This window comes from Gorilla gorilla, chromosome 14 (assembly GCF_029281585.2).
Source record: "Gorilla gorilla gorilla isolate KB3781 chromosome 14, NHGRI_mGorGor1-v2.1_pri, whole genome shotgun sequence".
NCBI classification, from domain to species: domain Eukaryota; kingdom Metazoa; phylum Chordata; class Mammalia; order Primates; family Hominidae; genus Gorilla; species Gorilla gorilla.
This window is the reverse complement of record NC_073238.2, coordinates 121,305,366-121,366,313: the sequence shown is the minus strand read 5'-3', so window position 1 is coordinate 121,366,313 and position 60,948 is coordinate 121,305,366. Positions and strand designations below refer to the sequence as shown.

Genomic DNA, 60,948 nt, shown 5'->3' with positions numbered 1-60,948 from the left:
ATCTGGTGACCGTCAATCCCAATTGGAGACACATTTTACTTTCAGCAAACTCCTGACTCAGGGTGAATTTTCTGATTTCAGCAACCCAGGCAGATGCCCAGCGTCTTCCTTCTCACCCATTGTTCCAAAAGATGGTCCATCTCTTTCACAGTTGTCTTTCATTTCTCTTCAGTTTTGGGGACTGTACACAAACGTGGCTCTTGGTGGGCAGCCTTGACACACCAGAGCAAAGTTCAGGCCCGTGAAGACCTTCTTGCTACCCACAAAATCTCTGTTACAGAATTTCTCACTTAACCTAAGTGATCATTTGACCTTGAGAAAATAAATCTTCATGCCATCAGTTTCAAAAAAACAATGAACTTTGTCTTTGTAATTTATAAAAATTTATAATTTTGCCAAATGCGCTTTCTTTGCTGTTTATGTTATTTTTCCATTCTAGACGTCGATGCTTTGTTTGCAGGTTATATTTCCAACAACGTATTTCATCACTGGCTACCATTGCTTTAAAATAACTGGCAACAATTTAAAAGCACGGGTGACAAATAGGTTTCAATTTAAATTCTAATTTGGACATATTGGTAGCAATACCTGGAGTCTTGTGTTGAGAAAGATTTTGGTGTTACACTCAGCGTTAAATAGTGCAAGAATTGATTAGTGATGTCTGCCATGGGAAGCAGAATGGTAGTGGCATGCCTGGTTTTCCAGCACAAGTATCAGTGAATTTTTTGTAGGGACGTACACCTGAGGTTTAAGGATGCCCCCACATCAAAGTAAACTGGGTCTTGTAAGACATGTGACCACTCTGGACTTCTTAAAATCTTACAAAAGACAGGAGTGCCTCGAGCTCTGCTCTGATAAAAACAAGTCCTCCAGGTCGCATTCTAGGAGTCATGACAATTTCCTTTATGCACTCGTAACCCAAGCTCCTATAACTAAAGTTACTCTTTTATTCCTCAATACCTTTTACTCCCTAGTCCTGATTAATATTCAAGAAAGTTCACCGAGGCATTTCAGGACCCTCAAACTAGGCTGTAGTTAATTAATATCCAAATATAAAGTAAATCTGGAATAGTAGCTTTTAACTAGGAAAGAATTCTTCATCCTCCAGGGAACGTTTGGCAACGTCTGGAGACATTATTTTGTCATGGCAACTGACGGAGAAGGGGGTGTGAGTGGCTTCTAATGTGCATCTTACGATGCACAGGCTTCCCCCCAACAAGGAATTATTGGACCCAGAATGTGAGTAGTGCTGAGGCTGGGAAACGCTGATGTAGAAGATTGAAAGTCAGGCCTTGAAGTGCCTGATTCAACCAATATAAAGTCCTTAACTTGTGACTCATTAAATGGAGAATGTGATTCTCCCAATCAAAGAAAAATGAACCCAATTCTTGCTTCTGACCTAAGAAAAGTGCCATCTTTATGATGTCTTTCACAAATTAAGGGAAACTGTATTTATAAACTCCTAAAGCCCTTGGATTTCTGCAAAACCACACATAAGACATATGATTTACACCTTTTTATAGGAGTGCAACACCTGCAGCCGTAGCGAATTTGTTCTGGAGACATGGCTGGAAGGGTAGCCTGACATTCCCCTCACCGCAAAGAAGAATCAGACTAAACAAAGCACTCTTGGTGGCCCCCTGCTTACTTGCAGTAAATGATAATTGCAGTTTTCTTCCAGCCTTAAGATACAAATATTCTAGTGACTTCTGATTCCCACACCTATAAAAACGATGTGCTGCAGCTGATATGCTACAGTCTGAAAAAAATAAACATTAAAACCCCAGTTCATTTAAGACATCAAGAAAAAAAAAAGATTCTTAGGTTTTTTATCTTTCCTGATCAAATAATGAACAAAATCAGCTACAACACTAGAGTTTTAAAACATTTGAAACTGCAGCATTTAGCTGTAATGGCTCTGTGGCTTTACAAGCAAGCTCAAAAGTTATGACAATCAACTAAATCCCAGAGGGAAGACTTTAGTTGGGTAAGCACTGGTTTTGGGAGAGCATATTCTAAAGAATCAAAGATTCCAATAGTAGCTGGGTTTTCTCAACCCTTAATTCTCCTAAGATGCATAATTGGATATTATGCAGTCAACTGAGCAAGAGTTTTGGAGAAAACAAAAACCAAGATTCTTTCAGATCTTCACAACCATTAAAACTAAGCTTTTAACTTTAGCCAAATGCCATTACCATGAGTTTCTTCCAATATATTGTTTAGTCACAAACGCTATATCCTGGATATTACATGTGGTCCCGAATGTTCAAAATTATAACTTTGGACTTGTCTCCAGGACTTGTAATCCTGGAGACAGACTGTGACTAACACATGGCATGTGGTATGTATATGTTGTAAACTGCTAGTAATGATAAGGTCAAATTGTGTGGGATTTGATCAAAGTCTCCACTGAAAGGTTTGTGAAAGGTAGTATGGACCAAAAGTGGTTAGGTCCCTCCAACTGGATGAAATAACAACCTAAGTAGAAATAGTTATTATACAATTTCAAGAGGGTAGTAGGTTTCCTGCTTAAAGCCTCCCATTTTTAAAGGAATTTTGGACTGTTTAAGGCTGCAAAATAATCCTTTCTTTGGAAAGTTCACACCACACCCTCGAAGAGATGGAAACCCTTGCAACTACTGTGGGAATCAGGTAACCAATGTTTCACTGTTACCTAAAACAATTCATTAAAATTATGACAATCCCTGTTATGTCCATACCTATAGGCTCCTTCCCTCTCCCTACAGCCATCTTTATCTTTCATGGTCTCAAACCCAAATTTTTTCTCCACCTTTCCTATAATTAATCTCCAAAACCATTCCATCCTCAAAAAAAAATTTTTTTCACCTAACAGCCCTGTGTCTTCTCCCTCCATTCCTTCCTACCAGTACATTCTTACTATGCTAGCATCCTTGGCCTCTCTGCATCTCCTGCTGAGGCCAGGACAAGGTTACCATCAGCTTTGGCTGTGGCTGGTGACCAAGTAAACATGTCTTTCCAAGCTGGATCATTAAGCTCCTAAGCATTAAGGGAAATCTTGATGGGGAAGGTTAATTTTAGTTTGACTTTGAAATTTTGGTCTGATTGGTATGATGGAGAGGAAAAGAGACATGTTTGCTGCATGAAAGAGTATGAATAAAAATTTGGTGGCAAAAACGTCATGGCATTTCTAGCAAATAGTTTGTCCAGTAACCAAGTAAACTACCAGCAAAGGTCAGTATCACTTTGAATGCAATGCTTTAAAAAAGTTTTATTTTCTCCAACAGGCCAGAGGACTTATTAACATTTTGAGGTCAGAGTGGTTACATGATCAAAGTTTTTCAGGAAAATTAATTAGATTGTGTTATGGGTTGGGGCTGAATTCAGGTGGAAAAGAGTCCAAAAAAGAAACATCAGTTAGGAGGTATTAAAGTGATCAGGAATGAGGTGATGACAGCCAAACTTGGAATGGTGAGTGAATGGAAGAGAGAGAGAGAAAGGAAGGAGGGAGGGAGAGAGGGAGGCTTGGTAATAATGAACAATACATGTGGAATTTTTAGCTATCAGAGGAGTGGAAAAAGGAAAAGGGGAAGTCAGAGATGACTAGTAAGAAATGAGTTAGGGTTCAAAATACAGTGGAAACCTTCAATTCTCCATTCCATCATTGCGTTTTCCAGAATGTAAGACGTCTGTTCTACCCGCATCCATACAAGCATCAAAATAGGTCGTGCACACCTGTCCCACCTGTAACTAAGTATACGACTTCAGGTAAGCAAGCACTTCCTGATCTCAGCACATTGCTGGCCTGAGGCTACTCCAATATTCTTCTATTCCTGTCGAATCTGATAAAATGAAATAGGACCCTTTAAACTGATCTGCCCTCTGCTCTTGAAGCACGTAATCTTATGTTCTAAAGCAACACGAAGGCACTCTCCTGCCCCACCTCTCTTATTGTGAGTCCTTCGAGCCAGCTTCATGGGCATGGGGGAAGCAACGTGGCTTTGTGGGCCTTCTCCCTTTCTGTCTAGATGACTTAGAGCAAGGTAGTTAACCTTGCTGGGAGTCAGTCTCCCCATTCAAAACATGCGGCTGATAAAAATGATCAAGCAGGGGTGTCACAAAAACTAAACAGGACAGGAAAGCAAGGGGGGGCACATTGTAGAATGAGTATAGTTTTGGTTACAAAATATAATAATAAAATCGGAGTTTCATTGTTATTGTGATAAATACACAACACTCAGAAGTAAATATTGTCAACCTGAGTGTATCTGAGGAGCTCTGTAACTGCAAAGACATCCTCCCACTCTTTAGTCCATTGCATGGAGACCCAAGCACATCATAAGGGTTTAGTAACTAGACTGTCACTCTGAGAGGGTCCCAAACTCCTGCAGTCATGAACATGCCCACGAGTCTAGAGTTCTTTATAAAAACCAAGCTAAATTATTCTAATACCAGTTTAATAAAGTGAATTTTAAAATAGTGACATATCATAACTCTTTAACACCATTAAATTTGTATTTAGACCTTGAGTGAGTTATAAAAATTGGAAAATTTGAATGTACTATTTCAAAACAATAAAAAGTTTTATTTTTTTTAATGAACTCTCTTCTTCTCAAACCCTCGATCAACTTTTCCCTGCACGGCCCTTGGGGGAGTCCTGTATATCATTCTGCAGCACAATCAGCCCGTTTACAAAGGGGCTGATTTCTGAACATAGACCTTAGCAGAAATACAAATCCTTCCCAGAAATCAGAACTTAACTAAGAAAAACAAGTCTGTTTGGTAAAATTTCTTCAGCTGCTCAGCTCCTCCTTCTCCCTTTTCTGCTCTTCTGAGGAAATGAGTTGACGACCAGAGAACTACTAGAGTCCGGTGTTCCTCATGTACCTTTTTACCGAGGAAAATGAAGACCATTCAAGATGGCGGCTCCTATCATTTATTTACCCAGAAAGTGTAAGTTGGGGACGCGGGAAGCGATGTTTATAATTGTTTGTATATCTGTGGTAAACTTTTGATTTGTGCTTGCTCTATACTTCTAAAGCCCCTTTTAAAGGTAGTCTTGCCGGATAGAGCTTTTTACCCCCGGCTAAACAGAAAGCTTTCTTCCTCATCAAAGTTTGAAGCTTTTGATCTCTCTAATCTCCTGCTTGTTCGTAGTCTATGCATGCACAAGTAAGTGATGTTCTCTTCAGTGTCTATTGAATCTCTTAAAACTCAAGGAAATGTGCTTTTTTATTTCATTCTTCATCCCCAGGGACAGCTGATAGTGATTGAATTCTGAAGAGATGTGGGTGAGGTAGGCAATTCATGCCCATTTTTATTACTGCTTAAATTTTGAATTAAGGATTCAGTATTTCAGAAAAACAGCTTGATATATTAGCATCTGACCTGAATTTTTATGGTGTAATTTAACTGCTTTACGCTCAGCAACTGTCTTCACCTCTTCAAGCCCAGCCGAGCATCGGCAACAAGTTTCAGAAAAGCCTTCGTCAGCCCTCATCTTCAGGTTTTTACTGCTGTGATTATTGGTAGCTGACTTGGCTTCCTAGAGAACTGCTGCGATACCAATCATTTTAGAGTTAAATATTGATTTTAATTACATATTAATATTGAATATTGATAAAAGAAAAGTTTTCGACAAAATTGATTCAACAGAGTATATCTGAGCAAAGAACAATTTGAAAATCAGGCGACCCTCAGATCCAGAGGGGGTTCTGAGAACTCCGCTCTGCAGCAAGGGCCATGAGTATTTACAGGCAGAAAAAAAGCTGAAGAAAGAAACAAGAAAGGAAAATAGATTAGTCATTTTAAACTTTCCTTCCTTGAGAGGTCAACATGCTGGCTAAAACTGGCCTGTTCGGGGATTTGGCTTCTCTCTCTCTCCCCTGATTTCTCAGAAGGTGAGATAAACAACTTGGTTTCAGCTTGGTGGCCTTTTACTTTAGCTTGAGTGACTCCATTTTGGTTTGGTTTGTTGGGGCCTAGTGCAGGAGCTCAGTCCAAATCAAAGGCCTCCTATAAATTTTATTTAACAATATTGTTCCATTTTCTACACCAGAAAATTTGGAAAACACATCAATCTGCCTCTCAGAAATAACTATGCTTAACATATGGGCATAATTTATTCTAGTTCTTTATGTGCTTAAGATTTCCTACCTGCTTAAGATTATACTTTATATATAATTTTATATCACACTTCTGTTGTGCTTAAAAATCATATTATTAGGTAGGTCATTAAACTCTCTTTGCACAATGGTTACATATTTCTTCATGTGGTTATACCTGATGTTAATTATTCAAGGTGGACATTTGGGTTATGTCCTACTTATAATTAACACTGCCATAAATATCCTTATTCATAAATTTCTTCCTGCACTTCTAAATATTTCCCTAGAATAGCATCCTAGAAGACTAACTTCAGAATCAAAGGATCTCGAATTTTAAGGGGCTTTTTGTTCCACATTTTAAAATCTGAATGACGTATCAGGTTTGATAAAATACCGTATTTCCCAATTGTGAAGGACAATGCCCAGACCTGCCAGTTTGAACCTGAGAACATTTAGACCCCATTGGGAAGCATTATAAAACTCTATCCAGGGGGTTCTTAAGTGTCTGTCTGTATGATTCTCTCTTATCTACATGTGTCTCTTCATCCCCCTTTGTCTAATGACATGGGACAAAGTTGAATTGTCCTCTCTCTTACCCTTGTTCACAACTCTTTTAAAAAAACATGAATTAAGAAAAATAAAATATTTGCTAAAACATTTTTGGATAATATGAAAGAAACTGAAAGTGGTCATCTTTGGACAGGAACAGAAGAGAGTGGGAAGGTAAGAATTTTACATTTGATTTACTTCTTCCTGTTCTACTTGAGCTTTTCATCTACGTGTATATATTACATTTTTTAAATGTCAACAAGAGTGATCTTAATGGTGCAATCGCAAGTTTTTTCTTTTTTATGCATATTTAAATAAAGATAATTTTTGAAAAATAAAAAATCTATTATCTTGTTCATAATTAAAATTATAAGTATAAAAAGTCAGCAATAAGCTAAACTGTTGACAGTTACAATTATACGTGGTAAAATATGCTATTGGATAAATTTGATGGAAAAATACAATCTTCTTAAATAAATATGTATGTGCAAAATTTGGCAGGGGAATTTTGCACATAGTTGTACAAAAGGCCAAAAAATAAAACTCAAAGTGTATAGCTAGTGAAACTTCCATTGTTTTATACCTGATTAAACTGAACATTTTCATGTTTATTATCTCTTACATTTCTTCTTTTAAAAATTGTTCATGCCTTCTGATCATTTAAGTATTAGGCTCTTGATATCTTTTCTTGATGATTTGCCTAATTTCTTTATATTATAAATCTATCAACTATTCATTTGAAATGTTTATTTCAATTTTTTGCCAACATGTTTACTATTTATTAAAAGGACTGCTTTGTATACTGCATAGCACTGTGTCATTATCACAGCTTTTCCTGATAAAACTCCCCAGACTTTCAACAGCATCCATTCACTTACTCACAATCTGGCATATTTATTTAGCGTCTACTGTGTCCTATTCAGATACGTGGTACTGATGAGTTGTGGGCATCTCAACTCTCCTGCAAGTTTTGACAGAATCCACTTCTAAAACGTATCAGAATATCAAGTGTATTCACTTGCTAGGACTGCCATAACAAAGAACCACAAGCTGGGTGGCTTACACAACAGAAATTTATTGTCTCACAGTTCTGAAGGTAAAGGTCAGAAATCAAGGTATCAGCACTGTTGACTCCTTCTGAGGGGTATGAGGCAGACTCTGCCCTGTGCCTCTCTCCTGGCTCTGGTGAGGGTTGGCTGGCGGTCTGTGGCAGTCTGTGGCTCATAGATGAATCCCCTTGACCTCTGCCTCCACCTTCACACAGCGTTCTTCCTCTGAGTATGTCTCTGGGTCCAAGTTTCCCTTTTTATAAGGACATCAGTTGTATAGGATTAGGACCTAACTCTAGACTCATGACCTATTTCAAATAAGGTTGCATTCTGAAATACTAAGGACTTTAACATCTTTTTTGAAGGTGACACAATTCAACCCATTAGTTAACCTAGTCTTGATTTGGGACAAACAACAGAATCCCCTCTTGCTATTGGAAACATAAAGAAATTTATTAACAGACATTAAGTAACTCTCAAAATCTCCAAGAGGGCAAAGAACCAGGCTGATATGCTACACAACACACATAAGCCAGTAGACAAATATCTAGTAGCTGGGCCATGTGACTGTGCAGTCACACCAGGTCCCATGCTCACAAGACCCCACAGGTTGGGTTAATACCCTGCTGTCACCATCTTGAAATTTGAACGACTTTATTTTTGAGCTTGCGTTTTGTAGGTGAAGTCCACGTAGAATGTTTATGTGTGGGGAGATTTGCAAGATACACCTGTTCTTCATTTTCAGCCATCTCAGTCTCCTGGAGTGAGCTGGTGCCTTAGGAGCATGAGATCCTGGTGGGCGGATAACGCCTGGTTGTTGAATGAGCTTCCCATTCCAACTAGAACTTGTTTCCTTTACAGAATGAAGGTGTGAACAACTAAGGAACTCGATCACACCTTTTCTTGCCTGTGTGGCTTCCCTGTATAAGTCAGCCATGCATACTGAAAAATGGTGACAGAGAAAGAAAGAGACAGAGAGGGCAACCCATTTCCTTTCAGAATGCCCTAACTGATCTGCAGCTAAAGAAAGTGCCTATGTCAAAAAGCGACACAGAAACAGCTGGGTTAGTTTTGTTCAGCATTTCCGTGGTTGTGGTAAGAACAAAATACATATGCATTTATAAGCTAGAAAACACAAGTTGTGTCATTTTGGTGATTCTGCATACATATTAAATGTTTTTATATTTACATTTAAAGCTACCAATATACAATATAAGGATAACAACAAAATTCATACAAATTTTTTTTTTTTTGAGATGGTGTTTCACTATGTTGTCCAGGCCGGACTCAACCTCCTGGCTCAAAAATCCTCCCATCCTGGCTTCTTGAGTTGCTGGGAATACAATATTTTAATATTTTAATTTTTCTTTCAGACTAAACAACAAAGGGAGACCTCCCATCTCTTAAAAAGATTAAAGAATTAGCCAGGCTTTGTGATGAGAGCCTGTAGTCCCAGCTACACAGGAGGCTGCAGCAGAAGATCACTTGAGCCCAGGAGTTTGAGGCTTCAGTGAGCTAGGACGCTGCCACTGCATTCCAGCCTGGGTGACAGAGTAAGACCCCATCTCTAAAAAAATAAAATAAAATACGTTTTTTAAAGATTAATTTTTTTAATTTTTAAAAATTTTTAAAATTTTCTGAAATGTCTTTATTTAGAAGGCTCTTAATTAGCAAATAAAATATGTCACAAGTTGAGAAACCAAAGGAAAAAGCTTATGTCTTAATATCTTTTTGTTTGTTTGTTTTGAGATGGAGTTTCTCTCTTGTTGCCCAGGCTGGAGTGCAGTGGCATGATCTCGGCTCACTGCAACCTCCGTCTCTCGGGTTCAAGTGATTCTCCTGCCTCAGCCTCCTGACTAGAAGGATTAGAGGCACCCGCCACCATGCCTGGCTAATTTTTGTATTTTTAGTAGAGACGGGGTTTCGCCATGTTGGCCAGACTGGTCTCAAACTCCTGACCTCAGGTGATCCACCCGCCTCGGCCTCCCAAACTGCTGGGATTACAGGTGTGAGCCTGTCTTAATATCTTGAACTGCACTTTTTCTCTTACATTTTGAACAAGGGTCCCACATTTTCATTTCACACTGGGCCTCGCAAATTATGTAACCTGTCCAGTAGAAAAGTTCAACCTACCACTGAACTGTCCCAATGGAAATACTCTACCATCCCAGTCGCACACTCACTACTAATGACTCCAAAAGCACACTGCTAGAAACTCCGACCCAGGGGGACCAGCCAGAGCAAAACACCACACACTTAGTGGCTCAGATAACCCACACTGGAAGTCTAACACGAGTCTCACTGGGTTAAAATCCAGGTGTCGGCAGGGCTGCATGCCTTGCTGGAGGCTCCAGTGGAATCTGTTTCTCCTCGCCATTTCCAGCTACTAAAGGCCGCCTGCATTTCCTAGCTCCTGGCCTCCCCACCATTTCCAAAGATGGGTCCCATCATGCTTCAAATCTCTACTCCTCCTCCTTCTGTCTCATTTCTCTAGCCCAGCCAGAAAAGGTTCTCCATTGCTAAAGACTCACATGATGAGGCTGGGCCACCTTATATAATCCAGGATGATCACTGCCATGTGGTATCCAGAAGACCCCACCTCCCTGAGCACATCCACCTCCAGGTCTCACGGGAAGGAACTGCTTGGGGGCACTCAGAGAACAGGGACGCCCCTGTGGCATGGGGTTAAGGTGCATTGTCTAGTTTTCCTGCCTGGGGTGTAGAAGGCAAAGCCGGAGCAGTTGTTGAATGAGACAATATACAGTGCCTGCCACAGCCTGTCAGTTGGTGGATGGAGCTTCAGAGAGAGAAACAAGAATTATAAATGATGCTGGTTCCAAAGCAACATCAAATAGTGTGGCAGGAGAACAAGTGGAAAGGCCGTCACCACCTCTCCTGCACTGCTGCCCATGGCCCCCACGTGGATCTCAAAAGGATGGGATTTGCTGTCTCTTGCCACACTCTAAATTGAGCAATTAACCTTGTTATCTACTATTTTCAGATATATTTTTCTTTTGCCTTGTTAAATACCCACAATAATCATGTCAGAAAGAGGTTAAGACACTAGAGAAAACATAAAATTCACATATAGCTTTTGTTTTAAGTCAAAATGTAATTGTAAAATCTGGTTGTTATTTGTGGTATTAAATTTGGTTGTTGTTTTTATGCAGTTTAGATTGTTATTGAGGCATACAGCAACAAAAAAGACAATTTCAGTAACACCTAATAAGCAGACAATGTGATTTAGGCTAAAAGCCTAAAACTTAATTAACTCTGCCATGATATAGCAAAGGCCATGACCATGTGTTAAAGGAATAAAAAATAAGGGGAAAAAATATGCCTACATCAATAGTAATAGCATCTATATACTGCTGATTTCTGAGTAAGCAAAGCATTCAAATCAGAGAATATATCCATTTTTAGTTTGTACATTTAAAGAAATGGAATATTTTCAGCTAGGAAGGATGAAATAATTCAAAAAGAAAGTGACTATAAATGCTTTCACACAAAATTCTAATTTTCAAACAACCTAGGTGTGCTGCATACACTGAAAAGTTAAAATTGCAAGCCTTTTATTAAGGGATTTGGGAAAGGGAGAAAGATGGAGAAAATTGGATAGCATGGTGAATTTGGTTTGCTGCTCAGTAAACGGACATGGGAAATAAAATATCAAGACCAAGAAAAAAGAGAATGGAAGAGGACCATCACAATATCTCTTGGCCACAGGGAATTACAGTTAAGCAAATTTTATTTATATGTAAAGACAAATTCTGTTCTGTATTCCCATCGGTAAGTCATTGTAAATGCCTGAGTTATGCTGAGGGGAGGAAAAATGAGGTTTTCTCATCCTACTTGGAGTGAAAGAAACCCTGCTCTTGGTCTTTCAGTTTCTGACTGCCCGATGGAGCTTCAGAGAAGGTGGCCAGTGTGTGAGGTTGGAAGGGACATGGATGCAGAGATCTGCCTGTGATACTCCAGCCCTGTAATGTGTTGCCAGGCAGGCTTGGACTACATGCTAAGTTTTCAGCATACATCTATGTTCTTGATTAGCAATCACATCATCAAGACCAAAAATTGTTTAAGTCACAAAGCAGCTCCACAGGGATCCCCAAGAAAGGACTGAAGATGAGAAGAGAATTAGGTGTACAGAGCCCAGTCCTTTTCTCTTTGTGCAATGGGCCACAGTCTTTTAACAGAGCACACATATGAGTGATATCCACCAACCACCACAGGCAGATAGGGCACTACCAAATTGAGCGATGCCTGTCCAGTCAGCATGCCACACAGGGCTCCTGAGACCCGCTTTATTGGGGATGCTGTCTGATTTGTCCCTCCCTTCGAACTTTACTCTCTTTATTGCCCTTCTTTTGGAGACCTTTTCCCAGCTGGGAGACAATGAATGCCAAGTGCTTTCCTTTCCAGGGAATACGGGAACAATCCCTTAAAAAAGATAAGTCAGGCTGGGTGTGGTGGGTTACATCTGCAATCCTAGCACTTTGGGAGAATGAGGTGGGTGGGTCACCTGAGGTCAGGAGTTCAAGACCAGCCTGCCCAACATGGTGAAACCCCATCTCTACTAAAAATACAAAAATTAGCCAGGTATGTTAGCGTGTGCCTGTAATCCCAGCTACTTGGGAGGCTGAGGCAGAAGAATTACTGAGGCGGAGATTGCAGTGAGCTGAGATCGCGACATTGCACTCCAGCGTGGGCAACAGAGCAAGACTCTGTCTCAAAAAAAAAAAAAAAAAAAAAAAAAAAAAAAGTCTCCAGGAGGGTTGTTCACAGTAAACCAGTAGCAGACCTGGGGAACCCAGTGGCAGGCTAGAAACTGGTAATTTTCACTGGGCAGTCCTTTTAGTGCTCCCTCAATTTATATTGTCTAGGGATAGTAATCAGAATCCTGTCCTCTGCTTTTCCACGTAGGATACATTTTTATGTACACAATTCCATTTGGTCAGATTTTAATCCTGCAGGACTTCATTAAACAGCTAAGGGGTGGGGGTGGAAGGACATCATTTCCTCCCTCAAAGAACTGACAGTCCTACGAAGGAAACAGATACGTGACTTTGATACTGGGCTGCATGAAAATGTGCATAGTTAGGCCCACTGTGAAATTGCTGCTGAAGAAGCATTTATGTGAGACTGGGACAAGTACCTGGGGATGATGAGAGGAAATATTTGCGGAGAAAAGCATGGCGTGCAGGGCATGAATAGCTTAAGGAACTGCATTAGCTCAGCAGTGGAGATGGCAGCCGTGTGACAGATTTGGAGAAAGCCAAGAAGCCCTTTATGCACGGATCATACATAGAGGAATAAAATCAAAGATGACAGGATAAGGTCGGTGTGGAGCCATATTATAAAGATTTGAATGTGATGTGAGCCACATAACGAATATCTTATATATGGGTCTGAGACCCGTCACTCCCTTTTCTAGACAAGGAACCTGAGGCCAAATCTCATCGCTACTGAGCTGCTGTGTGGCCTTCAAACCCAGATCTTCCAGCTCCAACGTGTTGCACTGTTCACGTTGCCTCACCATGCATGTGACCTTCCATGCTGCTCACTCCCAGGGCTGGGAAACTCAGTTCTTCACGTGTCTGTTACGGGTTGGATTGTGTCCCCCTAAAAGATACGTTGAAGTCCTCACCCCTGGTCCATGGGAACATGACCTTTTTAAAAAAATAGGGTCTTTGCAGATGTAAATAAGATGGAAGTTAAAATGGGATCACACTGAAATAGACTGGGCTCTTAATCCTATATGATTGTGTCGTTATAAGACACGGAGAAGAGCTACAGAGACAGGAGCACATGGAGAGGAGAACGCCATGGTGAGACACAGATGCCACGGGATGACGGAGCAGAGGCTGGAGTGGGGCAGCTGCCAGGCAGGAACTCTGAGGGTTGCTGGCAACACCAGAAGACAGGACACGGCCTTGGTGGTGCCTTGACTTTGGCACCTGTATTGTTGATTTAGAATATGATAAATTGAGAATACATTTCTAGCCTTTTAAGGTGCCTGTTTTGTGGGAGTTTGTTGCAACAGCCCTGGGATACTACTATTGGGTCCATAGCAATTCTGCAGCAAATGTACAACTCTCCGAGTGTCTGGTTTAGATCAAGGACAGAAATGATAGAGAATCTGTAAGAATGGACAGGCTTCCCTACCTTCAGGCAACTCAAATCTGGAAGTCACCTTGCCTCCCCAAAGGGCCAGTGCTTAACATTCTCCCTGCACCCCCTCCTACCAGCTCAGAACACCACACTGTGGCCTGCTCCACACCTCACCTCCTAGGAAGAATACAAAGTTGTCTCTCCTAGAGAGGAAAAAAGCTGCTTTCTTTCCCAGCTCTTCCTATCTAAAGCGGCAGAAAGGCAAGCTAAACATCCTCCAAAAGGGTAAAATTGGGCCAACCCCAGGCTCATATAATTTGTAAGAGCATTTTTAAACCAGAAAGCGAAGAGTTTGACTCAAAAAAAGAGAGACCATAGGAGACATCCACTGTTTCTTCTAACCTCCTTTGCCCCTGCCCCTTCCTCTGATGAAATAGTACTCAGTGATTTAAATTGCCTGGTGTTTACATACAAACTTATCCCAGAAACACATTTTAGAGTTAGTAAAACTATAAAGATGCCAGGACGGAAAATTTAGAAGGCAGAGTCAAAAGAAAAGGGCTGACTTTTCTAAAAAATATAGAAACCAAGGCCAAATAACAAGGATTGTTCTAGAATTCAAAACAGCTTTGGAGAAAGTTTTTTTTTTTGCCAACAATGGGAAACTCAGTAAAGAGTCAAAACAAGAGAAATTCTAGCCAAATAAAGAAAAGAAGGAAGAATGGGAAGGAGGAAGTATGCATTGATTAACTGTATTCTATTCCAAGCATTATTCTAGCTGATGTCAATGTGGTATTTTATTTCATTCGCATGAGAAGCCCGTAAGATAAATATTACTGAACTTCATTTTACAGATGAGAAAACAGAGACATAAGGAGTTGAACTTATTTACCCAAGTCACACAGCTAATATATATATATATTCCTAACTCTCAACTGAAAAGTCCAGTGTTTTCTTTTTGTTTTTCAGAATTCCCCAGCCAAGCAAGAAGAGTGGAATTTTGACATCCTGATTAGAACGTATCTGTACGTGAGATGAAAAATCAAAGAGGTCAAGCAGATGATCATGTACATTGGTTTTGGTTTTGGTTTTTATTATGAAGGATGGATAATGAGAGCTTCCCGGTAAAAAACACAAAACTTTGTTTCGTTTATACAGTTTTGTTCAAGTGTGAATAAACCAGGCAATATTGCAAGAGGAGGAAATGTGCTGAGGAAAATGACAATTATTTGCCTGCTTTTGAATCTTAAAATATTTGGCGCAAACCTTCAGAAGAGTTCAAAGATTTTTTCCTACCAGCTGTAAGTTAAATATTAGAAGCGAATGTCCTCATTATAAGGACAAACATGATGCAAGAGCATAAAACTGTCAGTGTTTCAAAGAAAATTATATTTCTTGTACAGCTCGTGTCTTCTGAAAATGCACGAGCTCAATTCTTTTCTCCACTCGCATGTGTAGCCCTTGTGTTGGAGTGTCCACAGCCTGATGCAAAAGCTGCCCTCTCAAAGATTTTGAGCAGTTTGCTTAACTCAAAGCATAAGTAGAGGACAGGCATGGGACTGTAGGTCATGAATATCAATATTTAAACCCTAGCTCTACCATTAACCTGAGGCACCATTGTCACCCTCTTTTTGGAAGCATCCTTATCCATGAAATTGAGATATTGCAGAACTGTTATAAAGACTAAATTAGATGTTTTGTGAAAAATAGTTGCTGTAGTAGGTTGAAGGGTGGCCCCCCCACAAACAATAGGTCAACTTCCTAACCCCTGAAGCTTATGAGTGTGACCTTATTTGGAAAAAGGGTCTTGCAGATGTAATTAAGTTAAAGATCTTGAGATGAGATCAACCTGGAATGCTCTGGTGAGCACTAAATCCAACGGCAAGTGTCCTTAGAAGAAACAGAAGAGAAGACGAGACCACAGGGAGGAGGCCTTGTGAAGATGGAGGCAGAGATTGGAATGATGCAGCCACAACCAAGGAGCTCCTGGAGCCACCGGAAGCTGGGGGTGGGAGACAGGGAACAGATTGTCTCCTGGGGCTTTCAAAGGGAGAGAAGCCCTGCCGACACTTTGATCTCTAACTTCTGGTCTCCAGAACTGTGAGAGCAGAAATTTATGCTGTTTTAGCCACCTGGTGTGTGGTGATTTGTTACGGCCCCACTAGGAAAGTAGCGTGTCTAGTCAGTGGTAAATTTGTAATCACTTATTCTGTCCTCCGGTTCTTTTCCTTCCCAACTTGAATGAGCCCTCATCCAGGGAACTAGGAAATGATCCCCTACTGTCTGACCTGTCCGTCTTGTATCAAGTGTCACCCATTCTACCATGGCATCACCACTGCATTAGTCCATTCTCACGCTGCTATGAAGAAATACCACAGACTGGGTAATTTATAAAGAAAAGAGGTTTGATTGTCTCTCAGTTCTGCATGACTGGAGAGGCCTCAGGAAACTTACCATTATGGTGGAAGGCGCCTCTTCACACGGCGGCAGGAGAGAGAATGAGTGCAAGCAGGGGAAATGCCAGATGCTTATAAAGCCATCAGATCTCACGAGACTCACCCATTGTCACGAGAACAGCATGGGGGAAATCACCCCCATGATCCAATCACCTCCGCCTGGTCCAGCCCCTTCACACATGGGAATTATTACAATTCAAGGTGAGATTTAGGTGGAGACACAGAGCCAAACCATACCAGCCACCATGAACAAAAGCTCCCCATCATGTCTGTAAATGCATCTTCCATGGTGACATGCGGTCCTGGCGGGGAGGAGAGGCAGGCCAGATGCACTTGAAGATTTTATGCAGCATTCGCCAACATTTAGTTCTCCTCTGTACCGACCACTAACTAGGTGCTCCACACAGTCAACTCATTTAATCTTTTTAGCAAGTTTATGAGGTACATACAGCCCCATCTTACAGATGACAAAACCAAAGCACAGAAAAATAAAGTAACTTGCTCATGGTCACAATGCTAGTTAATGCCAAAGCTGAGGGATCCATCATTGGAGAATTCTTGCTTTTCACTACTGTGTTAGTTCCCTAGGGCTACTGTAACAAAGTGTCGTGAGCTGGGTGGCTCCAATAACAGACACTGATGGTCTCACAGTCTGGAAGCTGGAAATCCAAGATCAAGGTGTCGGCAAAGCTGGTTCCTTCTGTTGGCTGTGAAGGAAATGTCTGTTCCAGGCCTCTCTCCTTAGCTTGTAGACAGCCATTTTCTCCCTGTGTCTCCTCACATTTTCTTCCTTCTTTGTACGACTGTGTCCAAATTTCTTCTTTTTAAAAGGATATCAGTCGTATTGAACTAGAGGCCACTCTAATGGCCTTGACTCTATCAGTGCCTCCCGAGAGCTCCCTCAAACACCATTGCCAGGCCCACCCCCAGAGCTTCCAATTCTGAAGGTCTGGGATGGGGCTTGAGGATTTGCACTCCTAACTCATTTCTAGCTGCTACTGCTGGTCCAGGAATGGCCTTGAAAGCCGCTGCCATAGACAGTGGTAACTCTGGAGGTGGGGAGACCAGGGGAGAGGCACCTGCTCCAGGAAGCTGGGAGACAGGGTCCCGAGCTAAAGCAGTGTCGGAGGGCATGCAGAGGCGAGGTGGGGTCAGAGCAATGTCAAAAGGCAGAATCTGGGGACCAGCTGAATATTATGAGAAGGGGGAAGGAGCCTGGGCTGCCCCCAGGTTCCTGGCTTTGGCGATTGGGTGGACTAGGTACACACACCCGGGCCAGTGGATCTGTGGGTGATGGGGAGGTAGGTCCTGTCAGGTGAAGCAGGTGAAATAGAAACAGGTTTCAAATTGGAGATGCTTTTCAGAGAGATGGATAAAGCTATCTGATTTGGAGCTCAAGGAGGAGGTCTATACTAGGGAGTTGCTGGGTTTTCTAACCATCTTATTGACCCATTTCTGTAACATTTACTTGATTAGCCAGGAAACTGATTAGATATTTTCAACCTGTTTCATTGCTTTAGAATATGATAAATTGTCAGTGCCTCTTTGAGTGTGTCTTAAGCACCAAGTGCTCACAAATAGTCACGAAAAATACAAAACAGAAAGTTTTGCATCCAAATTTTGCATCACCTTCTTAATCACCTTCTTGAAACAATATTTGCTAATCACCTTCTTAAAACAATATTTACCAATGAATTTGAAATATTTACAATATGGTCTGGTTTATGCATCCATGCTTTCTCTTCAGGGATAAACCAGGTCATCTACTTTAAGTATCACAATATAAAATGTATAATTTGTATTTTATTGTTTTATTAATAATTTTCTTTAATCGACTTGAAATTACAAGCATCATCTTTCAGTTTTTTTACTGACATGTAAAATTTCATTTACCTCTACTATTATTAAAAATACACAAATGTTTTTGGTTATTAGAAAACAACTAAAATATGAAATATAAATAAGCAAAAAGCATTCAATTATCATGCCAAATTTGGCAAATATCAATTCCAATGTGACGCCTATTACTCAAAATACCAAAACGTTCTGTTGTTATCAGATTATAATTTTGTAGACTTTTAAGAGAAAGCTTTGTGTGTTCTGTGTTCTCCCCATGAGAAAGGTCATTTCCCAGGCTCCACAGATGCCTGTCGTGATGTTTGAGCCAGGTCGTTTTTTGTTGTCACATGAAAGGCTCTGTTCAGCTGGTTCCTCTTTGTCCTGAGTCGTGACCACAGAGCACTCCTTCCAGGAAGGCCTCGCTGGGGAAGCTGTGGAGACCATCAGCAGACAGCAGCACCATCGGGGCCACCCCAGCTGTGCCCAAGGTCAAATACTCTCGTAGCTCCCAGCCTATGAGGAAGAATAACGGGGAACCTGGGCCTGGTCACTTCTGCTCCACGCAGGACTCCAGGGAGAAATCTTTGTTCTGGAGCTCCTGCTGTGGACTGAATGTTTGGGTTTAGATGAAGTCCTGAGGGTAAGGCCCCCCACAGTAGAATTAACACCTTTATAAGAAGAGGAAGAAACTTGAGATTTTCTCTCTCTCTCTCTCTTTTTCCTGCAGACCCCAAGGAAAGGCCATGTGAGAGTACAACCAGAAAAAGGGCCCTCACCAAGAACCCCACCCTGCTGGCACCTGATCTCAGACTTTCAGCCTCCAGATCTGTGAGAAAGTAAATTTCTGTTGTTGCAACCCCCAGCTTGTGGCATTTCATTATAGCAGCCCAAGCTGACTAAGACAGCTCCCACTGGGTGGTCTGACAATTTGTCACATCTGTGTCACGGTCTGCAGCTCCCCTGCCCTACCCCGCTTCTTCCTCCCCTCCTTCCTCTCATAGTTGGTAGACCTACAATCTACAGATTTCCTCCCCGATCATGCACAAGTGGTCCCACACAACCCCACAAACCTAACCATACTCGTCACACCTCCCCTTAAACATTTCAGTAGCTCTAGGTGTTGATAGTGGTCAAAATCCTTAATGTAAACCACGCCAGCCTCCCCTCTCCCACTCCCCTATCTCTGTGCCTCTGCGCTCCTCACTCCGGCATCTCTCCAGGGTGGTGTTTGCACCATGCAGCCTTTGTACACATTGCTCCCTCCTGGAGCCCGCTGCCTCCATCTCCCCCTCTTCATCTGGCCCATCCTTCCCTCTCCTTCCAAGCTCAGCTCCCCCTAACTTCTCTGATTAAGCAATTCCTCCTAGTATTCGTTCTTATGGAAACTTGTCTCTTGGAAACACTCCAGTGTTAATTATACAATCAATGTCACTACTGTCCATCTCCCCCACTAAACCATCAGCTCCATAAGGGCCAGGACCACACCTTTTTGGTACTGCTGTTGCTTTTGTGCCCACGGTGCTATCTCTGATGTGGAGTGCAATGCCTGGCAAAAAAAGTCGACTCTCAAAGAGCCTTTGTGGAATAAATGAATAAGTAAAACTTCATGATAAACATGAAAAAGCTGAGGTTCCTCATGCCAAATTCCATGATTAAAGATGAGAAAATATTGTTGGTTTTCTTTCTTTGCTTTTGGTAAGTCTTTTCCCTAGTTTCTTTTCCTGGAATCAGTTAATGCAACTAAAGAGTATGAGATCTGAACTCTGAGATCCAGCCCTACAAACAAAATGCAGTATTTGTAAACATTTAGCCCTGGACACTATGCCAAAAAGCTTGTGCTGGAGTGAAATACCACCATGTGGCATGGAGCTGTGGAGATTTTCTTTGTGTGTTTAAATTGAATTGGGGGCTTTGGGGCATTCCTGGAAAGCCCCTCCCCCTGAAAAAAATAAAAATGTTTTTCGAATCCTCTATAAACTTCCATGTCTGAACCAATTCTCAATTTCTACCCCTTCCTACTGCAGAGTTCAAAAGTGGAAGTTCCTCTTGCTTAACTTCCGGAACTCAATTTCACTGTAATCTGGGCTTTTCTTTCCAGTACAGAGGTGAAATAGGTCAGTCATTCAGTTAAACTTCCAATCCACAGTTTATTAGTGCTGAATCCATAAATCCTCAAGGAAGCATTAGCAATTGAGAAAGAATGAACAGTTTTGATAGGGACACATTTTCTTCCTTCAATCTCAGCTAGAAATCAGAAATGCTGACCCATCAGCAAAGCTAGTAAGCCAGCTTCCAGCCCATGGTCAGCTTCCAGCCCATAGCCTGCACATCTTCTCAACATAGGAGAAATGTGTGATGTGAATGAAAGGATTAAACTAGCAATGTCTTTATGACTCTATGACCTAGCAATAAGCTCCATGAAGGCAAATATTTCTACCTGCATTATTCAGAGCCCAAAAAAGTTTATATCTCTCACTCAATGAATATTTCTTGAATGATCAATGAGTAAATGAGAAGACTTAGTTTCAGACACTTTTCTAAACATTGTATATGTATCCATTTATTTCATGCTGACAACCACCCTACAAGGTGACAACTATTGCTATGCCTGTTTTCAGATGTAGAAACCATAGAGAGATTAAACAACTTGTAGAAGGCCATCAAGCTTGACAGTCATTTTTCAGGTGGCCAGCCAATGGTCCCCACTCTGAGGATCAAGAAGCCAGTGCTTTCCCAGGCAGTGTCCTCCAGGTAGACCCATGCCCCCGCATGCCCACACCACCAGGAGGACACTGGCCTGAGGTCCATATTCCCTTGCCAATTGCCACCCGACCCTATATATCTTCCTAGATATCTGGGCTTGCAGTGTACTTGCCTGGCACCCACCATGATCACACTCATTATAAGAGCATGTTTCTACTAATGTATGACCTACACTATACTGAGTTAACCATTGTGAAGAGTATCTATTAAGCAGAGCAAGTAATTGGTAGGAGCAACAAGACATTTGAGACAGAAGAAGTTGTGCTTTGCTAATGTATATTTTGTATATACTGCTGACTTCAGTAGCTGGTGACTATGAAACAGAATCTACTTTATTTTAATACATAAGGAATTACGGCCCACGCCCCTGGGCCTACATGCTCACCTGGGAATGCGCTCTGTGTGGGTTCCACCCTGACTTCTTCCTGCAGCCGTGCTGCTGCCTCTGCTTCCCTGGACACTGCATCTCCCTGGGACCCCATAATATCTTGAGAGGAACACTGCTTTCCTAGTTCCACCAGCACAAATGACAGTAGCTATGACTTCTAACAGGAATGCACAGCAGGCTGAAGGTTAGCAGAAAGAGGATAGCCCCTCCTAGAAGTGGGGGTCACAGTCCCTCCTAGAAGTGAGAGTTCACAGATCCAGGGCTCCCACCAGACTTCAGCAGCCCTGCCCAGCTTCCCCTGCCCAGGGTGCCCACTGTCAGAAACCAAGTCTGCCTCCATCAGTGGGAATCTTATTAGCTCCGAACTTCTGAATCCAAACTTTACTTCCTCCTGGCCAGTAGTGAGGTCCTTTCTCAGGCCAACGCCCACCTCCTAAAGAAGAGCCATAGCTATTTCCTGCAGGGTGTGTCCCATTTCCCACCCTCTAGGGTCTAACTCAGAAAAGCTGAACCAAACAATGACAATAATTCACAGAGCAATACCAAAGTCTGGCTTATTCAGTCCTAAATAACACCAAGTGTAGGAATCCGCCAGCCCAATTCCAGAAACTCTGTGCTGAGCCCAGTTTCACTGTCTTCCCTCCCACAGGAGGAAAAAAACGAAACAAAACAAAACAAAACAAAAACAAAAAACAACAAAACAGAAAAAAGAAAAGAAAAGAAAAGGCTGCTAGTTCTTCATGCCATGGTCCAGTTTTCCAATTCACCATCCAAAGCTCACACAAGAACTCTCTCATACCCACACCCTCTAAGAATAAGCAGTAATTTTTAAGCATAAAGCAATTTAAATCATGATTCAAGGGGGGTGAGGGGCCAGGAAATCCCTGCGTATGATTCTGCAAGAACACAATCTTGGTAATGCCTACAGTTCATACTACTCCATGGGATGCTGATCAGCTCAGCACGAAGCATCTGCCCCTATGATATGCCTTGATACTCACGGGTTTATCAGGGCTGCACTAGGTCACTCCCGTTTGCTCTTCCAAATCCACCTTCCCTCCCTCTTCGCCTCGCTGTCTGCCATGCTGACCTGTTTAGATAACAAGCTCTCTTGCCCTCTGAATTTCAGTTATTTGTTTGGCCAATGACGAATACTGATGAAGATCAGGAGGACTGAGTTTGGAATCCTTAGTGCTCCCGCTCTCTCCCTGTGGGGTCACCAGGAGCTGGCTGTGTTCCTCCAACTGAAGGCTGCTGATCCTGTAAAGGTATCCTTCCCTAGATGATTTTCCCATGTCCCAGTCTCCACCCCCTCCCCCAGTCTCCACCCCCTCCCCTTGTCACTTTGGGTGCAGGGGTGGTAACAGGACTGGGCTATTACACTATTCCTTGGAGTTTCCCCAAAACTTTGTAAACAGTCCCTTTATCATCTTCATCTGGGATGCCAACCATTTCCTGTTGGGACACTGATTCATGCAAGGGCTTTTCCAAGAATAGCTCACTATGACTGAGAGAACTGGATGGCATGGGTTTATAGACAAGCAAAGAAAAGATCTTCCAGTAGCTTCATGAAACTGCTGAAAATCCCTGTGTATGACAGTGTTGGCACATCCAGTTTTCTTCTCTTCTATCTCTACCTGACATCCCTTCCTCATGCTATAGCTGGTTTGTTCCCAAATACAATAAAGAAAAGTATCTGAAAGGAAACAATGCAGGTCTTGGCACCTATAGGCAAAATATATTATTATACTTGTTTTCGTATGACCTGGAAAAGAAACAACACGAAAAGAAGAGGAATTTTATTATGAGCTGGACAGCCTCCATCCCTTGTAAACTAATATTAGGACTTATTGCTTTTGAGTCTATTTTATATAAAATATTGGCCATACGCATGTTTTCTCTTTTATAACTACTCACCCTGCATATATTATCGAATGTTTAGCCATGCACTAAGATTCTGTTGTATTTTTAAATTTTAGTGTTTCTCAAATGATTTGAAAATCTTCATTTACAGTAATGCTTAAAGGGTCCACAGATATGATAATTAACCAAGAAATGGTAATTCTGTTTGTCTTATGAACTACTCCTGTGAGACCGGGGAGCTACCTGCTATCTTGGGGAAATATTCAAGAGAACTAGATGTAAACAGCGAGATACACACAAAGCAAAACTTGGGGGCAACATGGAAAAGGAAAGGCTTTGGGCAGGCTGTGTGCGTGGCCTGCTGGAGACATAGATGAGTACGGCCATCTAGCATCACTGTGATCTGTTTTAATACAGGCTTACCTTTTGAGTTTCCCATTTGTCTCTCAGAGGGACCCGGCACACTGATAGTGGCTAGAGCAGAGATAAGAAGAGAAGAAACCCTGTTAGCTCCCTGCTGGGAGTCTTCAGTTCTCCAGGGAAGGATTACACAAGTCAGCGTGAAGAGCTCCTGAGACATTGATTTCCCACCGCCTGCAAACCACCTTTACCTCTCTGGGTTTTGTTCATGGAACAAAACCATAAGATGGGATTGAGTTCATGTCAGAATTGCCTTAAAAGTAACTATCATGGTCAATTCTCTGGGTCACCTTGACTGGCCATGGGGTGCCAAGATTAAATTTCCTTCTGAGTGTGCCTGTGAGGGTGTTTCCAAGGTGAGATTGGCATTTGAACCAGTGAACTCAGTAAAGGAGATGCCCTCCCCAAGTGGTTGGGCATCATTCAATCCCTGGAGGGCCTGAGCAGAATCAAAGGCAGAGGAAGCAGCAGTTTGCCCCTTTTTGCATCATCCCTGACTGCTTGGGTTGGGACATCTCATTTCATCTTCTCTGGCTCTAGGTACCTTCCATAGGAAGCATCATGATCATCTGTCACTCAGTCGCTGATAGATGCCAGGAACTGCACAAGGTACCTAATACACATTTTCTGGAGTCTCCCCAGCAACTTTGGAAGTCAGGTTTGATATTCACCACTTTACAGAAGTGGAGACCAAGGACCAGAGAGAAGGGGACCCCATCTGCCTGCAAAGCCTCATCCTCCCTGCTCCACACTGTCAGCTTCCCAGATTCTCAGGCCTTTAGACTGGGACTGAATTACAGACCCAGCTTTCCTGGTTCTCCAGCTTGCACATGCTAGGTCCTGGGACTACTCAGCCTCCAGAATCATGCGAGCCAATTCCTCATAATAAACCTCCTTTTATATCCATATAGAATGTGTACATCTCCTGCTGGTTCTGTTTCTCTGGAGGACCTTGACTAATACAGTGATTAACACAATTTTTCTCTTCATTGGTTTTCAGGTGATTGAGATCATCTTGCTCACTGATCAGACCATCTCAAATCTACTGGGAGCGCTTGGCCAGCCTTCCATGGGTTTCTCACATTCTCTGAACTTCTGTTTCCTCAGAGGGAAAATAGAGACAATCTTCAGATCACTGAGTTGATGTGAGGAGTGAGTAAGATAATAAATATGTAGGTATCTGACACAAAGGCTGACACAGAAGGAGCACACTAGGATTTCACAGTATAATAATAGAGTGTGAATTTCAGCTCCAAACTGTCTTACTCTTTCTATTCTATGAAATGCCTGCCATTCGCTCTCTAGGCATTTGCTGAGCATTTGGTCCCTGAATGGAGAACCCAATGAGGACATCAATTCTGCTTCTGTGACCAGCTCCTGTGGAGGGTTTCCACTCTGTTCCCTAGCAGTTATCAGGTCTAAAAAGGATTGCAGATAGTTCTGGGCAAGACTTGACTAACTGGAAGTGGTGGAGACCCCAACCTACAAAACATGTAAAGAGATGGAAAAAATAGAGACCAATTCTCCTACAGAAAGAGGACTCCAGGGAAAATCACTAAGCAGCTTCCATAGGAATCGTAGTGATCATCTGCTATGGAGTCACTGCTTGGTGCCAGGAGCTGCAGCAGGGGCCTCATACACATTTCCGGGAATCTCCCCAGCAACCCTGGAAGTCTGGTTTTATAATCAGCACCTTACAGAACTGGAGACTGAGGACCAGAGAGGACAGGACCCTGTCCATCTACAAAGCCCCATCCTCCCTGCTCTACCCACTGCCCTGCCCTGAGAGCTGAATTGCTGTTATGAAATAAAAAGAGGCCTGTTCTTTCTGTGTCCAAGGTACATTGCTAGGAACAATGGGTGGAAGTCACAGGACGACAGATCTCAGCTCCACATCAGGAGGAGCTCTGTAACTCCGGGGTGTTCCCAGACAGAAGGCTCTGCCTCCCAAGATGAAATTTCACCTTGCTGGAGATACTTGAGCTTTGTTTGGAAGACAGAGTTTGGAAAGGAGACTTGAGACCGAAAGAACACCTGTACCAGATAGCTTTGAAGGTTCCCTCTACCCCTGCTAAAATTTGTTGCCTGGGAAATAATAATTTCCCAAATTCAGGGGAGAGAGAGTTACTTTTGCTTCTTCATCTTGTTCCTCCAGTGACTGAACAAAAAGCCCTAGGGAAGAGCTTCCCCCAAGTCCACCTCTAACACAGCCCATAAGTTGAAGGATGATTAGCTCCGGAGATTGAAATAAGCCCTGAAACTGATTCCAACATCTTAGAATAGGTGTGATTTTAGCTTGGAAGTGTCCTAAGTCATCAGTCTCAAGAGTAGTACCACTTGGCAGGCTCTTTAATCCCTACAATCACGCATTGGGGAGTAGTAATTCAATATCTCCCCAAAGCTTAGCAAAATAAAATGAAACATAAACTGTAAAATAACACAACTTTCTTGCATACAAAGCTTTAAAAAGAAAGCCAGCAAAAGTGTTTTAAACAACTCACAGAGTTCACATTGTATTGTGGAATTATTCTTAATGAAGCTGTTATTATGCTACAAGAATGCGATAAAACATCTGAAACCTGAAATTTCCTATTTTTATCACCTCCTGTAAAATTTTCAAAAGGGCCAAAATGATTTGTTTCAAAATGCTTATAGGAATAATTGGATTGAGAGTTTTCATGCCAACTTTCCATTTGGAATGAAATCTAGAGACTGTTACTTCATAAACCACTGAAAATATGAGCACAAAATGAAAAGGGCAAAATATTATAGAATATAAGTATAATCAAACATAACATACCCGGGAAGGAACTACTGATTTACCATCTCCCAGTGTGTGGCTCAGCACAGGGACCTCTTTTATATAACAAAGTGTTCACAAATAATTGGTTTTACCTGAATCCCCTAATTTCTTCTGGAAAAAGAAATGCTATATGCATGAATTTCTGCACACAAACACATAATATGAAGTGCTGATCCCACACTGGTTAATTTTGAAACAAAATATTATTCTGAATTGTTCATGAAGATGATATGCCTGCTCCCTTAATCTTCTCTTTGCAACACAAATCTCAGCTAATCCTTGTTACAAACTGGCAAAAATCTAATCCTTGGCTGCTAAGCAAATGCATTTTAGCAACAAATTGTGTATGAGAAGTTTATTTAAGATGTGATTTCTTGTAACTGTTCTTGCCAAATGACCAGATAGTAATCATACCCTCAAATGTGTAAGTATACAGGAAGATATTACTTATTTTATGGTTTTAGATTTAATTTTCAACTCACATCATTCTTAAAGCCATTCTTAAAGATTGGTCACTTAGGGAATGGACAAAGTCTCTCCTCCTTTGCAAATCAAGTTTCTGTGTTCAGTGGAAACCTTTTCCAAAGCATTCATCTCTGTCAGCATACCTAGTTCATGCTCTGTCATGAACAGCTCCCAGCATTAAGTGGAGCAATTCCATCTACCATCTGGCTTTGTGAGCAAAAAGCTTTTTTTATATAAAAATATGAAACTAAGCTACCCCCGTCTAGACTTACAATCTTTCCAAGGACATTGTCCATCTCCTCATTCATTCCAAATGGATGAAATTTTAGATGGAACAGTAATAAGAGGTGAAAGGTTTGGAATCTTATTTAATATGTTTACTTGAATTGTTTCTAAAGAACATAGGAGTTGGGATCACTTTTTTAAAAGTACCACTGTCCCTCGGAAGCTACTCAATATTTGCTTTTACTATGTGACAATTGAGCACATTTTCAAAAATACAGTAGGAAACACTGTGTAACAGAAGCAACATGGATCTTATTTAGCTGTTGCAGACGTTGGTGGTTAAAACTACCCGACTTTCACTGGTTGATCTGGAATTAGATCTCCTACCCTTTGGTAACAGTTCCAACCACATAAGTTTATACTAACACTCTGGATAAAATCACAGTTGGAAAAAAATAAACCTAAAAAGTCACTAAAACAAGAGTGAGTCTGAGCTCTCTTTCATTGTTCTTTTAACTCAACCTATTTGCTGCATGTGCAAAGTTGAGTTTGTGTTTCAGTCATGGAGTTGGTTTTGTTCTCCATTTTTCTTCAGCACCCACCCAGGACAAAGTACGCTGTATGCCGGCAAGTGTGGTCAAGACCATATAACCTGAGTTCTTCCTGCTCTTGCTGCTGTGAAAATTTTAAACTGATTTTTTAACACTTAAACTGCATGAAAACACTTTCTTTTAAAAAACAGTATTGTTTTTGTTTTAAGAAAATTAAATGGAAGTCCATTAGGGGAGCAAGGAATATTCTCATTTCAACTGGGTAAAAACCCACAGAAACTGAGGCCACCTAGATGCCAACTTATCAGTGCAGAAATAAGCCTAGAATCTGAAGGATAAGATGTAATTCTGCATAAAACTAAGCTTCAGTACAAGAATATCCTGTTTCAGACCTAGTTGCACTGATCATCAATCAGTGTTGCCTACATGATCATGGTAAACCCAAAGTAGGAGCAATACAACACGTTTGAGTTGTCTGGCTTAATGTCCTTCGGCCAGAAAGCTGTGGGTTCTGACCTCCAGCTCCAGATCCTCCAGCTAGAAGAGCAGCCCTGGAGAATAAGCAAATGCACGCATGTTAGGGCCAGATTGCTAGGGTGGAAGCCGCACCGCTTGCTTGTGACTTTGAGCAAGTTACCTAACTTCTCTTCTGTCTCAGTTTATCAGCACAGTGAATGTTACAATAGCACCTACCTCATAATGTCATAGGGAGGATTTAATGAGTTAACATTTTACATATTTAAAAAAAAAAAAAAAGAATGAAGGCCTTTCTTTCAGCCCCAGATCTGTACTACTGCCATTTGGGGGAGAAGAATTTTCCTAGGACTCATGAAATACAAATTTTGAAAAGCTGTGTCCAACAAGAGCTGGAGTTACAGTATCACACACCATTTCCACCTCCTAAAGTGCTCCCTGTTCTCTGTCACACTTCTCATTCTGTTCTTTAACATCCCAGTATTATGAAAATCCACCCAGCTCCTTACAAAACTACCTCTCACCCTCTTTCCAGCAGCTCAGAGTTAAACTTGCAGAGGTTTAACAGTGGAAAGGAGAAAGAGCTGACAATTCGTTTATTTTTATGATGCCTTCCTATCAATGTGAACATTTGATTTTAGCCCAAGGCCACATGACACAGGGCAAAATTTTTAGCAGCAGAAAGGTCTTCCCAGGCCTCTGCATATCACAGCAGCTCACCTCATCCCTCTTAAGACTGTTTCCAGTCTCAGAAATACAAGCTAAACCCTAATATTGTACTATTGTTTTTTTAGTACAGCGTGTTGATTTCACTCAAAAGGGCAATCACCGTGACTAATATCAATCTTACAGTATCAATTTCATTTACATCACATCTCAGGTATAATGAGAAATGATTTTATTTTTCATTAACTATATTTTTATGTATAATAATAGAAAAATACCTAAAAGGCTTGACTGTACACATTATGAAATTCTATTGATACACTGTAGTTGTAATTTCTTGTGTATGTAATAATCAAATAATAAAGAATAAGTATCTCAAGATTGGGGCTGGACTATCTGTTGTGGTTAAAATAAAAGTTTAACCTCCTTCAAATAATAAATAGATGTCTTCTCTCATTTTAATATCTGTTCAGCCCCTATGAGAGCGCGTGAAGCTGTAGCTCTTGGAACCAACAAGCAAATGTGTGATTTGCCTTATTTACCACTAGGGGGGGTGAAAGCTAAGTTAGTGACCGGGGCTGCAGGAGTCCAAGGAAGAGAGAGAAGTGGGGGAAAGGCAATGAACATAACGCCAAATAAAGGGAAAAAGAAGAGGAGCGGCAATGCGGGAAGGAAGGGGGAGGAGATTTGCTGGACTCGGGGATGTTTAGGGGTCCGTCATCAATTTCTTCAGATCCCTCATTAGATGGCCCCACAAGTAAGTAATGGCAGCTTGGTGGGAGCCTGCCAAGGGCAGGGGACCTTCTGCTTCCTCTGTCATCTCTTCACCTCTGCAGTGAGTGCAGTGAAAAGTCCCAGGTTCCTGTTGAGAACTGGGATTTTTGAGGACTTATCGCCTTTGACCTGTAACCTACTGATAACGTGCTTGGTTTCATTTTGTTTTCTTGCTTAAAATCTCCTATAATCTCAGTGAGATAAAATGGCAGGGGGGAGGGGATACTGGGCTAGGAAGAGGGAGTGTTGTGTGGGTGCAGATCAAGCCGCAGCGCCCAGCCTCAGTAGAAATCTGCATTGCACCTCCATGCTTAAAAACAATATTATCTTCTTCCAAAAGTCATGTCACAGTCCACGTTTCCCAAAAATAGTGGCAAAAGTCCCTGTTGAAATGGATTGTTCATTGTCTGGTTTGAGACACTGACAAGAATAAACCTGCTGAGGCCAGCTGGGCTTTTGTCACTTTGGTTAAAAGCAACATTATTCCAGTGGGAAGGGATCCCGGGAGGAGGAAGGAAGGAGACCAGGAGGAAGGCCACTGGGGCAGAAGGCCTGGCCTCCTGGAAGAGTCAGCCACCCAAATTACCAAGTTCAAGGGGCCATCTGATCCACACCAGGGGCCCAGAACTTTTCTCCATGGGAGTCTTTTGTGCCAAGTGAGTCTGAACTCTCCCCTGAAGACAATGGGAAACCTCTGACAATTTTTAATCAGGCAACTGATATTATTATAAAACAGCCATGTCTTCATGCTATCTTACCATTCTAATTCCTAGCATAGCATCTATCCATTCATTCGCTTGTTTTAAATGCCTGTCTTCTGGCTAAAATGTAAGTTCTATGAGAGCAGGAACTTTGACTGTATTGTTCATCACAGATGCCTAGAAAATAACCTAGGTAGGACATTGCAAACGTTCCATAAATATTTTTCGATGAATAAAGTTTCATATTTTAGAAAGCTTCCTCTGGTAGCTTTGTAAAAGCTGTGGATAATGGACTGAGGTAGGGGGACGGGGTGGAAAGAGAGAGCAGAATTGGACACCAAGGCAAAAAGTAGGGAACATGCACTAATTTAACGCGTGTCCACTTCCAAACAGTTTGTGATATTGGTGCTGGGAACCGAAGGACAGAAGCCTGGATCCACAACGTACGAGCCATGGGGACTTACATACAAGGCATGCACAGGTATCGTACAGATATAGGACTTGGGGGTCGAATCGGGAAGTTGGGGAGGTGATGCAAACAGGTGGGAAGTCCAAAGAGGCCTGGTACAAACAGAAGGATAAACCAGTGGGTGGGAATCATGGAGATCCGAGGACAGGGCACAGCATCTGTAGTAGGAAGTAGATGCAACACTCCCCGCAGCCCCATCCCCCCAAAGAAAGGCAGACCCAAGAATAAAAAGCCTGAGAATAGAAACCCTGGAAGAATAAATATATAAAAGGGGGCAGACAGATTAAAAGGAGTGAAAAAGGGGCGGTTGTGGCTGCCGTGATGCCCAGGCAGACGCTGTCATCCTCTCCACAGCTGAGAGTGTTGGTGGGTTGGGGGGTGGTTGTCAGGGCTCCCCACTGGGTCCCTTCCTGGAAACGGCTCCCAGCTGAAGACAGCCACCCTGCCCAAGTTCATAGCACCATCCCAGGGGCAGCTGCATCCAATGACTGGTGCACAAAGGTGGGATGCAGAGGCCTGGCCCCTTGCCTCATGGTGATACAGCTCTGGGAGGCCCTCCCAGGTCAGACTCCATGCGAGATTGACCGATTCCCCTGCTGCAACCGCAACAAAGCTCAACATCTCCTTCTGCCCAGTGTTACCGCCTTTACTCCTTTGTAGGTATAAGCACTAAGATCACTCCCCAAAAAACTTCTTATGGAAATTTTTACCTGCAAGTCTATTTCCCAGAACTCAACTCAATACAGTTGGTGCCAAGAGTGATCCCAGAAGATGGACTCTGAAGTGGAATTGCAGAGCTGGCTCATCCTCCTGCTGGCTGGCAGTGAAGCCCCAGCCCTGGCTTGCCGGAGAAGTGCAAGTGTCAGAACTTTCACTGGTGATGACCTGGGGTGGGAAAGGGGTGGGAGAGAATACCCTGGTAGATGGCAATCTCCCAGGCTTTTGAGAGTTAGAAAAATTACCAGTCCTGAGAACAATGGACTCTAATGGCTCTGGATGAGTCACTGGAGGCATTAGAGAAAGACAATGTGAGGCTCAGGGCTGTGAATCATCATTGAAAGGAAAGTGTGAAAGGGAGAAAGCCTCACTGGAGGCATCGGAAGAGACTCACCTCCTGTAGCAGGAGGACTGAAAAATCTATGGATAAGGCCCAGGAATTAATTATAAGAATAGCAGCACTTCAAAAAAATTTGAATTCTTAGCTCTGGTTAGTCTGGTTATTGCTATGACAATGTCAGGGGCCTATTAGGGATGAGAGAGACAACAGAATTAATGCTCTCAAAACCTCAACTCTTGAGGTTGGGCACAGTGGCTCACTCCTGTAATCCCAGCACTTTGGAAGGCCCAGGCAGGCAGATCATCTGAGGTCAGGAGTTCGAGACCAGCCTGGCCAACATGTGAAACCTGGCCTCTACTAAAAATACAAAAAATTAGCTAAGCGTGGCAGTGTGTGGCTGTAGTTCCAGCTACTCAGGAGGCTGAGGCACGAGAATCGCTTGAACCTGGGAGGTGGAGGTTGCAGTGAGCCAAGATCACACCACTGCACTCCTGCCTGGGTGACAGAGTGAGACTCTATCTCAAAACAAAACAAAACCTCAACACTCCATGCAGAGCCCTCCGGGCCTACAGAGGTGGCCCTGACCTCCCTGTGAGAGGCTGTGCTCTGCCCTTGCTTGAACATGATATAGAAATCTCTGCACTGCAAGACAACACAGTGCTCCTCAGGACCCACCCCCACCTCCTGCCTTGACCAGACCCATCACTAGAGTCAAGTGAGACAGCATGTGGAGGGGAAATGCAGAGCCTGCTGAGCAAAGAAAGGAACCATGTGCCTAAAGGCGGCAGGCCAATGCGCAATGGCCAAAGCCAGAGACTCTTCATGGGACTGAATGAGGGGGATGAATCAAAGCAGGGGAAGCATGAAGCTGGAAAAGGACGAGTTTATTTATATGGGCACAGTCTACTGTAATAGATGATTTGCCACCCTGGCAAGGACTCTGGGAGATGTTTTCATCACACTGCTAGGATGACTCCTGGAACTTTGGAGAAAATTACAGCCCACATTAAGTAAAGATGAAATGCCACAAGTGTGTGATAGATGACGGAAGAAGAAATAAAACAGATCTTAATCCTTGAGTCAGTTTATCTGACCCAGAATCCACTAATTCAAAGGGAGGTCAGGTTCTCAGGAGCACCCATGGCAAGGGAACACAGTTATGGTTCCAATGGTTCTTTGCCAAATGTGCCTGTGGTCACTTGTTTAAACAACTATACAGTGGAAAAGCAGAATATGCAAACATGTTGAGAAATGCTGGACACAGGGCCTGAGCTGACATTCACAATCAGAGAACTCGGGATTCCTTAGGGCCCTCTATTGGAGTAGGGTGCTTGTGGGCCAGGAAATAAATGGAGTTTCAGCCCTGATCTGGGTTCCAATGGTCCATTTGACTGAAATGCAAGTCAAAACTACAATGAGATATAATTCCACCCCAGTTAAAATGGTTTTTATCCAAAAAATTGGCAATAACAAATGCTGGAGAGGATGTAGAGAAAAGGGGACCCTCTCATACACTTGGTGGGAAAGTAAATTAATACAACCACATTTAAAATACATTTAAAATGTACAAATACATTTAAAAATAACTACAATGGTATAATTGGGTTGTTTGTAACACAAAGGATAAATGCTTGAGGATATGGATACCCTACTTTTCATGATGTGATTATTTCATATTGCATGTCTGTATCAAAATATCTCATGTACCCCATAAATATATATACCTACTATGTACCCATAAAATTTTTCTAAAAGAAGTCTGTAGAAGCTTTTTGAGATTTGCTTTAATATAATCTAGTTAGAGAGGCAAAGATGGAGAGTTGTGGTGAATATAAGTGAAAATGAATTGGCCATGATAATTGTGAAGTTGAGCAATGGGTACAAGGAATTTCACTTATATTTTCTCTACCTTGTATATATTGGAAATTTTTCATAATAAAAAGTTAAAAAGCAGAAAGGAAGTGGATATTGATAAATACTGTTTAGATGGCAAATAGAAAATCAGGAAGCCAAGGCTTACCTTTCCCTCATCCCACCATCTTCAGCACCAGGAGTATAGCAATAAACAAAACAGGTAGAAAATTTTGGCCTTATGAAGATTATGTTCAAGTGAAGAGAGACAGACAATAAACAAAATAATTAGAACTGGGTAGGTATTTTGTGTACCTGTGTGTAAATTTGCTTCTTCTTCTTTCCTCCCTTCAGGGTACAAGATGTAACCTTTGGAGCATATAACTGGTTCAGTGATTGATAAAGTGCAGAAAATATTATATGTAAGTACTAGGGTCACAGATTCCATATACAAGCTCTTCCTGCACCATGCTGTTAGGTGCCCCCCAATCTGACTATAAAGCAGGAATATAGTTTCCTCCTCTTCAAATCTTGCATGACTTAATGCAGGGAAAGTATCACACAAAGAGAACCGAAACCCAACTATACATTCCACTGGATTGGTTTTTACTGGAGGCTCTGCAACACGCCAGATGGTTAAGCAGCTCCATACCTACAGCCTCTGTCATTCGAGGTGGCTGGGAGGACCAGAGTCTCCCAAGCTATTAATCAAAAGCTCCATTATGTGTCATTGGCTCTGATTGGGTCATGTCTAGCTATTGTCACCAGATGAATACAGTGCACTGATTGATTTAGGACTATATCTTATGCTCCCTCACTGAACTGAGGGCAGATTCTTGCTCATGGACATGAACTAATCATGTATGAATGGCAGGACTTGTTTTGACAGTAGAGTTGACAGCAGTTGATGATGAATTTTAAAGAAATAATAGAGGAATGATTTTCAATAGGGGTGTCACCACTCAGAAGGGAGTTTTGAAAATTTATAGGATTATTTCTGATTGTCAAATCATTAAAGGGGAATGACTGGAATTGAGTAGTCAGGAGCCAGAGATGCCAGATATCATGCCAATGTGCAAAGGTGAAATAACCCTTTGTCCTACACAACTTTTGTAAATCTCGTCCAAAATTAGGACTGAATGTATGGATGGTCTACAATCTGGTAGAGTTGCAAAGAAATGTGTTTTCTATGACACTCCATACCACTCTGACCCACATCATAACAAAAAATTCTTTTTATCTATATTTACAAATAATAAGGTTGCCCTTATTTATAAGATTACCATACTTCCTCATTTTTGTCACTTTAATGGCCTGAGTCTGTAACCTATTGTCTTAGTCTGCTCAAATTGCTATTAAAAAAAATCACAGACTGGGTGACTTAAAAGAAATGTATTTCCCACAGTTGTTGAGGCTGGAAGTCCAAGATTAAGGTGCCAGTAAATTAGGTTTTATTCTAAGACCTCTTTTCTTGGCTTGTAGGAGCAGCCATTTCACTGAGTGCTCATATGATCTCTTGCTTGTGTGCACCTGGGTTGGGAGAGGAGGGAGAGCTCTCTAGTCTCTCTAAGCCTCATGGATCTTGACCATTTTCAACCCCTGTTCCCTCCTTATGGTCCCCAACTCCAAATACGGTCACATTGGCTGTTAGGGCTTCAGCACAGGAATTTAGGTCCAAACAAAACATTCAGTCTGTAACATTTGTCTTGACGTGCTATTCATGTGTATTAGTCCGTTTTCATGCAGCTGATAAAGACACACCCGAGACTGGGTAATTTATAAAGAAAAAGAGGTTTAATGGACTCACAGTTCCACGTGGCTGGGGAGGCCTCACAATCATGGTGGAAAGTGAAAGGCACATCTTACATGGTGGTGGCAAGAGAGAATGAGAGCCAAGTGAAAGGGGAAACCGCTTATAAAATCATCAGATCTCATGAGACTTATTCACTACCAAGAGAACAGTGTGGGGAAAACTGCCCCCATGATTCAATTATCTCCCGATTATGAGAGCTACAATTCCAGATGAGATTTGGGTGGAGACACAGACAAACCATATCACCATGTATTCAGTTAAGGTTATTTCCCTCATCCTCTTATTTTATACCCTTGTGGAGAAAAAATCCACAGACTAAGAAACGCCTTCAAGATTTTCCTCAGGGTCATTGGAGAAAGAAGGGCTTCAGGCATTCAAGTAGGGCAGATGGAACATCCTGAGGCTGAGCAGAGAAGGAAAGAGTGGAGTTATCATCAAAACTTCACACATTTGAGGGGGAAAACACTGTTTAAAAGGGCATTGAGGATATACATTTTTTAACATCATAGCATTTATCAAGGAAGACATGTAGGTTCTATAAACAAATCACAGTGTTCATCCAGGGAACTAAAGCATCAAGGATCTTATTCTTAGTTAAGATTTTTAACTTAGAATAAATGCCATGAAGATTGCTTGGCTGTAGAAGGGATGATTTTTTAAAATAAATATTGGAATAACTCTGGTTATCCTAAAACTAGTTTTAACCTAACCTTGGCTTTTAATCCAGGGTCTACTTGGCTCTCTGCTCTTTCTCTGCCCTGAACTTTCTGTTGAGAATGATTTCTGATCTTACGCCTCTCATATCCAAATAATTCTCTAAGAGTAGATGCAAGCATCTCACCACTTCATCGTGGATTATATTAGTTATCTGTTGCTGAGTAACAAATTATCTTAAAGGATTTGGTGGTTTAAAACAACAAAATTTACTATCTCAGTTTCTGTAGGTCAGGAATTCAGGTACGGCTCAGCTGGTTTCTCTGGCTCAGGGGCTCTGATAAAAGGTGCAATCAACTGGGGATGGATCCATGTCTAAGCTCACACATGTGGCTGTTGGCAGGATTCCGTTTCTTGCAGACTTTGGGACTGAAGGCCTCAGATCCTCTCTGGCAATGTGCCCGAGGTTGCACAGAGTTTGTTTCAACATAGGCCTCTCTGTCTGGCAGCTTCCCTTATCAGAATAGCAAGGAGAGCCAGAGAAAAAACAGGGTGTGTGGGGGGAGTAGAGAGAGAGGATGGAAGTCACAGCTTTTATAATGCAATCAAGGAAGGGACATGCCATCACTTTTGCTGTACCCTCTTCATCAGAAGCAAGTTAGGTCTAACCCACGCTCAAAGGCAGGGAATGGCGCAAAGGGATAACTGGGAGCCATTTCAGAAACTACTAACCTCATGTTCCAAGCATTTACGTATTAAAACATATTATCCTATTACATGTTGCATACCTTTTATTTCTCCATTTTATTATGGCTAAGGCATTTTATTCATATTTTTACCAGGTGTGTAAGATATAATGTCAACAAATTTCATTTTGGAGGGAAAGAAAGGAGCAAAAATATTTGTTTGAAAAAGGGGGATGTTGAATCTGGCAGAGTTGTAGAATACTATCCTAGATGATGGATAGTTCTAATAGGATAATGTATTTGAGAGAGAGAGAGATTGACAAAATGAGGTAGAGACAGGAAAGAGAAGTCCTTGAGAAGCCAGAAGAGGTGGGAACCTGAACACATTAGAGGGTTTAGATTTTGATAAAAACAGAAAAATACATATTAAAGAAACTCAGAGGGAGTAGGATAATTATTTTCAAATATCTGAAAGGCCATCTACATTAGACCGATTCTCCAGAGGGACAGAACTAATATAATAGATGAATATATAAAGGAGAGTTTGTTAAGGAATATTGGCTCACACAAACACAAGGTGAAGTCCCACAATAGGCAAGCTGAGGAGCAAGGAAGCCAGTCCAACTCCCAAAATCCCAAAAGTAGGGAAGCCGACAGTGCAGCCTTCAGTCTGTGGCTGAAGACCCGAGAGCCCCTGGCAAACCACTGGTGTAAGTCCAAGAGTCCAAAAGCTGAAGAACTTGGATTCTGATGTTTGAGGACAGGAAGCATCCAACATGAGAGAAAGATGGAGGCCAGAAGACTCAGCAAGTCATCTTCTCCCACCTTCTGCCTGCTTTATTCTAGCTGCACTGGCAGTTGATTAGATGGTGCCTACCAACATTGAGGGTGGGTCTCCCTCTCCCAGTCCACTGACTCCAATGTTAATCTCCTTTGGCGACACCCTCACAGACACACCTAGAACAATACTTTGCCTCCTTCAATCCAATCAAGTTGACACTTAATATTAACCATCACATCATCCTGTGAAAGAAAATTATATTTTCTCAATGTTGCCCCAGTTGATAGACTTTAGACTAATGAATGGAAATTAGAAGGCATAATGATACAAGAATAGGAAAGAAAACATGTTTACCCCTCAGAATCTTCTACTGTCCAAGATAAACAAGAATTCCCAGGAAATGGGTTTAAAAAACCTAATTGCATGCCCGAATTGTGTTCTCACTTATGCTACCACATCACATGATGGGAGCATTAGAACAAGAACTGACTGGAATAAATCCCAACACAATTCCTACCACCATGAGGTTCTCTGACTTCATGAACTGATTTTTGCTAAGAGACTGATTGTGAAGACATCTGAGCTAGATCACTTGTCCATTCTCAACAAGCTTTTTTGTTTGTTTGTTTGCTTTAGAAGAGAAGCTTTGCCTTTTTCATGTATGTACTGCTTGTATGGAAGCAGAAGTCAGCATCTTCTCCAAGCTTCAGATTCTACAGGGCAAAGATACTAAAAGCAACAACACAAGGCAAATGGCCAAAGTCCGAGAGAAGGCTAAATGCAATGATTCCTTCATTCAAAAGCATTTCTTGAATACCTTCCGTGTGCCAGTTCTGTGTTAATTATTGGAAACTGTGTGAGGGGTTGATTATAATTCTAAGCAAGTTATCCTCATCTGAGTGAAATTACGTTCCTAACTAGGTCAGGGACACAGAAAGACCTAAGTAGAATTTCTTAACTACCTCCAAAAATTCCAGATGTGATAGACTGGGATCTTGATAAAGGTTCATTACTAAGTTAAGATGGTTTAAATTTGGACACAGATATGAAAAGTTTTTCTCTGAACACCCAGTGATGAGGCACAGAGCAATTGTCTTGAGTTGGCTGCCTAGAAGTAGAGCCTGAGAGGATGTTTGTAAGTGATTCATTGAGAGTCATCAGGGATGTGCAGGCAGCAGGATAGGGCAGGAGGCAAAGCTCAGTAAGAATGTGCATGATTTCAACTGGAGATGAGCTTCAGTCTGAACCTGCAGGGAGGCTCACTGCACCTTGTTGCAAGGGGGCAATGTTTACATCCTTGTGTCATTCAGTCATAGACTTTCACCCACATGGATTTAGCAACTGGTTGTCACTTATGACCTTCATCAAATCAGGTTCAGTGATGAGGTGGGAACGTACCTATTGAGTGTGTCTAAGAGAGAGTGGGAAGGGAGAAATTGTAGACAGTGAGTGTAGACAAGTCTTTTGAGCAGTGTATTAGTCCATTCTCACACTGCTATAATGATACCACCGGACACTGGGTAATTTATAAAGGAAAGAGTTTTAATTGGCTCATAGCTCCACAAAGCTGAGGAGGCCTCAAGAAACTTACAGTCATGGCAGAAGGCCAATGGGAAGCAAGAACCTTCTTTACATGGCAGCAGGAGACAGAAGTGCAACCGGAGAAATGTCAGATGCTTATAAAACCATCAGATCTCGTGAGAACTCACTCACTATCAGAGTAACAGCATGGGGGAACTGCCCCCATGATCCAATCACCTCCCCCTCTCGACATGCTGAGGGGATTACAATTCAAGATGAGATTTGGGTGGGGACACAGAGCCAAACCATATGAATCAATGATGCTGCAAATGGAAGCAGGGAAATGGGGAAGTGTAATTGGATACGTACATGGGGTCAAGTGAGTCTTTGTAAAAAGGAAATAATTAGGTTATGTTCCTGTGTTGATATACATCAACTAATAGAGTGGAAAAGTGGTGAGGCTGAGGAAGACAGAGAATTGAGGCAGTAGAAGGAGTAGAAGCCAGTTCACACACAGGGAGCTTGGCCTTAGTGAGGACAGCTTACTTCTAGCAACATGAGAAAAGATGGAGCACAAGGGAATACGTGCACATAAATGGGGGAAGGTACTGTGGTGGGAGCATGTGAGGAGTCTCTTCTGGTTGCTTTTAGCTTTTCTCTGAAATTAAAAGCACATCCCTGGTGGAGAGTGAGATGCTGGGACATTGAGAAAGTGAGAAAAGACGTGGGAGGTTTGAGAAGAGAAAAGGGAGTGAGAAAATAAATGGAATAGGGAAAGTGACAGTTATTAAATAAATAATTTTACTAATTCTAGCTTTTCAGTTGATGATTTGAGATTCCCTAGGTATACAGTCTGAAAACAATGACGTCTCTTATTCTTTCTGTATCACAGCATGTCCTTTATTTCTATTTCGTTCTGATTTTAGAAGCCATAATTCCACAACATGAAGTTCTGTTGATTTTTGTCTCCTAAGTATCTCTCATTCCATCTGCTTCTCTGTCTTGGCTACCATCATGTCAGCACAAGCCTGGACACTACAAGAGCTTCTTAATTAGTCTCCTAACGTCGTGTTTGGCCCTCTTCCATCCATTCTCTACACGAGGGCCCAGGTGATTTTTTTAATACACACATCTGATTCCTTCATCTTCATCCTAAACCCTACAATGGTTTCCCGCTGCCTGTTGGCTGAAGATGCTACACAATCTTCTCTCTGCCCATGTCACCATCCTTACATCATACCTCCCCGATCACTCCCTGAGCAGCAGCCTGTGTGGTTTTCCTTCTCAGCTTTCCCAGGAAACCACACAGTCTTCCTTCTGAAACGCCCTTAGCCCTTCTCAATTTAGCTCAGAGTACCTCTTTGTCAATCATTTCTTGTAAAATATGAAAGATAAGTAAAGAGAAATGGAAAGCACATTGAGAAAATTAATATTAATATATGCATAATTGGTGTTTGTGGTGAAGAGAGAACCTGAAGAACAAGCAATATTTGAAGAGATACCAAGAATTTTCCATAAAGTCATCAGTACATATACTCAAGTACTCAATAAATGCCAAACAGGACAAAAAAAAAAAATCTATCCACATCACAGACAAAAAACCCAGACACATCACAGTGAAGCTGAAAAATGCCAATGACAATAAGAAAACAATTTTTAAGAGGAACCAGAATACAAATACATTATTTTTTCTAGCTTTGTTGAAGCATAATTGGCAAATAAAAATTGTTTATATTACAGAGTACAAAGTGATGCTTTCATATATATGTGCATGGTGAAACGATCACCACAAATCAGCTAGTTAATATATCCATCACCTCACATAGTTATTGTGTGTGGGCGGGGGGATGGGTAACATTTAAGATCTACTCTCTTAGCAAATTTCAAGTATATCATACAGTATTAACAATAATCTCCAAGCAGTATGTTAGCTCTTTAGAGCTTATTCATCCTGCCTTACTTGAAAGTGTATACCCTTTGACCAACATCTCCCCATTTACCCCATTCTCCAGCCTCTGGCAAGCACCATTCTACCTCTGCCTCTGTGAGTTAGAATCTTTTAGATTCCACATATGAGTGAGACTATGCAATTTCTTTGTCCTTCTGGGCCTGGCTTATTTCATTTAACATAATGTCCTCCAGGTTCATCCATGTTGTCACAAATGGCAGAATTTCCTTCTTTTTTCTTAAGACTGAATAGCATTCTGTTTAGTATGTACTATACTATATATTATATATGTTACATTTCCTTTATTTCTTCATCTGTCAATTGACAGTTGGGACTATTCTATACCTTGACTGTTGAGAATAATGCTGCAATGAACATGGGAATGAAATACCTCTTCAACATACTGATTTTATTTTCTTTGGGTACATATCAAGTATTGAGGATTGCTGAATCACATGGCAGTTCTCCTTTTAACTTTTTAGGAACCGCCATACTGTTCTCCAGGTAACCACACACTCTTAATTGGTAAAGGCTGTGCTAACTTACATTCCCACCAATGGTGTACAAAGGGTCTCTTTTCTTTGCATCCTCACTAACACTTGTTGTTTTTCGTCTTTTTTATAGTAGCCATTCTAATAGATATGAGGTGATATCTCACCGTGGTTATGATGTGCATTTCCCTAGTGATTCTGATGTTGAGCACTATTTCATAAATCTGTTGGCCATGTGTATGTCTTCTTTTGAGAAATGTCTATTCAGGTCCTTTGTCCATTTTTGTAATTGGGTTATTTGTTTTTTTGCTATCGAATTGTTTGTGTTCCATGTATGTTTTGGATACTAATCCCTTATCAGACAGATGCTTTGCAAACATTTTGTCCCCTCCTGTAAGTGATCTCTGCACTCTGTTGACTGTCTCCTTTGCTATGCAGAAACGTTTTAGTTTGATGCAGCCCCATTTGTCTATTTTTGCTTCTGTTGTCTGTGCTTTTTGGGTCATATCAAAAAAATCATTGCCTAGCCCAATATAAAAAGTTTTTTCTTTATTTTTTTTCTAGTTGCTTTAAGATTTCAGGTCATACATTTAAGGCTTTAATTCATTTGAGATTATTTTTTATACATTGTAAGATAAGGGTCCAGTTTTATTCTTCTGCATGTGGATATCCGGTTTTCCCAATACCATTTGTTGACAAGACTGTCTTCGCCTTTATGTCTTCTTGGTGCTTTGGTTGAAAATTAGCTCACCATAAATGGATAGATTTATTTCTGGGCTCTCCATTCTGATCCACTGGCCTATGTGTCTGTTTTTATGTCAGTATCTTACTGTATTGATTACTATAGCTTTGAAATATACTTTGAATCAGGTAGTGTGGCCTCCAGCTTTGCTCATTTGCTCAAGATTGCTTTGGCTATTTTGTGGTGCCACACAAATTTTAGGATGCTTTTCCTATTTCTGTGAAAAATTTCATTGGAATTTTGGTAGGGATTGCACTGAAGTTGTACATCACTTTGGATGAGTATGGATATTTTAACAATATTAATTCTTCCAATCTGTGAATATAGGATATCTTAAATTTATTTGTGTCTTCAATTTTTTTCAGCAATGTTTTATAGTTTTGAATGTAAAGGTCTTTCACCTCTTGGTTAAATTTATCCTAAATTGGCCTTTTTTTTGGTTGCTATTGTAAATGAGATTGTCTTCTTTATTACTTTTTAAAATAGTATATTAGTCCATTTTCACGCTACTGTAAAGAATTACCTGAGACTGGGTAGCTTATGAAGAAAAGAGGTTTTATGGACTCACAGTTCTATAGGTTGTACAGAAGCATGGCTGGGAGGCCTCAGGAAAATTTACAATTATGGGGGAAGGCTAAGAGGAAGCACACACATCTTATACGGCCAGGGAAGGAGAGAGAGAACGAGAGGGGGAAAGTGCCACACACTTTCAAACAACCAGGTCTCATGAGAACTCACTCACTATCACGAAAACAGCGTGGGGGAAACCACATCCATGATCCCATCCCCTCCCACCAGGTCCCTCCCCTGACATGTGGGGATTACAATTCAACATGAGATTTGGGTGGGGACACAGAGCCAAACCATATCAGATAATTCGTTGTTAGAATACGGAAACACTGCTGATTTCTGTATGTTGACTTGTATCCTGCAACTTTACTGAATTCATTTATTAGTTCTAACAGTTTTTTGGTGGAGTCTTTACGGTTTTTTATATATAAAATCATGATGTGAAAAAAGACAGATTGTCTTTAATAGAGTGTCTATTGGATTTCCAGATGATTTCTTAATGGCAATAATGGAGACCAGGATTGAAGAAAGATACTGTCAACCTAAAACTGTATACCAGTAAAAATGTCTTTTGAGAACAAGGGTAAAATAAAAACATTTTCAGACAAAGATTAAGGATTTTCCATTCTCAGATCCTCGTGATAGAAAAGCCTAAAGGTGGAAGAAAGAGTGATTCAGATGGAATGTCTGAGATAAAAGAATAAGTAAAGAGCTAAAAAGTAAGAAGTGAGTAGGAAATTGGCGATGTAAGTCAAAAGTACTCATGACAGTTGGAAAGAGAACCTAAAGAATGACTGAGTTTTCTACATCCTTAAATTTTGCAGGTGGAGAACAAAGATATTGATTCATTTTAGATGCTGATAATTTCAGCAGATAATTAGATGTCCAAAATTCCAATCTTTGCATTTTTAACTGGAACATTTATAGTTAATTGATAAAGCTTAGATGTGAAAGGCAAAATTTTGAAACATTTAGAGAAATATGGAAGATACTTGTGACCTTGAGGTAGCAAAGAATTTTCTAAAACAAGACGCTAAACCATTTATCATAAAAGATAAGATTGATAAATTGGAATATATTGGGAGTATATAAATGCGCTGCTGCTTGCCCATTTTTATGGTTATTTATTGATGATATGCTAAACAAGGGGTAGATTATTCATGCCTCCCCCTTTTAGACCATATAGGATAATTTCCTGATGTTGCTATGGCATTCGTAAACTGTCATGGTGCTGGTGGGAGTGTAGCAGTAAGGACCACCGGAAGTCACTCTGGTCGCCATCTTGGTTTTGGTGGGGTTTGGCCATCTTCTTTACTGCAAGCTGTTTTATCAGCAAGGTCTTTATGACCTGGATTTTGTGCTGACCTCCTATCTCATCCTGTAAGTTAGAATGCCTTAACCACCTGGGAATGCAGCCCAATAGGTCTCAGCCTTTTTTTACCTAGCTCCTATTGAAGATGGAGTTGCTCTGGTTCACACGCCTCTGACACCATCCCTCAATAAGAAAAACAATCAAAAAGATGTAAGGTGGAATTTTACAGAAGAGGAAATCCAAATGATCAATAAAAATATGAAAGATATTTAGCCTTAATAACAATATAAGAAACCCTCATTAGAACCATAATGAACCAGCTTTTCATGTCCAAAAGTTGAAAAAATTAAAAATCTCATTATACTAAGGTTATCAAGCAGGTCAAGTAATGGAAATGCTCATAGAATGTTTGAACAGTGTAAAATAGTATAACTTTCTTAAAGAAAAAATTAGCAATTATAGTTAGACTGAAAATGTACAATCTTATAAGGCAGTAATTGCATTTCTAGATAATCTCTTACACATATGATATATAAAATAACATTCACAGAAGCATTATTTGTATTAATAAATAAAAAGGAAAAAGCTGGAAACAACCCAAATATCCTTCAACTATAGGAAAGGTAAATAATCTGGATATATTCATATAATGCCATACTATATATTGAACATAATTAAGATACACATATCAACATGTTAGAATCCCAATCCCATAATGTTGAGCAAAAAAAGCAAAACTCAAAAACAAAACACAAATCTAATATTATAATGGAGACAATAATATGTTTTACCAAACAGACAAAAAATATGTGTAGTTTAGGGAGACATATAAATTTGGGAAAACTATAAAGAAAGCCTGAGGCTCTCCCTCCCTCTTTCCTTCTTTCCCCTCCTTTCTTTCCCTCCTCCTCCTCCTTCTCCTTCTTCTTTCTGTCTTTCCCTTTTCTCCCTTTTTTCTTTCTCTCCTCTCACATCCTCTCTCACACTCACTCACTCAATTCCTCTCTCCCCACTTCTTTTTCTCTCCCTTTCTCCCCCTTGAATGAAACTACAACTCAACTTCCCTCCTATGGCTGGCCTAGGTGCCCTTGCTCTGTTAAAGCTCATTATTTTTATTAAACTCTAGGATCAAAAAAGAGACAGAGAGAGAGATAGAGACAGAGACAGAGAGAAGGAAGGAAAGAAACTAGAAAGTATTGGGATGATTATCATAAAGTTTGGGAAAGTGTTTATATCTGTGGGGGCAGGCCACAGTATATGATTTAGAAGTGTCACTTGGGGGACTCCTAGGGGCTGGCAACCTTTTATGTTACTATTTTAGACATAGATTTTTGAATACCTCTATACATTTATATATAATATATAAAGAAATATATATTTATATATTTTTTATATGCCCTCAAATGCATGACATATTTCACAATACATCTCACATTGTGAAAAGTAAATAGCATGTGAGAGACAGCAATAAATGTAGACAACTTTTTCCAGACGTCTTACTGTGAAAACAGAGCCGAGAACGGTGCTGTAGCCAGAAGAGAATAAAGGTCAATAAAAGATCCTTTAAAATGAAGGTCAATAAAAGATCCTTTTAAAGAAGTGAAACAATACAGCTTGCTTGAGTGCCCACGGGACTGAGCCAGCAAAGAGGGAGAAATGGATGGTGCAGAGCAGAGAGGCAGGGTAACTCCCGAAATAAAGACCTGGTACAGGTGAGTGAGGAAAGGTGGTGCAGATCATGAAAGAAGGCGTTTGCCTCTCAAAAATAGCACCGGTGTCTCACTCTGGTGACAGGAGAGAAAGGGCAGAATCCGGATGTAGACGCAGATAGGTGTGTTGATTTGGTAGCAGAAAGATGAGGGATTTCCCATCTGATTGTTTGCAAGTCAAGGGCAGTGGCTAAGAGAGGGAAGTAGAGGGGGCCAGATACAGGGTTTCAAGAAGAGTTGAAAAGTAACAGAGATCTTGGAAAATATGGTAGAACCATGAGGGAGTGTCGAGTGCTCACATGGGTCTGTGGTCATGAAATTTCAGTGAAACCTTCCACGTGGTATACAATGTTCCCAGGGAATTTCTTTTCTTTTCTTTTCTTTCTTTTTTTTTTTTTTTTGAGACAGAGTTTCACTCTTGTTGCCTAAGCTGGAGTGTAGTGGCATGATCTCGGCTCACGGCAACCTCCACCTCCTGGGTTCAAGTGATTCTCCTGTCTCAGTCTCCTGAGTAGCTGGGATTACAGGCACCTGCCACTACGCTCGGCTAATTTTGGTATTTTTAGTAGAGACGGGGTTTCTACTGGCCAGGCTGGTCTCGAACTCCTAACCTCAGGTGATCCACCTGCCTCGGCCTCCCAAAGTGCTGGGATTACAGGTGTGAGCCACTGCGACTGGCCCAGGGAAATTTTAACTTCTAATGGGTGAAAGTGCAGAGGAGCTGGATACTTGGGTTGGGTAGTTGGGTTCACCAGGGTTGGAGGATGAATGTAATCAGTAATTTATCATGAATTACTATAGAAGGAAAGCAATCAGAGAATTGAGAATGTTAGTAAGGGAGGAAAGAATTTGAAACAGTAATGGGTAAGGAAGTGGTTAACTCAAAGAACTGGGGTTCTTGTGTAATTAAAGAATGGTGGAAGGAGACAAGAGCAAATGAGCTGAAGGAAGTAGAGATGGTCCATGCAACACGTGAATGAATGAACCAATTGCAGACTGTTGCCTACTTTGCACATTGCTAGGAAGAGGTCAAGATGTCCTCATGGCCACCCTGTGAGAAAGCATCCTTAGGGATTATTTGTCTAAACAGCCCCAGGGAGGCCAAAGAGGCTTGACAGGAGGGCTGCCAAATGGGCAAAGTCAACAGGTGCACCTCCGGAGCTCCAGATGGATTTGTAGGGGAGTTATCTGGAGCTTTGAGAGTAGAGGGAGTGGAAGAGTAAATACTGAGTCCTGCTGAGGTTCACAGCGGTCAAGTCCAGGCACAGGGAACAGAAACAGGAGGGAAGCCAAGGGGCAGAACTGAGTAAACAAAGAATGAAGTGCATGCTCAGAGGGCAGGCGGGAATCAGGCAAGAGATCCAAATCTGTTCTCACGAAAACTGTTGGTTGGATGCCTCTTGTGTTAGTCTAGGCTCATGGCACAGGGTCGGTGCCAGAGCTCATTCCCACGAAGCAACTGATTGTCATCTCAAGACCCTAACCTGGAAGCATCAGGTTTGGAAAAGACAAACAGTGGTTCACCTAGAAAGGATGCTGAGACATCTGTTCACATTTGTACACGAGGGTGAGCACTTGAGTGAGTTCCTCTGTGAAAGGTCACTGAGAAATTGTGGCAAAAAAGAAATTAAGTCAGCAAAGAGCATGAAACCTCCTAGGAGCAGGTTTCTATTTCTTGTAAGTCCAAAATTTCAGCATTGGTGAAGAGATGATCTTAGTTTTTCCATGTAAAGGCCTTCAAGCACGAGAAAATAATTAGCATCTGGCAATTCTGAAATCTAGATATGACTGCAGGCTTGTGGCTTTAGTACTCTTTCACACTTTTGCCACACCTAGTCAGAGATTTTAGGAATATTGCACTGCTTCTATTAAGCAAGGATCATGAACTCTGAAATGGTTAATTTATGCAGGCATTATTCATTCAGCAGATGCTGCTTCTCTTTTAGGAAATAAGGATATGGTTCTAAGGGTTGTTAAGTTTAACATGGGGTCCCACGGCACATGAATTGCACGATTCTGTGTCCTTATTTAATGGGTTATGCTTAGCTTCATCCTAGACACAAAATCACCCAGATTTTTAAAAATAAAAATATTGGCTATTTTATTATAAAAGAAAGTCTTGCTTCTTGAACAAAAACAGCAACTACAGAAAATGTTTAAAATGAAAATTTATTTTCTACAAAACTGCTTCCTAAAATAACTACCATCAATATTTGAAGAACACTTTTCCAGGCATCTTTTTCTGTTTAGGTGCACACATATATATTTCAATCTAAAATGGAAACTCTGTATATGTTATATATTTATTATATATATGTTTTGCAATTTTGTTTATATTTAAAAATATATGTGGGTATCATTTAGGTCAATAAGTACACACACACATATTCATTCTTAATGACTGAAAAGAAATTACAAAAATGAAATAATTTATTTAACTGATCTCTTATTTAGGCATTGTAATATTTGTAACTATTTACTATTTAAAAATGTAGTAAGGCCCAGGCAGGCAGATCACCTGAGGTAAAGGTGATCAAGAGTTTGAGACTAGCCTGGCCAACATGGTGAAACCCTGTCTCTACTAAAAATACAAAAATGAGTCAGACATGGTGGCGGGCAACTGTAATTCCAGCTACTTGGTGGGGGGAGGGGGTGAGACAGGAGAATCACTTGAACCCAGGAGGCGGAGATTGCAGTGAGCCAAGATCATGCCACTGCACTCCAACCTGGGCAACAGAGCTAGACTCCATCTCAGAAAAAAAAAAAAGAAAAGTAGTGAAGCTGAAGTGTAGTTAAATAGCTATATATTTGCCAGTTTATTTCCTAGGGGTAAGTTTCTTGAAGTGAAGTTACTGAGTTAAAGGGAATGCATTTTTAAAGACTTCTAGTGCACTTTGGCAGATTGCCCAGCAAAAGTTTTTCCTTCCCACTAGCTGCATATAAAAATGTTCATTTCCTTTGACTCTTAACCACATTGGGTATTATTTTTTACATGTTTTCTAACCAGCTGACAAATGTTCTTTCTTTTTTGGTTGATTTGTATGTGATTGCTAATGAGAGTGACACTTTTTTAACATTCAATAACTTAGTATCAGATGTTAAATAAGTGACATGTATAAGCCTCGATGAGTAATAAAATGTTGAATGTGGGGAGAAGCACAGGATGACCTTCATGGGCTTGGGGAGATTAGGGTTCTGGTGGCTGAGATCAAGAGCAATAATAGAAAACTGCATGTGCAGGTTTGGGGAGACATTGAAAATGAAGACTCTCCTTTGGGCCAGGGTGAGTTTGAGGGGCTTGGAGGACACATGAATGAAGATGCTCAGTGGGCAGTGTGATACACAGATGCTGGATCTCAGGAGTTTGGGGCTGCTTGTGGGACTTAAGAATCATTAACACACAAGTCTAGTAAAGATTGTAGTTTTGGATGATGTCATCAAAAAGGAGCCAAGGAGTGGGGAAGCAGAGGGCTAACTGATCATTAAATAGAGCAGGGTGGAAGGAGAAAGAGAAGGCAGGAGAGTCACTCCCTTCAAAACCATTCAACTCTCAGACACTACCAGGTAAATGAGACCGAGTAATCAGCCCTAAAGTAGAAATGACACTTAAATTGGCTTTCTGTTTGACTTATTCTATTGGTTTTGGCTAATGTAGATCAACTTCAATGGTGAAAAAAGTGTTGCAATGCTTTAAAACTTTACTAAACTTTAAATATTAACTTCCTTTACTTTGTACTAAGATAAGTGACAAAGACCTAAGGAGAGGGGGTAAAAGTGGGAAAAAGACAAGCTATCAGTCAATAGCCTAATTTCATTTCACTAATTTGTATTTGATGTGGTTTGGCTGTGTCCCCACCTAAATCTCATCATGAATTCCCACGTGTTGTGGGAGGGACCTGATGGGAGGTATTGAATCATGGGGGCAGGTCCCTCCCGTGCTATTGTCGTGATGGTAAGTCTTATGAGATCTGATGGTTATTACAAGAGGGAGCTTTCTTGCACAAGCTCTCTCTTTGCCTGTCACCACCCACGTAAGATGTGACTTGCTCTCCCTTGCCTTCTGCCATGATTGTGAGGCCTCCCCAGCCATACGGAACTGTAAGTCCAATTAAACCTCTTTCTTTAGTAAATTGCCCAGTCTCAGGTGTATCTTTATTAACAGCATGAAAACAGAGTAATGCAGTATTCGTTACTCGTTCCATTTTTTAAAATAATTTATCTTATCATTTATTAAGTGAGAAAACAATAAAGCAGCTAAGGAAAACTTAGAAAACAAAGAGAAAATAGGATCCCTTAGGAGATCCTATTTTACAGATCTAATAGGAGATCCTATTACACAGATGCTACAATCCAAAGGAAGTGCTAATAAACAAAAACTCTCAAGCAAAAGGAACTGGACAGAACCCAGTTAAACAGCTCTTGTGCCACTTACCTTGCACTGCTGGTATGAAAGAGGTGGACTGTTGGAATCAGATATGTTTCTTTCAATTCTATTGTATTATACCGTCTTCTGGGGAAAATTGCCTTGGGAAAAAAAGCTGTTGATATGCTGTATTAGTTTGCTAAGGCTGCCTTAACAACGTACCACTGCCTGGGGGTCTTACACAACAGGCATTTATTTTCTCACAGTTCTGGAGACTAGAAGTCCAAGGTCAAGGTGTCGGCAGGTTCAGTTTCTTCTGAAGCCTCCCTCCTTGGCTTACTGATGGCCAGCTGCTTTCTCTTTGTCTTCACATGGTCTTCTCTCTGTGTACATATGTGTCATGGTCTCCTCTTCTTATAAGGACACCAGTCATATCAGATGAGGGCTCACCCACATGACCTTATTTTACCTTCCTTACCTCTTTAAAGGTCTTGTCTTCAAATACAGTCACACTCAGGACATGGAGGGTTAGAACTTTAACATATGATTCTTGGAGAGACACAATTTAGCTCACAACACATGCTATAAATGTTTTTAAAACTACCCCCCCAAGTTGGAATCTGTGAACGTTCAACAGTGCCAGTAGAGAGCTAGAGGGTGCCCCTTATAATTAGAGGGGTGTTGAGTTGCTCAGGGTCCTGGCAGGAAAGAGACAGCACAAATAAAATGGGTGATTGTCGAGAGTCTAAGGAGACAGAAAGGTGAGATCGGAGTTAAGAGAAAGCAATAAGAAGCAATGAAGAGCCAAGCACAGCACCATTTTACTCTGCAGGGGCGAGGAGAAGTGGTTAGTGGAGATCAGCACTGCTGGATCTGCTGGTGAAGGCACCTGACAGGGCGAGGGCCTGCCATTGAGAAATACAGACACTGCTGAGCAGGGAACATGAGGCATAAGCACGCAGCCACTCTCCTCCTGTGGGGCCTTCCCCTTGGCTGAACCCTGCAGGCAGCTAGAGGGCAAGGGAGCCTGTATGACGCGGCCCCATGGCCAGCCTTCCTGGTCAAGGAGAGAGGCAACTGGAGATTACCTAGTAGAGACACAGTGGACTCACGTTTACTCCTGCCTGGAAAATTGCAAGTACAAATCTGGACTCCCAGCTCTTCAGCAGTGGAGTGAAGGAGAACTCCTGCAGGGCTGGTTCAGAGTTTGGCAGGATAAACATCCTTGTAGCCAGAGCTGGGTTGTGCAGGGGGAGAGTTGACTTGGAGCCATGGTACTCCCAGCCAGGAGGATGGCCTGGAGGGGCACTTGGATCTCCACAAAGAATGTGTTGAGTGGACTCTTGAAAAACCAGGTGCTCAGAGTGATTGGGAAAGTTAAATATTTCCTATGGGAGCCTGTATGAGTTTTCTGTGGCTGCTGTAATAGTTACCACAAATGGGATGGCTTCAGGAAACAGGTATCTACGCCTACAGTCCCAACACTTTAGGAGGCTGAGGCAAGAGGATTGCTTGAGGCCAAGGGTTCAAGACCATCCTGGGCAACATAGAGAGATTGTGTCTCTACAAAAAAAAAAAAAAAAAAAAAAATGCCAGGTGTGGTGGCATGTGCTTGTAGTCCCAGCAACTTGGGAGGCTGACTTGAGAGGAATTGCTTCAACCCAAGAATTCAAGGCTGCAGTGAGCCATGATTCAAACCACAAAAAAACAGATTTCCGGAGGCCAGAAGTCTGCAGCAGGGTTGAGTTGGGCTACATTGCCTCTGAAGGCTCTGGGGAAAACCCTTCCTGCCTCTTCCAGCTTCCAGTGGCTCCGGGCGTTTCCTGGCTGAGGCGGCTTCACTCCCTCCTCTGCCTCTGTGGCCACACAGCTGCCTCCACTGCGTGTGTTTCAGCCTCAGCACGGTCACAAACACAGCTAACAAGACCAAGTACTGGGGAAGGAGAAGTCAGGAAATGAGGACTTCTCAAGTAGCAAGGTCATGAGGGACAAGGAAAGGCAGAGAAAATGCCACCGATTGAAGGAGATATAAGGAGACCTGCGGGATCCTAAAACAGATAAAGGACATTGGTAGAAAAACAGGAGAAATTAGCAAAAAAAAAAAAAAAAAAAAAAAGAAATCTCAATAAGGTTTGTGTTTTAGTTACCAGTACTGTGCCAGTGTTGAGTTATGAGTTTTGATGCATATAATGGAGTCCTGTGAGATATTAGCTTTCGGGGAAGCTGGGTGAAGGTATGAAGGAATTCTATGTAGTATCCTCACAACTCTTCCGTACGCCTAAAATCATTTCACAATAAAACCACAAAGGAAAAAATAACTCATCTGTTGAAGGCTCCTGTTGGCTAAAAAAGCATGTGGGCTCCATGAAGCAAAATCTTAGACCAGCATCAAATGTGCAGGAGTAAATACTGAGTCCACACCAGGGAGGATGGAGATAAAACTGCAGCACCCACCATGAGGAGTCAGCCAGGCCGTTTGCAGACAGAGGGCACTGCCTCCCAGCCTCTTCCTCAGCCCACTCACTGCACAGTTAGATAGAACCAGCTTGCCTCACCTTCTGATAGAAAAGTGAGTTTAAATACAACAAAAATAAAAAGTAGAACGCAAGTTCGACTTGGAAGGAAAATACATTTACTTAAACTAAAGCAACTCTCAAGGGAGTGTATGCTGCATGCCAGAGAAGTCCAGGCTAAGGTCCAGAAGATACCAGAGGGCTGAGGTGCCAGAAGACTCAGTGGAGGGAGTAGGCGTCAGTCTGGCTCCCTGACAGGTGTGTCGGAGGAGGGGGAGTGGAGAGCGCGTCACAGCTGAGAGCCACGGGGAGAAAGTGAGACGGTGGGCAGGGTATTTAGGAACAATTAGACCAACTGAAGTGAAAAGAAGGCCTTGTGGAAGGCCTGTGAGAGATAGTGTGGCAAGGTTTAGATGCTACACACACCCTCACACACACACTGCACACACCAAACACACACAACACACAGTAAAACACACACATCACGCACAACATGCAGCAGAATGCACACACCTATCACACCACACACACAGCACAACACACGCAGCACGACATACACACACATCATACACATACAACCCATGCAATGCACACAACACACATACACCAATCACATCACACACACACACACACACCACACATCACACATCCTTTGCATAAAATGAAAGCAAACACCTCATTCCTTGATCCAAAAATATTACATACAGAAAAAACTACATTTGGTTGTAATATAACAATTTATTCATATTTCCATGGTAAGATATTTGTTCCATCTTTCCTGTTTCCTCCCTCACTCCTTCCACTGGGCCTGGTGCCTGGGAGCCCAGCTCCTCCTGGCCTCGAGAATGCACCCAGGCTCCTGCAGACATCTGGAGGACTGGCCGCCTGCTCCTGGGTGTCAAAGGGCAGGCCAGCAATGTGACTGCTCTGTGCACAGATGCCAGGGTTCCTCCTCCTTCCAGACCATCCTGTCCTGCCTCCTCCACCCTCGATGCTTTACTTTCTCACTTCTTCTTGCTGTCCCCTTCTAGAAAGACTTCGATTCTAGATCTCCCACTCTTCCAACTCAGCTAGTTGCCATTTTGCTTCTACTTTCCACCGTCTAGAAATGCTCTGAATTTGTCATTCATCTGACATTGTCCTTTCTCATATTCTTTGTGTTTTTGTGTTTATTGTTTATACCCTTTTATTAAAATTACTTTTCTGTTATTTCTGTTGAAGATTAGAGAAGGTATGGAAATTGTAAATTACATATGTTCAATGTGCTGTGTTTAAACAAAAGTCTCTATAATACATTTTAATTGTGGAAAAATGGGAAAAGAGACTGGGTAATCCAGCAATTAAACTGAATTCCTTCTCATCTGAGAAAAAGTCTTGCTTTCATCCAACCCCTAAGTTTTTCCAAATAAATGCACACAAAAGCATGCACAAGCTCATCTATATCCTCGTTCACACCTACCCACACACACTGCAGAGATTCAGAGACCAACCAAGGAGCACTACATTTGAAATAAAGTGATCTCAGATTTTTGGCAATAGGAGTGCTCAGCATGATATACAGCCTGTTTCGATAAAAATCATCATAGCTTTCGCCATAGATATAAATGGGCTGTAAGCATGCATGACTTTGCATCTTAATCCTGTCATTATCGAGTGGAAGCAACTTTTATGAAACAAACTTAAGCAATGGAAGCTGGTTATTTAAAATAAGCTGGAGTCCCTAGTCTTCTAAACAAATAGGAAAATTGTGGACTTAAATTTCTGGATAGTATCTGATTTTGCTCCAACCTTCAGACGTCAATCACGCAGCTGAATCTTTAAAGCCATACTCCCTACCACAAGCCAGGCTTTAGAGGACAAGACTGTCAGCTTTCAGAGGCTGCTGCCCCTACCACTCCTGCTCAGAGGCTTTGTGCGCTTCTCTGATCACCAGTCCCCAGCCTCCAGGCCGGCTGCAAACCCCCACCCCATTCTGCAACATTAGAAAGCATTGATGAATCCGTGGCATTTGTTTTAGAGGTGCTGCTCATAGGATTGGCATGAGAAGGGACGGAGCAGAGATAGCTTCCAGGAAGTTGGAGACAAAATATTGTAATCTTTCTTTTGTTTTTTTGAAAAGAGGGTGAACTTGAACAAGGACTTTGAGATCCTCCAACTGTAACCCAAAAACAGAACTCCACAAATATAAAATCTTGTGAGGACAGGCATCTTATCCTTCATCATTGCGTCATCTAGAGGATCTAGCACAGTGCAAATCACATACATTTTTATTGGATGAATAAATAGTATTACTAAAGGAAAACAGTTCAATAAAAACCCTGCACATGTACCAGGTCATTTTACTTTTTTTGTTTGTTTGTTTTTTGTTTTTTTTTTTTTTTTAATGAGACAGAATCTGGCTCTGTTGCCCAGGCTGGAATGCAGTGATGCAATCTCGGCTCACTGCAACCTCTGCCTCCTGGGTTCACGCAATTCTCCTGCCTCAGCCTCCCAAGTAGCTGGGACTACAGGCATAAGCCACTATGCCCAGCTAATTTTTGTATTTTTTAATAGAGACAGAGTTTCACCTTGTTGGCCAGGTTGGTCTTGAACTCCTAACCTCAAATGATTTGCACACCTCAGCTTCCCAAAGTGCTGGGATTATAGGCGTGAGCTACTGCCCCCAGCCGGGTCATTTTACTTTAAACATTATTTCTAAAAATTTTTACCATAAGAAGATTTAGGTTTTTATTTCTTAAAATTTAGTAATACTTTCTCTTGTTTTTTCTTCAGGGTCATGTTTAAACAATTATTCAATACATATGGAAACATAAAATATCAAACCACAAGCATAGTTTAATTTTTACATTTAACTATTTAAAATATGAAAAAAAAAACAAATACTTAAACTTAGATCAAAAAGCAAATTTGTACCAGGGTGTGCAATACACAAAAACATAAGTTTAAAACCATTTCACCTGGAATTTATTTGCTTATTTATCTAAATACAAACAGGTGGGAAATGAAACTTATTTTTCCCCAAATGGTTAGTTAGCAAATTATGTCAATATCAATAAATAAATATCAATTATTTATCCACTAGTGTATAATGTCATATTTATTATGTATTCAAAGTTTATGTGAACTTGGGTTTGTTTTTGAATTTTCATTCATTCATTCAACCATTTTTGTTGAGCAAATACTATGTTCTAGGGACTGTTTTAGGCACAAGGAATATAGCACTGAATACGATGGGCAAGACCTCTGCCTTTTGTAGCTTTTGTTTAAGAAGTAGGCACAGACTATGAACAGTGATTCCCGAAAAAGAGGAAGAGCAAGCCACAGCAAGCCACAAGGGTGACCGTGTGGGAGAAGGCCAGGAGCCATGTGAGCAAGCGTGGTCAGGACGGCTCTGTGAGGGTTGGTCTTTGGGCAGACACCTGAAAAGAGCAGAGGGAATAGGAATAATGCAGGGAGTTCTGAGATGGAGTGAGGAAGTCAACCCCACAAAAGTATGGGGGTAAAGGAACAGGAAGCACAGAGAGCCTGGGGCAGTGACAGGTTGGTATCCGGGGGAAGAGCAAAAAGGCCCCTCTGGCTGGACTGAAATAGATGAGGAAAAGTTTAGAGGTTTAGGTTGGGGTCTTTGGGGGCCATGGAATGGTATTTGAATTCTACTTTATATTTGGTGGGAAGCTAACGAAGACTTGTTTGCTAAGGAGTGTAGTCTGGTTCACATTGATTAAACAAGCACTTTTGTTGCTACGTGCAAAGAACTGGCATTCGTGAGGCAGGGACAGGATGAGAAAGGCCAGGTGAGAAGCACTTGGACGGGTGTAGGAGACTAGGCTGGGGTTACAAAGATGGTGAGATGGGATCAGCTCTAGTGTATAGTTAACCGAGAGCTGTCCAAACCAGCTAATGTATTGAACATAAGGAAGAAATTTGGCAATGGAAGGAAATTTGGAGATGGTTTAAATAATGGGGTGAATGGTCGTGCCATTCACTTAGGTGGAAAAACTGGGGGTATGGGAAGTTCCAGTTAAGAACACCAAATTTTGTTTGGAACATGTTAAGGTTGAAAGTCTTCTATCTATCCAAGTGGCAATGTTAAGCAGGTGATTGGATATGCAGTTGATCCTTGGACACCGTGAAGGTTAGGAGTGCCAACCCTCTGTCCAGTGAAAAATCTAACTTTGGACTCCCCAAAAACTTTACTAATAGTCTACTGTTGACCAGAAGCCTTACTGATAACATAAGTAGCCCATTAACAAGTATTTTCTATGTTATATGTATTATATACTGTATTCTTACAATAAGTTAAGCTAAAGAAAAGAAAATGGTATTAAGGAAATCATAAGGAAGAGAAAATATATCTACTATTCACTACATGGAGGTGGAGCATCATAAAGGTCTTCATCCTCATTGTCGTCACATTGAGTAGGCCAAGGAGGAGGAGGAGGGGCCGGTCTTGCTGTCTCAGGGGGAGCAGAGGCCAAAGAGGTGGAGGAGGTAGAAGGGGAGGCATGAGAAGCAGGCACTCTCGATGGAACTTTTATTGGAAACAAATTCAAATGGAAGTGGATGCACATGTTTTAAGCCCATGTTATTCAAGGGTCAACTCTACAAATCCAGACTCAGGGGAATGTTCAGGGCTGGAAATACAAGTTTGGAGAGCGGGATGGGGGTCTCCAGTGTTCAGGTAGTATGCAGGGCCTTGAGGAACTCCTTGGAGAAAGAGCATATAGAAATGAGAGGAGGCCCAGGGGAAAAGGCAGAGGAATGACCAGTGAGTGGGGAGTGGAGAGTGGCTGGAACCAGTAGAAGAAAATGCTTTGAGAAAGCGATAAGGAGATGCCCTGTTGAAGCAGCTGAGGGGTGAATGAAATTGGGGCTGCATATGGTCCCCTGGACTTGGTGAGCTGGAGGTCACCGGCCACGCTGACAAGAGCTGCTGTCACATAGGAGTAGGGCTCCCAGCGGGAAGAGGAGTTGAAAGAGAATGAGGAAAAGACTAAGAAACGGTGAAAACAGAGATAGGTATATGGAGAACTGCTTGGAAAAATATGTAACCAGGGAGGTTTTCTGTTCATTTGTTTTTAATGGGAGCTAATTTAGCATGTTCGCACGCTGATAAACCCCAGGTGAAAGATAAAGTGAGCCATGCCGATCAGAGGGGATAAAGGCAGGGAAAAGAAGTGATTAAGATCTGGACCCAGTTCAAGGGATGAACTTCGTTTAGGGCAGGGACAGTTCTTCCATTTCTATTCCAATCCCTTCATCTGTCTCTCTAACCTTGGGCTAAATCCACAATGACCTAACTCTAGAAATCTGTGGAACATTTTAATGTCTGATAAAACAATAGACATTTTGATAACATTATATTTAATCCCTATTTTAAAAATTTGTCTTCAGTATTTTAGCACATTTTTCCAGATGATCTTAAACTTTTAGTATAAAAGTAATTTCAACTACTTTTAGTAATTGAAGTGACAATACATTCATATGGTTCAAAATTCAAAAGTTACAAAGAACATACAATAAAAATCTCTCCTTTACTAGTGTCTCCCAAACACATTTTTCCCACCTGGATGCCAACAATGTCACCATTTCTTGAAAATTCTTCCAGAATTATTTTATGCATATATAAACGAATATTGCTATTTTGTTCTCTTTCTCTTTTTGCACAACTAGTCACATACAGCTCTGTCTGTTGCTTTTTTCACTTAAAATATATCAAAGATTTTTAAATATCGGTAACTAACGAACATTCTCATTCTTTAAAAAGACAGTCTGATTAAAAAAAAAAAAGCCTCTATGAAGTAAGGCCACATAAGAGAAACACAAAAACTCAAGTGAGAAATGGCAAGACAGACAGGGCACGGTGGCTTACGCCTGTAATCCCAGCACTTTGGAAGGCCAAGGCAGGTGGATCACAAGGTCAGAAGATCAAGACCATCCTGGCCAACATGGTAAAACCCCATCTCTACTAAAAATTAGCTGGGTGTGGTGTTGTGTGCCTGCATTCCCAGCTACTCGGGAGGCTGAGGCAGGAGAATTGCTTGAATCAGGGAGTCAGAGGTTGCAGTGAGCCGAGATCGTGCCACTGCACTCCAGCCTTGCGACAGAGCAAGACTCTGTCTCAAACAAAAAAAGAAATGGCAAGACAAAACAAAATAAAGCAAAACAAAAATAAAAGGAAAAATTATACAGAAATGAAGATAAATAGGAAGGCAAGCAAGGGATAAGAGATACTGTTGAGAACATAGTAAGAGAAGTAGAAGACAGAAATGAGAAAAACATGCAATTGAAATGGAAATTAAAAGTTTAATAGGATTCAAGAGAAGTGTACTCACAGTTAGAATCTTCCCACCTATAATAACATTATCAATAATAACAATAATAGTATAGAACATATTAATAATTTAAAAACTTTCCTCACATAAAAGAAGATGTAATTTAAGTGAAAAAAAAAGTCTCCCACTATGTCCAGGAAACTGACGAGAATCATCAACACAGCTACATATCCTAATAAAGTTATCTGACCACAAAAATAAAGAAAGACTCCGTTGGGCAGGTTGGTAAAAGGATCAGTCTGGCTTCTGATTTCTTCACAGCGATATTCAAAACCAGAAGACAATGGAGCAGTAACCCTAAGATTAAAAAAACAAACAGCAAGAACAGAAAACTTATGACTCAAGGATTTTATATCCAACCAAGCTGCCTTCAAATACAAAAGTTCATAGATTTGAAATTTATGACCTCCCATGACGTGCTCTTGAGGAACTCTCAGAGCAAGAACGTCAGCTGACTAAAATCTCAACAGAATTACTGACTGTAATGTGGTGATGAAGGTTAAAGAGAAGAACGTAAATGTCATATGTGCTGATGATGTAGAGATGACACAACTGACAAACTTGAGGAGGGGAAGAGAGAGGGAGGTAGAGTCAATCCACACCAATTGCTGGCAGTGGACGAGGCACTTTAAGGATGATACATCAAGTAGTAGAGGTGTTAAGCAGATTACACTACTCAGATGTAGAAACTGAGAAATACAGCATCATTGATTAAAAGCAGCTTATAGAATAAAGGGAGGGGGAAAATTCGAATATCATCATTGCTATTTTAAAAAAATGAAGGAGTAAAGTATGTGTAATATTAGATTTATCAAAGTAGCCAATAAAACCAAATACATACTTTAAATATAAGGACTCTACACAAAAAGCAAAGAGGGCAGATTATATAATGAAAGACTTTTTAGAACTACCCTAAAAAACTGAAATACAGCACAAAATAATGTGAAAGAGCTAATATCAAACATTTCTGTTAATCCTTAAGTGAAAATAGGATTAACTCACCTATTAAAAGGAAAAGGTCTTCAGATATGAACACAAAGCAAAATGCAACCCTATGCTATGCACAAGAGACATGCACCACAAAAGCAATTCCATTCCACTGAAAATTAAAAGATGGGCCAAGTACACCCAAGCACATGCAAGCAAGAAGAAAGCTGTGGTCTCCATATAAAGATCAGACTGAGTAAAATCCGGGCCCCAAACCATTAAATGTGACATGAAGGGTGGTTTTTAACGCACTGAATACCCCACCAGCAGTATTCACCAAGAGATTCTAGGAGACACAAGGAGAAACAGACACAACCCAGTGGTAGAAAGAGACTTTAATTCATCTCTCAGCATATGACAAATTCACAGGACAAAGAAAAGGCAAGTATCAATTGTCAAAAGATATAGTGATTTCAATATAAACACCAAGGAAAAATATGTTCAGTTATATTCAAGACAAAGGATGGATTTCCTAATATAAAAGAGCTCCCCAAAATGGATGAAAAAAACAAGAAACTTAGAAAAAAAAGCAGGCAAAAGATATAGACCGCTCATAGAAAAACCAGTGTGAATAACCCTTAAACATATGAAAAAATGCACAAGCTCACTCATAATATGAAAAATAGTAATTGAAACTACACTGAGATGCACAATACCTAACTAATCAGCTTAGAAAAAATCCCCAAGTTCCCCAGCACACTTTGCCAGAGAGGCTGTGGGGAGGGTGGCACTGGTAGCTGCTAGGAGTGTTCCAAATGGAAAAGGCCAGCTTTGCAAATGCAGGCTTTGGGGAACTGTCTATGAAGTGCAATTAGCAAGTTCCAGCAGTTCACAGGATGCAGCAAGAACTTCCTTGACGGAAAGAAAAATGAAAACGATACGCAGTTAACATTGTGAGATTTAGCAAATGAAAATACAAGTTGTCCAGTTAAATTTGAATTTCAGATAAACAACACCTTCTTT

General features: G+C 41.3%; 1 long non-coding RNA gene across 1 annotated transcript; it reads right to left on the bottom strand.

Moving 5' to 3' along the window:
• Nucleotides 1–17,740: 17,740 nt before the first annotated feature.
• On the bottom strand, nucleotides 17,741–31,586 carry LOC109029326 (uncharacterized). The gene is made up of 4 exons (XR_002008383.4): nucleotides 31,363–31,586; nucleotides 22,243–23,006; nucleotides 21,239–21,361; nucleotides 17,741–18,603 (listed from the first exon to the last, which is right to left on the bottom strand). It is a non-coding gene; the product is annotated as an uncharacterized lncRNA (long non-coding RNA).
• Between the last annotated feature and the right edge of the window lie 29,362 nt (nucleotides 31,587–60,948).